General features: G+C 36.2%; 3 protein-coding genes across 3 annotated transcripts; 1 reads left to right on the top strand and 2 right to left on the bottom strand.

The window, feature by feature from the left end:
- Positions 1 to 26,461: 26,461 nt before the first annotated feature.
- Positions 26,462 to 28,503, bottom strand: LOC132561257 (uncharacterized). Its single transcript, XM_060225985.1, has 2 exons — positions 28,490 to 28,503; positions 26,462 to 26,894 (listed from the first exon to the last, which is right to left on the bottom strand). The coding sequence occupies exons 1-2, from the start codon at positions 28,501 to 28,503 to the stop codon at positions 26,462 to 26,464; spliced, it is 447 nt and encodes a 148-aa protein (XP_060081968.1).
- An 11,097-nt stretch (positions 28,504 to 39,600) lies between these two features.
- LOC132561256 (BDNF/NT-3 growth factors receptor-like) lies at positions 39,601 to 59,603 on the top strand. The gene is made up of 8 exons (XM_060225983.1): positions 39,601 to 39,799; positions 40,558 to 40,670; positions 41,418 to 41,763; positions 42,232 to 42,396; positions 45,983 to 46,101; positions 47,117 to 47,290; positions 58,536 to 58,694; positions 59,382 to 59,603. The coding sequence occupies exons 1-8, from the start codon at positions 39,601 to 39,603 to the stop codon at positions 59,601 to 59,603; spliced, it is 1,497 nt and encodes a 498-aa protein (XP_060081966.1).
- A 3,985-nt stretch (positions 59,604 to 63,588) lies between these two features.
- On the bottom strand, positions 63,589 to 64,650 carry LOC132561255 (glycoprotein 3-alpha-L-fucosyltransferase A-like). The gene has a single exon (XM_060225982.1). It carries the CDS (start codon positions 64,648 to 64,650, stop codon positions 63,589 to 63,591), a length of 1,062 nt encoding a protein of 353 aa, XP_060081965.1.
- Between the last annotated feature and the right edge of the window lie 7,439 nt (positions 64,651 to 72,089).

Here is a 72,089-nt window from a genome sequence, read left to right as displayed (position 1 = left end):
TTAACAGTCCATTTGGACCGGTGAACAAAACAGTTAAACTTTTGACATTCTTTCTCTATATAAATATATAGGAACTGAATCTACAGGGTATAACAACAACGTATGCTCAGGAACACAAAGCAAATAAATTACGTAATAGCGTAGTACGGAAAGGCGACAAATTACAATAATCTTAGAGCCGCAACAAGAGGGATACCTTTTGTACAAGGATAATACAAAAGTTATTTTACAATTGAATGCACAGTAGTAGAGTAGTTGAATAGATTAACTTTTGAATGATTCGTTTGTCATTGTTTGACACACAGGTCAACAGTCATCACACCATCCAACCTCCCAACTAGGAAAGATGCCGAAACAACGTGTGGCATTTTATTTTCCCCACGGTTAAGGTGGTGTTTCTTTGATGTTCTGGCGCCTCTGCAACAACTATGATTAGATACTGTCCTGTCTTTACCATCGATGCAGTTATGACATCAATTATAGTACTTTCCATCTAATTTAAGACGGGTTGCTACAATAAAGAAAGGTGAATCAGGCAATACTCTCCAGCATTGAGGAAGTATGCACTGAATTATGGGATAGTCCATTAAACCATCTCTTGAAAGGTAATATTTCATAGAAGTGGATAAGCTGGTATACAGGTCACTACACTTTAATGTTCCGTATTTCATTATTGCATGTCCTTACTATCCGAATTAGCTATTCACATATTTCGTTAGCTATAGCGAAAATGTAAAATGCAAAATATAAAAAAAGAAACCCTATTTCTATTGCAACATATTGTGTGAGGATTATTTTTATATGCAAAGTACAACACGTCAATATATATCAATATCTCATAAACCATGGCGTACAATTATCTGAAGGTCATATTCTACATGTACACGGTATTGAATATCCAGAAGATTTTGTATTTATTCCATTGTCATATGTCTCCTTTATGGTGTTTATATGATATAACTGCTATCAAGATTACTGAAAAAATATCTGCACGTCACAAAATTACAGTAAAAATAAAAACAGTTATCCAAGGATACATTTTGAAACTATCTTGTTGAAATTTTTCACATTCTCATTTGTTTTGGTTTATCTTTATTTCTATAAACTTGTGGAACTAATTGAAATGCCATGATGATAAAATGGTTTTAATTAGAACAACTTTACATCTTTTTTACAGTTTGCTGAATTGAAATTTTATAGTGATGTAATGAAATGATAACCATAGAAAGGAGTGCCGAAATGTCAAAGTTTCAGATTGTCTAGGTTTCGACTATCACGTCCTCATAACCAATGTTTACGAGATCTCTCAGGGACGCTTGCATAGTGTAATCACACTGAAATGCCATGCCCCAGAAACGATAGTTCATGTTCGAGTCGGTTCAGTCTTTCAACTTTCTAAACAGTTTCAACCGCCGCCTTGAAGGAGGAGCCAAGTTCACGGCTGGAAACCTTGACTATCCTCTCTGACGTCATGTCTGCACTTTTATCAAATGTAAGGCGCGCCACATGGTGCTTTCAGGTGACAAGATGAAGGTTAAAAAATGTGTCGTCTAAAGCGATGTTTATGTTGTTATATTATATCTAAATATATTATTGATATCGTGTTTACGGATGTGTCAGACAACAATTAGTTTAAATGTTGGAAGACATGCTACTGTGTCCACAGGAATGTAAAATATCATATATTTCGCATTGCTGTTTTATACCAAACACGTCACAAGTCCTTGCTCATTTTTTTTTTTTTAAATCAACAAAAAAGTAATTTTATACCATTGCATGGCATTCATCAACGTACGTGAAACAAAGACTCATTGGGCATGTCTGACAAATAGTTCAGGCCTAATGCCATTCGAAAATGTCATTGCCTTTTGATGTCAAGAAATGGCAGTTTGCATGTACAGCTAAATAGAAAAGCTGAATCCTCCAAGAAGTATTGCAATTACCCATTAGATTAACGCGAAACAAAAAATTCGTTTAAACGATAAAATGTCACTGATTCTAAATTGGAAAATCGAAGAATTCAGGAATATAAACCTTAATTATATGTACTAAACGTTTGATAATTGCTTTTCTCTTTTCTTCTTGGAAATATCTCTTGTTTTTATCACTGCCCACTTATGACTTTAAAGTTGAGAGTTCGTCTCTGTGTTGATGTGATGAAGGCTTGGGAAATGGTTTGACAATATAATGTGATCGTGTGTGTTAGGTAGGGTGCTGGGATTAGGACAGTGGTTTGACAGTATAATATGGTCGTGTGTGGTAGGGTAGGGTAGAGTGCTGGGATTAGGTCAGTGGTTTGACAGTATAATGTGATCGTGTGTGGTAGGGTAGGGTGCTGGGATTTGGACAGTGGTTTGACATTATAATGTGATCGTGTGTGGTAGGGTAGGGTGCTGGGATTAGGTCAGTGGTTTTGACAGTATAATGTGATCGTGTGTGGTAGGGTAGGGTACTGGGATTAGGACAGTGGTTTTGACAGTATAATGTGATCGTGTGTGGTAGGGTAGGGTGCTGGGATTAGGACAGTGGTTTGACAGTATAATGTGATCGTGTGTGGTAGGGTAGGGTGCTGGGATTAGGACAGTGGTTTTGACAGTATAATGTGATCGTGTGTGGTAGGGTAGGGTGCTGGGATTAAGACAGTGGTTTTGACAGTATTGTGTAACAATGTGTGGTAGGGTAGGGTGATGGGATTAGGACAGTGGTTTGACAGTATAATGTGATCGTGTGTGGTAGGGTAGGGTGCTGGGATTAGGACAGTGGTTTGACAGTATTGTGTAACAATGTGTGGAAGGGTAGGATGCTGGGATTAGGACAGTGGTTTGACAGTATAATGTGATCGTGTGTGGTAGGGTAGGGTAGGGTGCTGGGATTAGGACAGTGGTTTGACAGTATAATGTGATCGTGTGTGGTAGGGTAGGGTGCTGGGATTAGGACAGTGGTTTGACAGTATAATGTGGTCGTGTGTGGTAGGGTAGGGTAGTGGTTTGACAGTATAATGTGGTCTGTGTGGTAGGATGGACAGTGGTATAATGTGATTGTGTGACAGTGTGGTGTGTGGTAGGGGCCTAGGGTAGGGTGCTGGGATTAGGACAGTGGTTTGACAGTATAATGTGGTCGTGTGTGATAGGGTAGGGTGCTGGGATTAGGACAGTGGTTTGACAGTATAATGTGATCGTGTGTGGTAGGGTAGGGTGCTGGGATTAGGACAGTGGTTTGACAGTATAATGTGATCGTGTGTGGTAGGGTAGGGTAGGGTGCTGGGATTAGGACAGTGGTTTGACAGTATAATGTGATCGTGTGTGTGGTAGGGTAGGGTGCTGGGATTAGGACAGTGGTTTGACAGTATAATGTGATCGTGTGTGGTAGGGTAGGGTGCTGGGATTAGGACAGTGGTTTGACAGTATAATGTGATCGTGTGTGGTAGGGTAGGGTGCTGGGATTAGGACAGTGGTTTGACAGTACAATGTGATCGTGTGTGGTAGGGTAGGGTGCTGGGATCAGAACAGTGGTTTGACAATATAATGTGATCGTGTGTGGTAGGGTAAGGTGCTGGGATGAGGACAGTGGTTTGACAGTAAAATGTGATCGTGTGTGGTAGGGAAGGGAGCTGGTATTAGGACAGTGGTTTGACAGTATAATGTGATCGTGTGTGATAGGGTAGGGTGCTGGGATTAGGACAGTGGTTGTGTGAGGGTAGTATGCTGGGATTAACAGTATGTGGTCGTGTGTGGTAGGTAGGGTAGGGTGCTGGGATTAGGACAGTGGTTTGACAGTATAATGTGATCGTGTGTGGTAGGGTAGGGTGCTGGGATTAGGACAGTGGTTTGACAGTATAATGTGATCGTGTGTGGTAGGGTAGGGTGCTGGGATTAGGACAGTGGTTTGACAGTATAATGTGTCGTGTGTGGTAGTGGTTTGACAGTATAATGGGTAGGGTAGGGTGCTGGGATTAGGACAGTGGTTTGACAGTATAATGTGGTCGTGTGTGGTAGGGTAGGGTAGGGTGCTGGGATTAGGACAGTGGTTTGACAGTATAATGTGATCGTGTGTGGTAGAGTAGGGTGCTGGGATTAGGACAGTGGTTTGACAGTATAATGTGGTCGTGTGTGGTAGGGTAGGGTACTGGGATTAGGACAGTGGTTTGACAGTATAATGTGGTCGTGTGTGGTAGGGTAGGGTGCTGGGATTAGGACAGTGGTTTGACAGTATAATGTGGTCGTGTGTGGTAGGGTAGGGTGCTAGGATTAGGACAGTGGTTTGACAGTATAATGTGATCGTGTGTGGTAGGGTAGGGTGCTGGGATTAGGACAGTGGTTTGACAGTATAATGTGATCGTGTGTGGTAGGGTAGGGTGCTGGGATTAGGACAGTGGTTTGACAGTATAATGTGATCGTGTGTGGTAGGTAGGGTAGGGTAGGGTGCTGGGATTAGGTCAGTGGTTAATGTGGTCGTGTGTGGTAGGGTGACAGTATATGGTGTGTTTGACGTGTGTGGTGTGGTAGGGTAGGGTAGCTGCTGGGATTAGGACAGTGGTTTGACAGTATAATGTGGTCGTGTGTGGTAGGATAGGGTAGAGTGCTGGGATTAGGACAGTGGTTTGACAGTATAATGTTGTCGTGTGTGGTAGGGTAGGGTGCTGGGATTAGGACAGTGGTTTGACAGTATAATGTGGTCGTGTGTGGTAGGGTAGGGTAGGGTGCTGGGATTAGGTCAGTGGTTTGACAGTATAATGTGGTCGTGTGTGGTAGGGTAGGGTGCTGGGATTAGGTCAGTGGTTTGACAGTATAATGTGATCGTGTGTGGTAGGGTAGGGTGCTGGGATTAGGACAGTGGTTTGACAGTATAATGTGGTCGTGTGTGATAGGGTAGGGTCGTGTGTGGTAGGGTAGGGTAGAGTGCTGGGATTAGGACAGTGGTTTGACAGTATAATGTGGTCGTGTGTGGTAGGGTAGGGTAGGGTGCTGGGATTAGGACAGTGGTTTGACAGTATAATGTGGTCGTGTGTGGTAGGGTAGGGTAGAGTGCTGGGATTAGGACAGTGGTTTGACAGTATAATGTGGTCGTGTGTGGTAGGGTAGGGTGCTGGGATTAGGACAGTGGTTTGACAGTATAATGTGGTCGTGTGTGGTAGGGTAGGGTAGGGTGCTGGGATTAGGACAGTGGTTTGACAGTATAATGACAGTATAATGTGGTCGTGTGTGGTAGGGTAGGGTGCTGGGATTAGGGTGGTAGTATAATGTGCTGGGATTAGGACAGTGGTTTGACAGTATAATGTGGTCGTGTGTGGTAGGGTAGGGTGCTGGGATTAGGACAGTGGTTTGACAGTATAATGTGGTCGTGTGTGGTAGGGTAGGGTAGGGTGCTGGGATTAGGACAGTGGTTTGACAGTATAATGTGGTCGTGTGTGGTAGGGTAGGGTAGGGTGCTGGGATTAGGACAGTGGTTTGACAGTATAATGTGGTCGTGTGTGGTAGGGTAGGGTAGGGTGCTGGGATTAGGACAGTGGTTTGACAGTATAATGTGGTCGTGTGTGGTAGGGTAGGGTAGGGTGCTGGGATTAGGACAGTGGTTTGACAGTATAATGTGGTCGTGTGTGGTAGGGTAGGGTAGGGTGCTGGGATTAGGACAGTGGTTTGACAGTATAATGTGGTCGTGTGTGGTAGGGTAGGGTGCTGGGATTAGGACAGTGGTTTGACAGTGTGCTGGGATTAGGACAGTGGTTTGACAGTATAATGTGGTCGTGTGTGGTAGGGTAGGGTGCTGGGATTAGGATAGTCGTTTGACAGTATAGCGTGGTCGTGTGTGGTATGGTAGGGTGCTAGGATTAGGACAGTGGTTTGACAGTATAATGTGATCGTGTGTGGTAGGGAGGGGTAGAATGTTGGGTTTTGGTCAGTGGTTTGACAGTATAATGTGGTCGTGTGTGGTAGGGAGGGGTAGGGTGCTGGGATTAGGTCAGTGGTTTGACAGTATAATGTGGTCGTGTGTGGTAGGGAGGGGTAGGGTGCTGGGATTAGGACAGTGGTTTGACAGTATAATGTGGTCGTGTGTGGTAGGGAGGGGTAGGGTGCTGGGATTAGGACAGTGGTTTGACAGTATAATTTGATCGTGTGTTCTATGGTAGGGTGCTGGGATTAGGACAGTGGTTTGACAGTATAATGTGGTCGTGTGTGGTAGGGTAGGGTAGGGTGCTGGGATTAGGACAGTGGTTTGACAGTATAATGTGGTCGTGTGTGGTAGGGTAGGGTAGGGTGCTGGGATTAGGTCAGTGGTTTGACAGTATAATGTGGTCGTGTGTGGTAGGGTAGGGTGCTAGGATTAGGACAGTGGTTTGACAGTATAATGTGGTCGTGTGTGGTAGGGTAGGGTGCTGGGATTAGGTCAGTGGTTTGACAGTATAATGTGGTCGTGTGTGGTAGGGTAGGGTGCTGGGATTAGGACAGTGGTTTGACAGTATAATGTGATCGTGTGTGGTAGGGTAGGGTAGAGTGCTGGGATTAGGACAGTGGTTTGACAGTATAATGTGGTCGTGTGTGGTAGGGTAGGGTAGGGTGCTGGGATTAGGACAGTGGTTTGACAGTATAATGTGGTCGTGTGTGGTAGGGTAGGGTAGAGTGCTGGGATTAGGACAGTGGTTTGACAGTATAATGTGGTCGTGTGTGGTAGGGTAGGGTAGAGTGCTGGGATTAGGACAGTGGTTTGACAGTATAATGTGGTCGTGTGTGGTAGGGTAGGGTAGGGTGCTGGGATTAGGACAGTGGTTTGACAGTATAATGTGGTCGTGTGTGGTAGGGTAGGGTAGGTGCTGGGATTAGGACAGTGGTTTGACAGTATAATGTGGTCGTGTGTGGTAGGGTAGGGTAGAGTGCTGGGATTAGGACAGTGGTTTGACAGTATAATGTGGTCGTGTGTGGTAGGGTAGGGTAGGGTGCTGGGATTAGGTCAGTGGTTTGACAGTATAATGTGGTCGTGTGTGGTAGGGTAGGGTAGGGTGCTGGGATTAGGACAGTGGTTTGACAGTATAATGTGATCTGTGTGGTAGGGTTGGGTATCAATGCTGGGATTAGGACAGTGGTTTGACAGTATAATGTGGTCAGGGAGGGGTAATGTTTGTCAGTGTGTTTCAGGTGATTGTTCGTAGGGTAACACGATCATATCGCTGCTGTGTAATCAACATTAACGCTATCCTCGATTCAATTTAGAGACAGTACCTAATTCACCATAGCTGTTGATTGGACGTTAAAAAATATAACCGACCCAGACTAAATTCCATCTGTATCGAGCTTGCTATCAATCAACGATAAACAATATATATATTTCACCATTGAATATTGATCTAATTCGGAAATATATCTGTTCTGTTCTCATTTTGTCTAATGCTTGCTTGTATGTCAGTTGTTTAAGTTCGGGACCGTGACCTTACTTACTTGGATTCACCTACATCAACTATCCTAATGAATCAGATGACGCGTGTCCTACACTTCTCCATAATCAGAGTCAACAAGTGGTTAATGAAAAGTTTCTGTTATCGAACAAACAAGAGTGAAAATGCTAAATTAACACCAAAATATCACAATCTTACCTGTCTCAATAAATATAACTGAAATGTTTCTAGTTTCGCTTGAATCATGTTTGAACATTTTAACTAAACACTTGTTATCTCTAACATCTGGGTCCAGGTTTAATATTCCCTCTACTTGTTGGGATCTTCGCGTAATTCTATTAATACTTTGTCCTAGTTTATTCGAAAAATCATTTGAATTAAGACGTTGTCGATACCTACTTTGTAGTTTCTTAATCGTGTATACCCGATACAGATGTATATTCAACACAGGTCATTTACTTTTACTCAAATTCGAACATACGGTGTCCCTTTCACACATAAAAAGAGATAGAACAGTGAATAATACTTAGTTAAATCCGATGTGACTACTGCCAATACCTAAGGCATCTGGGTCAGTTTATCTTGGCAGAGATGCGATGCGCTCATCCTTCTATCGCCTATCTCATCAGAAACCTTGGTCACCGCTTCCACACATACAGACGTGGGCCCGAAACATATCTGACACTGAAACACAACACCAGTTTTCAATAGCAGTAAAATGTACAAGGATTTCTGTGCTTGTTCCATTGGCCAATCACTTGGATCGATGAAAGGATGACTTAATATTGCCTTTAGAGACTAGTAGTGTAAATATTGGAAGCAAACTGAACCTTGCCAGTATTTGGCACATTGTTCAACCTATCGGACGGTATCAACTTAGTGCACGTAACGTGAAATGTGATGTAGTGCTATTTTTAATGGTACAGATGATTTCTGAAAATTTTTAACACTCAATTTAATCAATTGACATTCTTTGTTTGTATTAGCTGTGCTGATTTTCGGAAATCAAAAGTAATGAAGTCTTTAATTCACTGATCGATATCGAGATCAATGAAGTCTTTAATTCACTGATCGATATCGAGATCACAGATGATTGGGTTTTGGATTTGAGGGTTATTGTTTTCGGAAAGTTATTTAGTGTCAAAGTGTTGTTTGTAACTGTGATGGATTTTCCCGCTGTATTGATCCATCAGGTCTACTCAAGAAGCCTATCCCGAAAAACACGTGTATAAATATGTAGGTGACGGACACTAGTCACAACCTGACGGAGAGAGCGGTTGATCCTAACATCGTTATCTATAAAGAGTGTTTCATGTAGCTGCAATAGTAGATTATCAGCGATCATCCCATAGCAAGAGAGCATATCGGACAGTATATACATGAAGACAATCTTAAGTGTATAAGCACAATGTCGTTTCGTTGGAATGTATCGATGAACAGTGTTTCGTCCTAGTGGATATCTTTAGAATAGTCGTGTGAATTCAACAACCGTAGGATCATTAGGATCTTGGTAATGACATCCAATGGACGGCTTAACTGGTAAGTTGGAAGATTTTCAGGCGTCTATTGTAATGTTTGTTAAAGATGGAACAGTGCCATTGTCTCACTCCTGTGTTACTTAACAACCAACTGTGTAAAGTATGTCGACTATTGAATTCTACTTTCACTCTGTAGAATTGAAAATTACAGCCATTATATCCATAAGGAATAGACGTTTTCTTTCCCCTCGTTCGCATTCTCACTTGATAAGGACATGGTTCTAGTTCCCGAATCAGAGCCATGGACGGCTTGGCTGTTTTACATATGCATGTAATCGTGTACGCTTTACTGTAAATTCATAATGATAATAAAACAGCATTGCACAGTTCATCTTCATGAAAGAAAAATGCGTTTTTCAGGAGAAAAAAACAACTAAAATTTATAAGAATTAGTTTCAGTTTAGCCAGGCACTTATGTTAGATGTCTTCCTACAGACAATTCTAAACAACCAACTACTTCAATGATCGATCGAACTCAATACAAAACAAGTATACGATTCTATCTTTGAGTACTCGTTCCCCAGCGTTGTAGGGAAGTAATTTTCTGTTCATCAGGCCATTCTCCTGTACAAACATTCATTATCTGCGGGAATAATTATCTTTTCAACATCTCATACGAGAGTTCTGTTTCAGAAGACACTACCAACGCAAAGATATTTTAATTGAATCTTGAAGAATTTCTCTAGAATTTGATAAATGTAAACCATGACAGTTGTTAGTACGATCACACGCCAAGTCGTGATGATTTAAAATGGTACTGAACTCGTCCTTTTATGAAGTTATTTGTCTTGATCAAATTCTGTCTCTTAATATGTTCAGGTTTTAACTTTTTGGTTATCCATGATAGCAAAGATACCAGATATTGTAAATATATAAAGTGATAGGCACTCTATAATTGTTCAAAACAGACATATGAAAATGCCTTGCAGTATCGTTATTGTTTCTGACTAAGCCGTGCTATAGATTTCATCGTTACAGTTCACTTTAATAGTGTAATATTCACATTTTTTCACCCAAAGACGACACGGTCTTAATTTCACAGAAAGTAGTGTCAGAAATATGTGACCAACTATCGAATCAATTGTTGAAGATAATACACAAACGATTTGACGTGGGAACAGCTTATACCCGTTAATAGTTTATAAGTATCAATAATAGGCCTTCAACATCTGTGTCAGAAAGTCGGGGATAAGGAGTAAAGCTTGGCAATAACGCTGATATTATTTATAAAATAGGTGAAGCTTCAATTTGTTTTATATATTTTATATAATCTTAAAGTATTTAGAGCTTTCTTTAAATCTCCAAAATTCAAGAGATTGAAGTTTAGTATTTATAGACAATGACAAATATTACCAACAGTATCAATGGATACTGCGATGTGATTGTAAATGCAACAGACACCTGCTTCTGAATGTATTTATTTGTTAAAATTGTAGTTTTAGCGTCTCTATGGTCCATTCACTCTTTACATATCGGTCTTCAAATCTGAGGATTTTTCTCAAATTGTTAATCCTTCGTATTATAACTGACCATCACCTTACATGCTAGGTTTGATCACGTGTTATAAATGACCACCACCTTACATGCTAGGGTTGAGCACGTGTTATAACTGACCATCACCTTACGTGCTAGGGTTGAGCACGTGTTATAACTGACCATCACCTTACATGCTAGGTTTGATCACGTGTTATAACTGACCATCACCTTACATGCTAGGTTTGAGCACGTACTATAACTGACCACCACCTTACATGCTAGGTTTGAGCACGTGTTATAACTGACCATCACCTTACATGCTAGGTTTGAGCACGTACTATAACTGACCACCACCTTACATGCTAGGTTTGAGCACGTGTTATAACTGACCATCACCTTACATGATAGGTTTGCTCACGTGTTATAACTGACCATCACCTTACATGCTAGGGTTGAGCACGTGGTATAACTGACCATCACCTTACATGCTAGGTTTGAGCACGTGTTATAACTGACCATCACCTTACATCCTAGGTTTGAGCACGTGTTATAACTGATCATCACCTTGCATGCTAGGTTTGAGCACGTATTATAACTGACCACCACTTTACATCCTAGGTTTGAGCACGTGTTATAAATGACCATCACCTTACATGCTAGGTTTGAGCACGTATTATAAATGACCATCACCTTACATTCTAGGTATGAGCTCGTGTTATAAATGACCACCACCTTACATGCTAGGTTTGAGCACGTGTTATAACTGACCATCACCTTACATGCTAGGTTTGATCACGTGTTATAACTGATCATCACCTTACATGCTAGGGTTGAGCGCGTGTTATAAATGACCATCACCTTACGTGCTAGGGTTGAGCACGTGTTATAACTGACCATCACCTTACATGCTAGGTTTGATCACGTGTTATAACTGACCATCACCTTACATGCTAGGTTTGAGCACGTACTATAACTGACCACCACCTTACATGCTAGGTTTGAGCACGTGTTATAACTGACCATCACCTTACATGATAGGTTTGCTCACGTGTTATAACTGACCATCACCTTACATGCTAGGGTTGAGCACGTGGTATAACTGACCATCACCTTACATGCTAGGTTTGAGCACGTGTTATAACTGACCATCACCTTACATCCTAGGTTTGAGCACGTGTTATAACTGATCATCACCTTGCATGCTAGGTTTGAGCACGTATTATAACTGACCACCACTTTACATCCTAGGTTTGAGCACGTGTTATAAATGACCATCACCTTACATGCTAGGTTTGAGCACGTATTATAAATGACCATCACCTTACATTCTAGGTATGAGCTCGTGTTATAAATGACCACCACCTTACATGCTAGGTTTGAGCACGTGTTATAACTGACCATCACCTTACATGCTAGGTTTGATCACGTGTTATAACTGATCATCACCTTACATGCTAGGGTTGAGCGCGTGTTATAACTGACCATCACCTTACGTGCTAGGGTTGAGCACGTGTTATAACTGACCATCACCTTACATGCTAGGTTTGATCACGTGTTATAACTGACCATCACCTTACATGCTAGGTTTGAGCACGTACTATAACTGACCACCACCTTACATGCTAGGTTTGAGCACGTGTTATAAATGACCACCACCTTACATGCTAGGGTTGAGCACGTGGTATAACTGACCATCACCTTACATGCTAGGTTTGATCACGTGTTATAACTGATCATCACCTTACATGCTAGGGTTGAGCGCGTGTTATAACTGATCATCACCTTGCATGCTAGGTTTGATCACATGTTATAACTGACCATCACCTTACATGCTAGGGTTGAGCACGTGTTATAACTGACCATCACCTTACATGCTAGGTTTGAGCACCTGTTATAACTGACCATCACCTTACATGCTAGGTTTGATCACGTGTTATAACTGACCATCATCTTACATCCTAGGTTTGAGCACGTATTAAAACTGACCACCACTTTACATCCTAGGTTTGAGCACGTGTTATAAATGACCATCACCTTACATGCTAGGTTTGAGCTCGTGTTATAAATGACCACCACCTTACATGCTAGGGTTGAGCACGTGTTATAACTGACCATCACCTTACATGCTAGGTTTGATCACGTGTTATAACTGATCATCACCTTACATGCTAGGGTTGAGCGCGTGTTATAACTGACCATCACCTTACGTGCTAGGGTTGAGCACGTGTTATAACTGACCATCACCTTACATGCTAGGTTTGATCACGTGTTATAACTGACCATCACCTTACATGCTAGGTTTGATAACGTGTTATAACTGACCATCACCTTACATGCTAGGGTTGAGCACGTGTTATAACTGACCATCACCTTACATGCTAGGTTTGAGCACGTGTTATAACTGATCATCACCTTACATCCTAGGTTTGAGCACGTGTTATAACTGATCATCACCTTGCATGCTAGGTTTGATCACATGTTATAACTGACCATCACCTTACATGCTAGGGTTGAGCACGTGTTATAACTGATCATCACCTTACATGCTAGGGTTGAGCACGTGTTATAACTGACCATCACCTTACATCCTAGGTTTGAGCACCTGTTATAACTGACCATCACCTTACATGCTAGGTTTGATCACGTGTTATAAGTGACCATCACCTTACATGCTAGGTTTGAGCACGTGTTATAACTGACCATCACTTTACATCCTAGGTTTGAGCACGTATTATAACTGACCACCACCTTACATGCTAGGTTTGAGCACGTATTATAACTGACCATCATCTTACATGCTAGGTTTGATCAAGTGTTATAACTGACCATCACCTTACATCCTAGGTTTGAGCACGTATTATAACTGACCACCACTTTACATCCTAGGTTTGAGCACGTGTTATAAATGACCATCACCTTACATGCTAGGTTTGAGCACGTGTTATAACTGACCATCACCTTACATGCTAGGGTTGATCACGTGTTATAACTGACCATCACTTTACATCCTAGGTTTGAGCACGTATTATAACTGACCACCACCTTACATGCTAGGTTTGAGCACGTGTTATAACTGACCACCACTTTACATGCTAGGGTTGATCACGTGTTATAACTGACCATCACCTTACATGCTAGGTTTGATCACGTATTATAACTGACCACCACCTTGCATGCTAGGTTTGAGCACGTGTTATAACTGACCATCACCTTACATGCTAGGTATGAGCACGTGTTCTAACTGACCATCATCTTACATGCTAGGTTTGATCACGTGTTATAAGTGACCATCACCTTACATGTTAGGTATGAGCACGTGTTATAACTGACCATCACATTACATGCTAGGTTTGAGCACGTATTATAACTGACCACCACCTTATATGCTAGGTTTGAGCACGTGTTATAACTGACCATCACCTTACATGCTAGGTTTGATCACGTATTATAACTGACCACCACCTTGCATGCTAGGTTTGATCACGTGTTATAACTGACCATCACCTTACATGCTAGGTATGAGCACATGTTCTAACTGACCATCATCTTACATGCTAGGTTTGATCACGTGTTATAACTGACCATCACCTTACATGCTAGGTTTGATCACGTGTTATAACTGACCATCACCTTACATGCTAGGTTTGATAACGTGTTATAACTGACCATCACCTTACATACTAGGGTTGAGCACGTGTTATAACTGACCATCACCTTACATGCTAGGTTTGAGCACGTGTTATAACTGATCATCACCTTACATCCTAGGTTGGAGCACGTGTTATAACTGATCATCACCTTGCATGCTAGGTTTGATCACATGTTATAACTGACCATCACCTTACATGCTAGGGTTGAGCACGTGTTATAACTGATCATCACCTTACATGCTAGGGTTGAGCACGTGTTATAACTGACCATCACCTTACATCCTAGGTTTGAGCACCTGTTATAACTGACCATCACCTTACATGCTAGGTTTGATCACGTGTTATAAGTGACCATCACCTTACATGCTAGGTTTGAGCACGTGTTATAACTGACCATCACTTTACATCCTAGGTTTGAGCACGTATTATAACTGACCACCACCTTACATGCTAGGTTTGAGCACGTATTATAACTGACCATCATCTTACATGCTAGGTTTGATCACGTGTTATAACTGACCATCACCTTACATCCTAGGTTTGAGCACGTATTATAACTGACCACCACTTTACATCCTAGGTTTGAGCACGTGTTATAAATGACCATCACCTTACATGCTAGGTTTGAGCACGTGTTATAAGTGACCATCACCTTACATGCTAGGTTTGATCATGTGTTATAACTGACCATCACCTTACATCCTAGGTTTGAGCACGTATTATAACTGACCACCACCTTACATGCTAGGGTTGATCACGTGTTATAACTGACCATCACCTTACATGCTAGGTTTGATCACGTATTATAACTGACCACCACCTTGCATGCTAGGTTTGAGCACGTGTTATAACTGACCATCACCTTACATGCTAGGTATGAGCACGTGTTCTAACTGACCATCATCTTACATGCTAGGTTTGATCACGTGTTATAAGTGACCATCACCTTACATGCTAGGTATGAGCACGTGTTATAACTGACCATCACATTACATGCTAGGTTTGAGCACGTATTATAACTGACCACCACCTTATATGCTAGGTTTGAGCACGTGTTATAACTGACCATCACCTTACATGCTAGGTTTGATCACGTATTATAACTGACCACCACCTTGCATGCTAGGTTTGATCACGTGTTATAACTGACCATCACCTTACATGCTAGGTATGAGCACATGTTCTAACTGACCATCATCTTACATGCTAGGTTTGATCACGTGTTATAAGTGACCATCACCTTACATGCTAGGTATGAGCACGTGTTATAACTGACCATCACATTACATGCTAGGTTTGAGCACGTATTATAACTGACCACCACCTTATATGCTAGGTTTGAGCACGTGTTATAACTGACCATCACCTTACATGCTAGGGTTGAGCACGTGTTATAACTGACCATCACCTTACATGCTAGGTATGAGCACGTGTTCTAACTGACCATCATCTTACGCGCTAGGTTTGAGCACGTGTTATAACTAACCATTAACTTACATGCTAGGTTTGAGTATAAGCCAGTTCGACACTATATATATTATTAACATCTCTGAATCCCTGTCTTCAGTATATGTTCTCGTCACTGTGATTGATGGTAGATGTATTCTCTACCGAATCAATTAGTGTTGACCGTTTATACACAATTAACGTCAAGACGTTTGTGTTGGTGGCGCCTCCATTAGTGAAGATTCACAGACAAGCTGCGCTAATGGCTCAGTCCTCTAGGGAATGTATTCGGCTGTGTATGTGAATGTAGTAGTTGCGAGCCCCAAATCCCCGTACAAATGTTTGTGAACTACTGGGGTCAGTGTGATTCCAGTCTGATTTTCATTATCAGATTGTTTAAATTTTGATTTTCAAAACATCAACGATACACTCCTTTTGTGTGTATGTAAATATACGTTTACTTGTAGCGCTCGCTCATATAGTAAATGGCATGCTGTAGATTTAGAATTTTCGTAAGTAAATCATACTCGAGAAATCATTTGGTATATTTTTCAAGAATTGCAATGTATTTTACTCTGTGGATTTAGAGTACCTAGGAAAATAAACTATCCCTGAGAGTTTCTGATTATGACAAAAAGCTTTACATTTCACCGATTGTATATTGTTTGTGTAGGATTTAACTTTCCCTCAACAGTCAATAGTACTAGAGACTATTCACAGATAATTGAACAACATACAAATAACATAGCCTAAGGTTGCTCAATTTGGTCTAAATAAAAAACTGTCGTGTAAATCATATCATTATGAAAACATTATCCGATTCCCTACAAATATTTACGTAAACTATGTTAAGATATATAGGGACAACACAGAACCCTTTGTTGTTACTTTGAAGTGTAAAGATTTACATTTTGGTCGGGGAAAGTATACATAATATCATGACATTACCGGAACACATGGCCTTTATCCAAATCCTCCAATTTGTTTACAATGGTGTTCGTGTAAATGTTTAAAAATTTTCCCTTTTGGCTTTCTTTTTGTCATCTTTTTCGAATCAATATAAATATTTTGTTAACAATCGCTAATGCGTCCATATTTTCTGACCAGTTAGTGTAATTAGTATCTTCTGTCGATCAACTTATCCGTCCCATTCTATGACCTGGGACAAAATTTGTCTCTTACACCCATCAGGTCGGGATTCGTTCTAAATCTGATCTAGGAAAACATTTGTCTGTTACACTAATCAGATCGAGTCCCGTTCTAAATCTGACCTCGGACAACATTTGCCTGTTACATCCATCAGGTCGTGTCCATTTCTAAATCTGACCTCGGAAAACATTTGTCTGTTACACCCATCAGGTCGCGTCTCGTTCAAAATCTGATCTAGGGAGACATTTGTCTCTTACTTCAATCGGATCCCGTCTCGTTCTAAATCTGATCTAGAGAGATACTTGTCTCTTACACCCATCAGGTCACGTCTCGTTCTTAATATGATCTAGGGAGACGTTTGTCTGTTACATCCGTCAGGTCGCGTCTCGTTCTAAATCTGATCTGGGGAGACATTTGTCTCTTACTTCAATCGGATCCCGTCTCGTTCTAAATCTGATCTAGAGAGATACTTGTCTCTTACACCCATCAGGTCACGTCTCGTTCTTAATATGATCTAGGGAGACGTTTGTCTGTTACATCCGTCAGGTCGCGTCTCGTTCTAAATCTGATCTAGGGAGACATTTGTCTCTCATACTTATCAGTTCGAGTCCCGTTCTAAATCTGACCTCGGACAACATTTGCCTGTTACATCCATCAGGTCGTGTCCATTTCTAAATCTGACCTCGGAAAACATTTGTCTGTACATCCGTCAGGTCGCGTCTCGTTCTAAATCTGATCTAGGGAGACATTTGTCTCTTACACCAATCAGGTCATATCTCGTTCTAAATCTGATCTAGAGAGACATTTGTCTCTTTCACCCATCAGGTCGCGTTTCGTTCTAAATCTGACCTCAGACAACATTTGTCTGTTACACTCACAAGGTCGCGTTTAGTTCTAAATCTGATCTAGGGAGACGTTTGTCTGTTACTCTCATCGGATCACGTCTCGTTCTGAATATGATCTAGGGAGACGTTTGTCTGTTACATCCGTCAGGTCGAGTCTTGTTCTAAATCTGATCTAAGGAGACATTTGTCGCTTACACCCATCAGGTAGCGTTTCGTTCTAAATCTGATCTAGGCAGACGTTTGTCTGTTACATCCGTTAGGTCGCGTCTCGTTCTAAATCTGACCTCAGACAACATTTGTCTGTTACACTCATCAGGTCGCGTTTAGTTCTAAATCTGATCTAGGGAGACGTTTGTCTGTTACTCTCATCGGATCACGTCTCGTTTTGAATATGATCTAGGAAGACGTTTGTCTGTTACATCCGTCAGGTAGAGTCTTGTTCTAACTCTGATCTAGGGAGACATTTTTCTCTTCCACCCATCAGGTCGCGTTTCTTTCTAAGTCTGATCTAGAGAGACATTTGTCTGTTGCACTAATCAGGTCGAGTCCCGTTCTTAATCTGATCTAGAGAGACATTTGTCTCTTTCACCCATCAGGTCGCGTTTCGTTCTAAATCTGACCTCAGACAACATTTGTCTGTTACACTCACAAGGTCGCGTTTAGTTCTAAATCTGATCTAGGGAGACGTTTGTCTGTTACTCTCATCGGATCACGTCTCGTTCTGAATATGATCTAGGGAGACGTTTGTCTGTTACATCCGTCAGGTCGAGTCTTGTTCTAAATCTGATCTAGGGAGACGTTTGTCTGTTACTCTCATCGGATCACGTCTCGTTCTGAATATGATCTAGGGAGACGTTTGTCTGTTACATCCGTCAGGTCGAGTCTTGTTCTAAATCTGATCTAGGGAGACATTTGTCGCTTACACCAATCAGGTCGCGTTTCGTTCTAAATCTTATCTAGAGAGACATTTATCTCTTACTGCAATCGGATCACGTCTCGTTCTTAATATGATCTAGGGAGACGATTGTCTCTTATACCCCTCAAGTAGCGTCTCATTCTAAATCTTACCTTGAACAACATTTGTATGTTACACCCATCAGGTCGATTCTCGTACTAAATCTGACCTGGGATAACATTTGTCTGTTACACCCATAAGGATGCGTCTCGTTCTGAATCTGATCTAGGGAGACATTTTTTTCTTCCACCAATCAGGTCGCGTTTCTTTTTAAGTCTGATCTAGAGAGACATTTGTCTGTTACACTAATCAGGTCGAGTCCCGTTCTTAATCTGATCTAGAGAAACATTTGTCTGTTACACTCATCAGGTCGCGTTTTGTTCTAAATCTGATCTAGGGAGATATTTGTCTCTTACTACAATCGGATCCCGTCTCGTTCTAAAATCTGACCAGGGACAACATTTGTCCTCTTACACCCATCAGGTCGAGTCCCGTTAGAAATCTGATCTAGAGAAACATTTGTCTGTTACACTCATCAGGTCGCGTTTCGTTCTAAATCTTATCTAGGGAGACGTTTGTCTCTTATTTTCATCGGATCACGTCTCGTTCTAAATTTGATCTAGGGAGACGTTTGTCTGTTACATCCGTCAGGTCGCGTTTCGTTCTAAATCTGATCTAGGGAGACGTTTGTCTCTTACTCTCGTCGGATCACGTCTCGTTCTGAATTTGATCAAGATAGACATTTGTCCCTTATTCCCATCAGGTTGCGACTCATTCTAAATCTTACCTGGGACAACATTTGTCTGTTACACTAATCAGGTCGCGTTTCGTTCTAAATCTGATCTAGGGAGACATTTGTCTCTTACACCCATCAGGTCGCGTCTCGTTCTAAATCTTATCTAGGGAGACATTTGTCTGTTACACCCATCAGTTCCATTCTAAATCTAACATAATTCTTTTACTGTTTGTATAGGATTGGTGTCACTTACTTCAGATGGGTCCTGCGAGTGATAATTAGCCCAAATGCACAGCATGCTGTACACTGTCTACTATAGAATACTCTACGTTACAATTCTAACTACACTGAACTTGTGCCTATACGAGATATTTAACTTCAAAATAAGTCTTAAAGTTCCCTCGAGACGGCAAACATAAGACATTTACATTTGTCCAGTGTGTACCATGGCGTCGGACCAACCGTTGTCCCTATGGTATGTTTTCTGTAGATTTCGTTATATTTGTGATTATCTGTTTTATCTAATTGGTGCCTGTAATAGCACGTTCTGTGATGAGGGTGGTTTAGAATGAAATAAATATGAGTGGTTTTAACTTTTTCACTTGACGAACTAGAGTTCGCATATGATGCTCAATTAAACCTGCGTTGATGTTGGCTGATACCGAGGGAGTGTTCTCCCCATAAGCCACTCATGAATTAATTAGTTGTTAACTTCTAGAGATGAAATTGGCCATCTAAATAAATACATTCGTGTTATTCATTTTGGCTTTAGTTTACGAAAAAAACTTTTCACTAAAGGTTTGTCAGGCTTACCTTTTTGTGCAATGATATAACAATATTGTATTTGCATAGCCTGAAGCCTTTTAGACTGACGATCTATAATGAAAGTAAATTGACAATTGTCATACAAAATATCGAAACTTCAAAACTCGGGGTTTTAAGTGACGAGGATTGATGAACATTTTACGGTCGTGAAACCTTCTAAATACTGACCTTGTTATTTGGGGACAGTACACTATTGATTACACGAAGTATAGGGAGGAAGTCATTAAAGAGGCAAAATACTTGCACCCTCAAGAACACGTTATACATTTTAAGAAGATTTCTTCGAAACATCTCTTTTGTTTATTGCTTTGCCTAGTGTCATAGAATCCGATTTTCTGCTAAGATTAATATGTCAGCAAATTCTTTGTTGTTTATAGACAACATAAGGTAGACAAAATGTTTAAAACAAGAGGGCAAAATGTGTGGACTGGAGTCTTTTCTTATTTAATATGTTCTTACTTGCGGCTAAATTTAGATAGCAAAATGCTAAAATATATTAAATCTTATTGAATAAACATGTCTCTTTGTAATAAAAGAGAACGCCTCTTTGTGTGCACAGATAAATTACATACTTAAACTGGCATATTCACAACAACCTCCAATCATAGAGAGCAATTAAAAAATGTTAACTAGTGTTACAAAACGAGCAGACACAGTTAGCGACCTTTACCGTTTGCAGCAACGCTCATTGTATAATTTGATTATCTTTCGTTTTCACATTTTTTTTTTATTTTTGTTCGTGGATCAACGGCTTCTGAGTTTTATCTTAAGCGTTTCATAAAGGCAATATATATATATATAACTGGACGATTCGATCACTATCTGTTTCACAAAAAAATACGTTTTTGTATTATTCTGTTTTATTTGTTTGTTTGATTTTTTAAGACAACTCATTATAAAAATGTTTATTTCAAAAAGATATATTCAGATAAATCCGCACAATCTAACTGCAAATTTGAACATAGAAGGTTTTTAGTCGTAATAGACAGTCTTGGACACTCACTATGATAATAAATTGCTATTAAAGGATAATCAATATACCGTTTCGTTATTATCATTTTCTTAAAATTGAAGTTAATATTTTTAATCAATGTGTGGGTGGGTTGATGGACGGTTGAGTGGGTGCGTGCGTGAGTGAGTACGTGGGTGTGTGCATGTGTGCGCGTGTCTGTTTGTAATTAATATGATAGTGCGTTAAAAAGTTACATACACTGTATATATACCGCAAATATTTATACATACAAGAATATATAATCTTCGATGAATTGTCAGCATATAATCCTTTACTATGTCTGCGATGAAACAGAGCACATATCGGCGAGACATGTAATGATTTGTGACCGCTCTTGACTCAATGGCCTGTCGAATTTTCATTTGTTTTGAAATGACATATCATATATATGTTTAAGACTTATCCATCCCACGTTGTTTACGATGAAGATATCGATTATCAATTAGATCTCTGAACAACAGAATCGTTTCTTTTCCAACTCTTTTATTCACATGCTGACCACAACAATATTCACGTTTCTTCTCATTAAGATTTTTCTTTTAAAATAATAGTTCCATATATGTTATGTGTTTAGCATACGTGGTAAATGTCTTTTTATTATCTGATCAGGGGACCTCATAAATCCCTCGTTAAAACTTCGGACACGCATACTGATATAGAGATTATATCATTTGTTTTATATGTCTAGCTCTATGACTGGCAATAGGAAACGTTTTCGTGACTTACTGCCAGATCATTCCTATTGTGACCAGAACATAGTGCACGTCTAGTTATTTGCGAATAATGACGTAAGGCGGCGCCATCTTCGTTCCTTTGCTTCGTTTTTATTGGAATAATCATTCCTTTTAATATGTTTATATCGGGTCTCTGATAGATACAGTGTTATATTGTCGTTGCTTTTTATGTATTTTCTACTCACTAAAACGTCGAACATAATGTTTGTGTACAAGGATAGGCACCATTGCTCTATAAAATTCAATGGCAGACATCTAATATACACGGATTGAGGACGAATTCGGAATCATGCTCAACATACAACAGGTCGTTCGGCATTTACAAGAATACCACTGTTTTAAGAGACTGCTTAAAAAGACTCGCAAGTGAATGGTACCAATTAAAATTTTGATTAAGATTATACTAAAGTAAATAGCACCACGCCCGATATGTTGTTCCAGGTGTTGCTAAGGGCCAAATACTGTTCAAATCTAGGACGCCATTCAGGAAATTTAAAATTCGTCGACAGAAATGTTTAAAACCAAATGGTATAATTTTTACATTGCGTTTTTATAATTTATAATTCAAAATAAACTTCTATTGGAAATAAATAGCAAAGTGTATGACTTATTTTGAATTGAAACAACTTTTAAATCTTTTTTCATTTTATTTATTTTTTTTTTTTTTTGAACATCCAAAATACACAATTTACTCTTTCCATGCATTACATTTGTTTCCGCAATTCAACGGACTCAAAAATGAAATTGCTTTGTTGTCTACCATATGAAACGGGGTTTTCCTTACATTAAACACATATATATATATATAATAATTGGTCCAGTACTAAATAAAGTACTCATTAAATGTTAAGAATTTACACAAACCGCGACTGACTCTCAGTTCTACATATTGTAAGCAGCTAAAATTACCAAAATATAAACATTTAATGTTATCTTATAGCTGGAAATGCCAGTGTCTATTTGCGGTCAAACTCATGTGGTTTTCTTTGACAGAAAAAATGTTGACTTTTTCTGTGAAATTTTGTGATCTCATTCTTTTCTTTGTGCGATATAAATCTGGATTTATGTGATACTCGTTACTTGAATGTTGGTTCTGTTGTGTTGTTCCTTGTTTTCAGTTTAGAACGTGACACTTATTTGGACTAACCAAAATTTATATAGCGAGTGTTTTTCATGAACCAAACGACGCTTCCCTTCCAGAACACTTGGTCTTACTCTTCTTGTTCCTCGCGTAAAACTTTACTTTGTTCATATTTTGCCCTAGATTTATTGAATTTGAGTTTTTATTATGATTATGTTGAAATGTTGGGATTTTCTCTTGATTTCTTTTATAAAAAGATAAAGATTACATCATCTTGTTCAAACAGTTTACATTTGGAGAGGAAAACACAGATATATACATTAATATTTACATAGATGTAAAAAAACATGATACCCGTTGTAACACTATCATATCTGTATTCAGTATTTTTATCAACGATAGAGGATATCGGTTTTGTCCTATGAACGGAATAAACCAAAGTCGATGAATGTATCTGTCATTGCAGGATTAAGATTTTTTTTCGCTTTATGACTGGATGGGGTTTCCTGCTTCAGCATTCATGTTGGGATATTTTGATTTGAAGGCTTAATTTGTTGCCAGCACGTAAAACCGCACACAGAATTTGTTTATAGTTTAGTAATACTGAAATAGAAACGGAATGAAATGGACAAAAGTATTATACTCGTGGATTGTACTTAATGTTAAGGCAACATCAAAAGGCATTCATCGAAATAATCAATCATGTTAAGGAATCATATATCGTATATTTATTAAAATCGTTTTATATAATCAGTCAAGCAATTTGACAATTTCTGTCATCATTGAAAATTGAGGACGAACAAATTGTAGGAACAATGACGTGATATTATATAGATTGTAACTCGGGTCGATCATAAAAGCTTGCCACACGAACTATGTTGGTATTCCCAAGACATAGCATGCTAAAAGGTTCACATAGCCTTTGTATTTCTCTATAGAATATAGTCTGGTCAGACTGTTGTTTATTTGAGTTTCGTGACGATAAGCTCTTCTAAGCAAAACGATGCGTCTCTGTTATCAAGAATTAGCTATTGTAATGCATACTCTATGATACTTCAAACAGGTTATTTCCTTTTTCAAGAGATTTTATGGGCCTAATCTTTGAAGATTTAATTAGCGTGTCAGAGTCAGAAAATTTCAATTGAATAACTAATTTCATTTTAATGTACTTTGTCAAATTGATTGTGCATTATTGGGCAAACAACATCAAATGCAGAAATTTCAACTTATATGATCTAGAAGACGATGAATTGAAATGAGAATTTTGAACACCTTTCTATTATCTATTTAAGCTTATTAACCGTCGATATCAATGATAATAATTTGTCTATGCCTGATCCTCTTTTCCTATACGTTGTCAAAGAATAAATATTACCTACCATTACTCAAGACTTGAGACTTTGAATGAGATAAGAGGCAAACCAATAAATCGATGGAAAACCTGTTGTTGTAACAAACCCATAAGTACTTCGTGTGAAATTATCTGATCACAACACACAGGATATGAGTATTAGACAATCCATCTGTCGCTATAGGTCTTTCTGTTAGGTCGGAGAGCACTACAAAATCAGTTGTTCCGTCGAGAACATATAACGAATTTCCTCTTTCCCCTACACAGTTTAAGACGATTTGAGATTTTATTTGATTCATTCCTAGTATACAAGAGAACTTTATTCGCTGTAGGATGACCATACAGTTCCATTAAGCGGCGCTATATAACTATAAACCAAATACAGTTAGTATAAGTTGAGGCTTGGCGAGTAAATTGCTTATACACCCACTGCCTGTCGTTAGACTATGAACAAGAGTATTATCAGCGGAATTGGATATTTACATTTGTATGTTCTCTTGAAAGCATCCATATAAGATCAACACTACAACGATAACATACAATCACGTGCTAACGAATCACAATTTACGAATCTTTTCATTATGAATCAGTTATGATTTTCTTTTAATCCTCGTAATCAAGCGGTTAAATGGATAATCCGTTTTTGTGGAAAAATGTCCTTGCTGTATCTCTCTGCATGTCTGAGGATGAGGCTAATTGTGGGTGCACCACCTGCAGGTCTGTGTTTTCCCAATATTTATCATCATTAAATGCTTCCAGTCATTTTCACTTAATCCGTTTCAACACCAAACTACAATGTAAGAGCTAGAGTCTAGCGTCCTCGCCGCACTTCGTTATGGTACCGGTGAAGTACTTTAGATAAAACAATGACACCGTATCCTCAAAAGTAAACTGAAACCCCCTAAGGCAACACGTATTGTTTGGGAAATGGTATTTTTGTCAAATTCTAGATAGTGGTACAGCGAGAGTAAACAAATGTTTACCTCGAAGTCATAACAGCAATGTAACATGTATGACAAATCGATATAGTATGGATCTGTCAATAATTGAAAACTGAAACATGTTTGATGTTCTATCTTAAACACTATCGTATAGCAAAAACAGACATAATACTGGAAATTATGTAAAATTGATTTTGTACACAATACTGACCCAATAAAAATGTTCTTGGTATTACCTAACACTTCTCAGAAGATATGGTGCTGTGTTCAGTTTTGTTACTGAAGTACGAATTCAGATGTGTTGATTTTAGTAAAAAAAATTGCCATTTTCAACCCTAGGCGTGAGGACTGAGAGGTTTTGATACTATGACATCTTATTCTCGAAGGATTGAGTTTTATAGTCTGACTCCTTCTTCTCGAAGGATTGAGTTTTATAGAATGACTCCTTCTTCTCGAAGGATTGAGTTTGATAGTATGACTCCTTCTTCTCGAAGGATTGAGTTTTATAGAATGACTCCTTCTTCTCGAAGGATTGAGTTTTATAGTATGACTCCTTCTTCTCGAAGGATTGAGTTTTATAGAATGACTCCTTCTTCTCGAAGGATTGAGTTTTATAGTATGACTCCTTCTTCTCGAAGGATTGAGTTTTATAGAATGACTCCTTCTTCTCGAAGGATTGAGTTTATAGTATGACTCCTTCTTCTCGAAGGATTGAGTTTTATAGAATGACTCCTTCTTCTCGAAGGATTGAGTTTTATAGTATGACTCCTTCTTCTCGAAGGATTGAGTTTTATAGTATGACTCATTCTTCTCGAAGAGTTGCGTTTTATAGTATGACTCCTTCTTCTCGAAGGATTGAGTTTTATAGTATGACTCCCTCTTCTCGAAGGATTGAGTTTTATAGAATGACTCCTTCTTCTCGAAGGATTGAGTTTTATAGTATGACTCCTTCTTCTCGAAGGATTGAGTTTGATACTATGACTCCTTCTTCTCGAAGAGTTGAGTTTTATAGTATGACTCCTTCTTCTCGAAGGATTGAGTTTTATAGTATGACTCATTCTTCTCGAAGAGTTTAGTTTTATAGTATGACTCCTTCTTCTCGAAGGATTGAGTTTTATAGTATGACTCCCTCTTCTCGAAGAGTTGAGTTTTATAGAATGACTCCTTCTTCTCGAAGAGTTTAGTTTTATAGTATGACTCCCTCTTCTCGAAGAGTTGAGTTTTATAGTATGACTCCTTCTTCTCGAAGGATTGAGTTTTATAGTATGACTCCTTCTTCTCGAAGAGTTTAGTTTTATAGTATGACTCCTTCTTCTCGAAGGATTGAGTTTTATACTATGACATCTTATTCTCGAAGGATTGAGTTTTATAGTATGACTCCTTCTTCTCGAAGGATTGAGTTTTATAGTATGACTCCTTCTTCTCGAAGAGTTTAGTTTTATAGTATGACTCCTTCTTCTCGAAGGATTGAGTTTTATAGAATGACTCCTTCTTCTCGAAGGATTGAGTTTTATAGTATGACTCCTTCTTCTCGAAGAGTTTAGTTTTATAGTATGACTCCTTCTTCTCGAAGGATTGAGTTTTATAGTATGACTCCTTCTTCTCGAAGGATTGAGTTTTATAGTATGACTCCTTCTTCTCGAAGGATTGAGTTTTATAGTATGACTCCTTCTTCTCGAAGGATTGAGTTTTATAGTATGACTCCTTCTTCTCGAAGAGTTGAGTTTTATAGTATGACTTTTCCTCCCCGGAGGGTAGAGTTTGAGGGCTAACAATGATAACAGAATAACGTCCAGTATATATCTGTATTTTTAACTACGCTACTGTTAGAATGAAACAAAGAAAGAACATAGATTCTTACAACAGGTAGAAAATTGGAGTGACTGTATTATAAGAATTTACATTCTACTGTCATTATTAACTTGAAAAAAATGTTCTGAAAAACATAGCAGTAGATACAGAAAGCCAAATAATGAAGAAAACTCCAACATGCATCTGCTTCGTCCTTCATGGACTCGTCAATGACAAAACATTACTTAAGTTGGTATGAAATAAAAATAATTTACTAAACTCACTGAGATATTGTATCCCTCTTTTTCAAATGACCGTAAAGATCCATTGACCTTTGGTTTTTATATCAACGAACTGTACAGTGTTTGTAATATTGCTGGGGTAGTCGTGAAAGGTTACAGATCACTTTTACAGTGTTTTCTTCGGCTTCTCACACTGTAATCCATCCTCAATTACTTGTTAATGATGGTTGTCTGCTGTTTTCGGCTGGTTCTGTCGAGAAACCCTAGTTTACTGTAGCATTTTTTAGTAGTGGATGGTCATGATGAATACTTATCTTAGTTATATTTGGAGGCAAATAACTAAAGAACGCTTCAGGGCCTATATCTGTAGACAAATATCATTTTGTCACATCGTTAGCGTACAATTAGTCGTCTCTATGCACTGAATATTGAAGTTCAGGTTCCTGTGGATAGGTCACGTGACCTGGAAATTGAACAACATGAGCACAGCTGATAAACGTTAACCGGCGTCACTGTTTCCCATATATCACAGGACATAATTTCTAATTACCATATTAGATAATCAAAAATAATGTAGAGCCATATCTAAGATAATATTCACAATATACTCACACAGGTTTCAGATAGTGGCATCTTTTTCAGCGAATGAACACATCTTGACATTATAACCGAAGAATCTTAAAACGCCCTCATATCATTGTTCTTGTCGTTGAATGCAGTTTCCATTAAAATGTCCTGTTTAATCACGCATATACCGGAAAATAATGTGACAGCACACTTTTCTTTATACCGTTATTTTGCTCCCAACTTTTGAAATATTTCAGTGCTTTCAATGCATTTCAATGCAACAGTAACTATAAACCATGTCGAAAAATGAGCATCGGTGTAATTCATTATGGCATCATACAATTACGATAAATGCTGTTTTGCATTGCTGTAATGTTATTTCCAATCCATGAACACGATTTTTTTACCTTATCAGCATACTTGTAAGATCAGTTATTTCAAATCATGGAATGCCGATGTTGGTTTAGATTTTTCAACTTGATGCATTTAATGTATTTAATGGTGCAAGCTGAAGGTGCATCTACATTTAACATTACACAGAAGTAATGCCAATACTATCATTACTAATGACACCTCACAAATTAGTAAAAACACAGAAAAAATACACCATAATAAACTGACATGTCAGCGGGTGCAGATTACGAACGGCTGCTGGAAACAAAGTGACGTCATTGGAGTGTTAAATTTGCAACAATGAAACTTTTCATGCAAACACTAATGAGCTGCGGTCTTGGAAGCAACGTGAACGCCTAGGCGTACTTACCTCCAGCGCTTCATCCTCGGTCAACTCGAATTTCTATGTTTTATTGACCACGTAAACATGTGGTGACCCACTCCAGGCTGATTATCCATTACTACGTTCTTGTTATTACTAGCGAGCAACCGCTGCTTTCAAGTGCTTTGTCCGATTTTGGTGGTTCTATTGAACAATCTCTGCTTTCATTTTGGTTCTTCACAAAGCGAAAAATGTTCAAAGTTTCAAATTGCATTAATTTCTGAACTTCCGTTTGAGTTTTCGAATGCCTTTGTAGTAACTTATTTATCTATTAACTAGGCAACCCCTATCCCCTGATTGGACGTGAAGATACTTGAGTTCACCAATTGGACGAGCTGTGTTTTCAGCATGTATTCTGATTTGCGTCAATTGTGAATACCCTCGAGAGCTTCAATCTTGGTTAAAAGAATTATTTATATAAAGTATGAGCTTGATTCACTGGTGTAAAATACATGAAGTTATTAAAATGTTTCTTGAATTTTTAGGACTTCGAATTGGTCGTAACAAGAATGTAGGAAAGAAGTCAGGATAAACTGTAAAAGTATAAGTAAGAGTGCTTATGCAGTTGTCAGTTTCAGGTGACTATCTAATGAATTACATGTGAGTGACGGATCGAAATATAACGGTACTCTCCCTAACATCGAAATATAACGGTACTCTCCCTAACATCGAAATATAACGGTACTCTCCCTAACATCGAAATATAACGGTACTCTCCCTAACATCGAAATATTATACTATTTAATTATCTCTTTTTCCACAGGTACTTTACTGCGTGGTCAGTCCCGAATAATATTTGTTTTTAAATAAGATACCATAAAAAGCAGTTATAATAAGGGAAAACGTCAAACGTCCATGCTATTACATTCAGAGTCTTGAAACGGACGATTTACTACTACTATTTACAGCGATTTGTTATCAAGTGATGCATAGTATTAACCAAAAGCAATTCAATGTAACATTTTTGTATGCAAATCAGAAACGGGGCATTTTTCCTGTATCTGTATAATTCAGTTTTTATGAATTGTTTGGTTATTCTGTGTCTAATTTTAATGATAAATTATTTCAGTTTCATTTTGAAGATCTTCTTACAAAGGTAGACAAGATTTCTTCATTGTCATTAGAGGCAAAACTAAGCTACAGGAATAGGACCTGCATTTTTTATGACGTCGTTAAAATCAATTTATAACGGAAACAATCGGAATAGATCATTCGGTGATACGACAATACAAAGACTTGGCTATGATTTCTACATAACACTTTCGATTTTTAAATTTCCTTGCCTTCAGCTCCTTCATTTGCCGTTTTGTTTTACCTCCCCAGAGCTTCCTTTCCAGATTTGTATTATCTTTTGCTGGTTACTATCCTACAACAAGCAATATATCATGTTCATTATTCAATGATTGGTAAGATATAAAGGTCACCTTTCTCTTGTCAGAACAAACTGGTGCCATGCTGCTAAACTACTCTTGTAAAATGACATCTACTTACGTAATTAGGAAAATAATGCAAGTTTAGTGACACGGATACACAATTGTCACCAATGTCCTGGAGCTATATGACATCAAAGAAATATAGCTTAGAATTGACAAAAAAAAATTCATCTGACTTCTACTTTGTTATCAATCGTTAGCGCTAATCAGAATAACGTCTACATATGGAACGTCTTTACGCAATCAGTGGTATCCGTGTTTACTTAATGTTAAATGGCTCTCATAACGTCAGCCACAGAAATAAAGTGAAACACTCCACTTGTTTTCTTATCTACTAAAAGTAAACTGAAAGTTAGTGCTTAATATACATAAAAGGGCTTGTCCTCTTTGATGCTATAAATAATAAATTAATAATAAAAAATCCTAATATTGCTTACACTGTATCTTATAAATATGTACACCATACAAACAACTGGAAGCTTCTTTGAGTATAACATATTAATCATGATTCCAACTCATCCATTAAAAGTCACAATATGACGAAAATGTACAATGAATAAGACCAGATGCAATGCCTAAATTGATATCATATGTAAGCAAATGTTATTTCATTTCATAGATGTTCTATTCTTATCTTAAAAACGCGGTCACGGACCAGATGTTAAATGCAAAATTCTAAAATTAATTTGAGGTCAAATGTGACGTAAACGTTTCGGAAGAAAATGTATTCTGTTTTTCAATACCAATATTTTTTCTCTGTAAATTATGTTTCTCCAAAAAAACAAAATATCTCACTGCTAGCCTTAGGTTGGAAAAATGATTACATCAAATATCATTGACAAACCAGAGAAAGAGGCTTATATGCGACTAATGCTTTACATTTGACGTTTTATTGTTGGCATGTAAATCAATGCAAGTACGTTTTATTTTATCTTTTTACTTGGTAAGACTTTTGTACTACGGTCAACAAACCAGTAAATCTGCTAATGTCTCTTCTTAGTTATTCTTTGCGTAGGAAGCTGTATTTTTGGTTTGAAAAAAATGTAAGCTGGTTGCCATAACAACACAACAGCTGCTGACCTAAATATTTACTCCTTAGCGCTAGGTTCATGGTTATGAAATAAATCTAACACATTTCATCACCAAATTGAATTGAAATCAGCAGATGTTATGAAATTTGTAATCTTCATACAGGCTGTTTTGTTCTTTCATATATATTGCGGGAGTCGTTGATGAAGCGGACGACGTTCACACTTACGGAACATCATATCTTCTTCTCATCATACTTTTCAAGAGTCTCCATGTTACTTTTTCATCTGTTAAACTTTCCTAGGATTTACATTTGGATATTAATTCTCTTCAGATGTTGGTATTTCCTATATACAAATGTAATGTAATTTTATGTCATTTCCTGATTAATCTAGTATACAACCTGCTCGTGTGATTTGTCTCCTTGGCAACTATATCGTTCGGCTGAAGATAAGTAGGCGGAATTTAATTAATCAGATTACAGAAAACGTAGTAGCGTTCTACACGTCGGTTTTGTTATACATGTATTATTACCATCAATACATTGCATGTCAGAATCACATTTCAACGCGACTTCAACGCCCACGTGTTATAATTAGCTAGCAAAAGATTCCTTTTGAGCAGTAAACACGAAAAGTAATCTTTCTAGTATAACTTCCTGATTTCAATATGATAATACCTATCCATGTTTGGTAAATAGCGTTTTAAACAAAATTGGCTACACAATTTCACCGAAAACTATTCATTGAAGATTATGTTGGACAAATGTATCAAGATAAGGGAATCTCATCAAATATTTAGTATTTACATAATTTCACGTTTTTTAATTAGCAGAACATGAAAGCTAGATATTATATGGTCGTATTTCACTTCATGATAACAATATTTAATGATATGCACAGGAATTCAATTATTTTTGAAGATCATATATGGTTTAGGATATTCGTATCAGCAAGTCTGTTCGAATCGCATCATGCGACATATATGACCACGTGTTGAGAAGCAGGATGCTTAGCTGTGATGTTAAGCATGTATATACCGCGTCAATTCATAGCATACAACATCAATCAACATTAAGTCAATTCTAGACTTTACTGGGCCACTCTGTAGACTCACGATCAAAAATATCAACCATTCGCTTGTTTTCGTTCAACGTTCTCAAATATCATTATTAATATATATTTAATAATGACAAGGAAAATATTTCTATTGATTGATGGTCCCATATCAACGAATTATTAAGACGCAACGACAATTCGAGCGTCTTGTTGTCATGGTAGGTTGCAATAAGGCAGTACGGCCTCATCAATTTACTTTCTATGAGAAAATTTGTATTCGTTGGAAATGAAGCGAAAAAGCATTTCTTCTTTAAAGGTAATCAGTTGCTTTACTATTCACTTTGCCTGAAATATCGTGGTATATGAACGAGAGAGTACTAATCTTATGTTTTTACACCAGGTCGTGTAAGTTTGTGGTAAATATAGACTAATGTATAAAGGTATCAACACCATATCTGTATTGAATGGCTTGTTATTGAAGTTTCCATCGGATCAGATGAAAAATAAAAAAGATATATGGAATGCTAATAAAGATCCGTTTCAGTAGTACAAAAGCAGCTGGAACCAATGACTAATGGATACGCTTTGTAATGCAACCATACACCCACCTGTTAGATTTATTCATGACCATTCACATTTCCATATTTTTTCCTTGATCCATAGTTTTTGCAGGAATTTCACTGATGTTTGGCAGTGTTGTAACAAAGAGCATTTCAGAATTTCTTTATTCTGTTGATCCTTTGAGAAACAGTCTTTTTCCCTCCTGCGATATGATGTTTCATTTTTTGTTAGTAAGGCTGTTAGTTTCTTCCTTGTTAATTGCCTTTTTCAGATGAGATCATGTCAATAATTGTATGTACTTGGACTGACCAAAAATTTATTAACTGGTGCTGTCGATTAAATAAACATTTACTCTTTAGGAAAACTTGGTTTTATATTACTCGAACTTAAGCGAAAGTCTCTGTGTACACTCTTTTTGTTCATAAATCTGGTGAATCTCATCGATTTCGAATTAAGACGTTATTAACATGTCGGTTTTTTCTTGATGCTAGTGACACTCTTCAGTTGCTGATGTTTCTAATCCATAGCAAATAACAACAAACTCCAACTAGTAGTTTTACAAATCCGAAGATACGAGCGAATATCATCCTATATACCAGCTTGCATAATACGGGAAATTTCAAGCATTATACAAGTGACTCCTTGGTGAATATCGATTTGGAGAAAGAATTTAGTAGTACACGGCGTAGATTTTGGAATAATAACTAAGTATATAAGGTGCAGTGATTGGGTCCTCATAGCATGCTCATAGTAGAAACAAGCGAAATGATCTTGCGGAGGACATATAATAAAAACAACAGCACTGTCTTAACACAGAGACAAAAGCTAAGTTGCACCAAATTTAGCTAAATTTATTACTAATAAAAGAATGGTCTTTTTATCATCATTTTGTTCCTACTGTTTTTCTTTCTCTCTTGTGTCTTTAAATATTAATGTTCGGAATCTTTCTGGATATCAGTATCCTTTTAGTCCCAAACAATGATATTTATGTGTCGCAGGTGATTCAATATTCAAGACCTCGTTCCCAATATCACGATGTTCTAGCAAGATGTCAGCAACTGACAACTCACAACACAGGGTTTTGAGAGAGCAGACAGATGGAAGTTATGAGGATGTTCTGCGGTCGTATTGATGATCTCGTTAGGGAAAGTCTTCATCTTATGTGATACGAAACTGAACATGTCAGATGCTAATGAGTATCAATATAAAATTCAGCAAACGCTTAAACTCGTTATTTGCGAAATATACCTGATTTTAATGCTCTGACGGCTTCGAAATTCTTTATTAAGAATCTGGTTGCCTTGTCTTGTTGAGGTGGTTCATTGTGTCTTCAATTTAACGTATTTTCACTTACTTATCCCTCCTGGCCTTAGCATTGCTATTCCATTTCGCCTGTGTCGCGATGAGTTGTCTCATTGTATGACCCCTATCGTCTTTACTCAAATGAAACTGATAGCCTTTTTTATTTCAAGTGTCGTCATATAAAGCTGGACTCGATAGCGTGACTCCCTTTTCGGTCAGTCACCCACATTTTGTAAAATGGACACCATTTTATCTATCAGTTCTTAGAGTTAACGTATTAGTTATATCAAGAAAACACCATATATTGCCAATATTGTCTGATTTTGTTGCAAAATCGTATATTGTGGAATATTTCTAATATTTTGGAAATAAGGATGATTAGAGTTTTTTTCCAGAATCCTACAATCATGTTTATTGTTTATATATATCATTAATATTTCGTAAACTAATTCATACACTGTTAGATACTTGTTTAATTTTGGGTAATAGTTGCTTACGACTAGATAGAGTCTTATTCAGAGAAAACATAAGGTTATTTGTTTTTGCAGATTTTTGTCATTGTGTCATGATACCAGGTATATCTTACCAGATCAGAAACAACAAATATCGCAACAATCATATGACTGATGACTGAGAATCAGCGTGATGTTACACTGTTCACAGCCCAATCGTTATAACGTGATATCGAGTTAAATTTTGCTGCAATCAGATAACCTCTAGTGTACAACATTGCATTGACTTCTAATATTTCTCTGCCTGCCGTTCAAGGTGTCGAATACAATGTTGGAAATCACATTTTCTAAATTAGAGAAATCGCTGTCGCACGTGAAGTAATTCACAAAGCATTTGTCTTTTTGATAACATTGTCGTCTATGAAAATGTTTCCCCCTGGCTGTTATTAATTCTGACAACTACATATTAGCTTCATTCTGAATTAGGAAAATTCATAGTGTTACAAATGAAAATCTAGAGAATCAATATGATATTGCAACTTGATCAGCGTCCTTTAACTTTCAGCGTTCAGAAAAAAGAAACGATCGATACAGAAGCTAACACGAAAATATGGATTATATTGTAATAATTATTAATCAACGGTGCATCCCATAATTGTATTGCTGTTATTTAAGCTGGATTGCCTTTCTAGTTTATTCTATTGACATGTGAAGTTCTCTATGGTAACATCAGTACGAAAGAAAGTTATATATGAAAGAGAAGCCAGGATCATGAAATTATTTACAGTTTTCTTTAGCGATATTTAACTGTTGAAATCCACAAAGTTCGAATGATGGAAATCAAAATTAAAAGTGTAAAACCACAGAAGTGTTCCGTTGGATCTTTCATATCAGGGTTAGGCAGATTGTAACAATATCGACCTGTTTGAATTCCATCTACAAGAACAGCTGTTGGTATGAGAAATCAGAGACTACATACAGTCTAAAAAGCATTATGTACTATCCATCATTTTTCAGAAAGAATCCCGAAAACCGATCTACCAAATAACCTACTTGGCAACTGTGGGTAGATCAGTTTTTAGATATATCCTAAACTAATTAATAATAGAACGTAGGGCGGATTTGTCATACGGGTGTTTAGATATGTATTCAGACATGTACTTATTAGACTGCTGAAACCTGTTATCCCATTGTTACATATGTATTTGGGCTATGCAAGAAAGAATACATGTATGTTTTCTCCTGGTTTTCTAAGACTTCATTCAGGTCTGTATATATAAGAAGTGTATAAATCAGGTAGTCTAGACTTAATTTCATCATAAGGATTCTGTAAAAAAATACCTACTGGCATGACTCGTTCTTTGTTTTTAACTTCCATAACTAAGGGCGGATATTTTGTTGGAGAAAAATATGCCATGTGCTCGTTAAGGCCAACGAAGATCTGCCCCTGTCACGAACAAAGGAGAGGAAGGGAGGTGAAATGAACGGATGCCCTTTTATATTGATTTGCGTTGAGTTCAGGCGGATGGCCGTTAGTAATATACATTTGATAGGCGGATCTAGACATGTTGACAAAAGAAATGCCGATACACATAATAGCTATCAAGACACTTACAAATGGGGTTTGTATTAACAATTGTACTTATTCAATAAGGGAAATATATATTTTAGTACAAGTAAAACAAAAATAACTAAACAAGCATTATATGTTTTGCTGAAGTAGTATGTCTCTTACCAACCTCTACAAGCTAGCGCTATTTTCAATTATAGTAACCTTGGCCTTGGCCAAACAACCTTGAAACTCGTTCAAGAAAATTTAATGCTTAATTAATGTTTCAGTTCTTATATGAATCCATCAAGATATGCTAATAGAGCGCTTACATTCATTTTCTGAAAATAGTGACTTTGACCCAACAACCCTACAAATCCAATATGTCCGAGATATTTGAATGCTTAATAAATGTTAGGAGTTTGATAGTTATCCCTCAAGGAATGAAATCATTAGTGTGCAGACAGAATTTTAAAGATGTAAGGACAGACGGAGGGGAACACTGTACTGACTTCCTCCCGCTTTCACCGGTAGGGGACTATTTATAATTCCGAAATAGATATTAAAAAGGCAACCGCTCTAAGAGATTGAACGCCATAATTCGGTCAGTTGTAAAAAATCTGAATATACAAAATATTTCAAATGTTAGAAATTGAGCAAAAGTTTAAAGCAGGATTGATGCCCAGTATAGGAAATATAACTATGGGTGACTAAACTTACTGAAAAATAGATTTGACCAGAATATAGAGTAAACTTGAGTTCTTCTTGTGTCTTTTGTGATTTTTAAGGAGGAGAAGCGGCTTCCTCTACATCCTACTGGTATTTTTTATTTCTCCAATTAAGTAATGTCGTGTTCATAAAAAGAATTGAACACGTGATGTCGCACAACTAACTATTACCCAACCATATAAAACAATCTTAGTTCACTCCTGTGAAAAACTAGTTGGTAAATATAGGTATAATATTTACACCTGTTCATTAACGAAACGCCTCTGTACTAGCCATCCATAAATACAATGTGGGAAATCACACGACGCCCATCTCCCACAAAGTACGCCAATAAAAAGGTGTAATACACATCCTCATATGTAGCCAGTTCATCCAAGTTTTTAAAGAGTCATACTGCTTACCTGTCATAGCTCTGTGAATAGACATCCTTTATGAAACAAAACATCTCAGGAGCTAGGAGTAAAAATTTATACTAGGACAAAAATGGGATTCGACGAAGGTAGCCGAAACCGTAAGTTTTTTTTAAAGAAACTGTCCAAATGTACTTAGTCTTCGTTATGGTACATAAGACGGATTTTGTTCAATACATTTCAGTAGCCTGTAATTCCGTTTTCATGTTGATTGACATTGCATGACATAAATCACATTCGGAACAAAGTATGCACGGTAGTCATAGCGATCTCATTTAGAAATATTATTTTTCTTTGTGGGAGATGAAGCTGGATATATTTGATGCTTGTTATATTTACCTGTTGGTTCTGTTGTTGTATAACTTGTCCTCATATGAGAACGTGGCATTACTTACTTAAATTGACAAAATTTGAATGGCAGGTGACATCGATGAAGCAGACGACGCGTACTTTTTTTGAATATCCTGTCTTATTTTCAAGATCAATGCCACTATATCATTGTTTTATTTACAAAAAACGTGGACTGAATATTCCTTGTGCAAATAGACTGACATTATCAAGTAACGTAAAACATCATCTATTAGCGATACCCACTAGAATAACCATGATAGGCAACGGCCATAGAACGATTTCAGTGTGCTAGGTAGAAATTTGTATGTAAGAGTTTATATTCATACTATCAACTGCTTCATTATTGAACAGCTGAAATCGGGACAGAAGTTCAGGCTCATGAATGTCATTATCATATCTCTTTTGAAAAGGAGCAAAGCTGTAGGCGGTATTATCTGTAAGAGAAAATACACGCATATTGTATTGAATGTAATCGAATATTCTATTTTAAATGAAATAAAATGAATGAACTTAAGTTCAAAATGCAAGAATAGTATATTGCATAGAACTATGAATATGGTATCTCCAGGAACAGAGAAAGGACTAATGATTGCATAGCAGTGCCATTTTAGGACTTGTTACTGTATATATCCCGGAACATCGACAAACAAGTCAGATGCTTCAGTCAGTGTTGGCTAACAACGTTAGGAATCCAATTAGTTACAGTCAAATGATGACAAATTAAACAATTGGTTTTAGATCTGTAGATGATTCGGTCTTAAATTAACTAATGTGAATTGGTTCCGGAGGGAGTTTATTGTGTTTGACTTTTATTGTGTTCCTCGCCGTTAGGAATCAGTCATGATTTAATCAATCAAATTCGGGAATGGGACATAAAACATCAAAGTAACGCAAAGCATCACACCAAACCAAAAATGAAGTGGGTGTAAATTCGAATCCTTTCTAGATGTCCTGCTTTTGGTTGCTAACAGTACAAAACAATGTAACAAAAGATTAACCAGATATGAGGAAACTGATTCGAAAGTTGTGCCTCAAGTGCTGGGTATTTGAAGCATCAAACTGCGCGTTGAGTGGCTTTAATATTAATGGTCTTAGTCATAAAAACGCTTTAGAACTTGCGTTGACATTTGCCTTTACATAAACGGAATTGTGACAATGTTTAATCTTTTTCCTAGTAAGCGTCAACAATTGTGTGGATATAAGATATAACCTAACGGTTTCGATATCGGGAGAAGTGATGGAAATAAATAGTAAAAAGCAGAGAAATAAAGATTATAGAAATAAACACTAGAGGAAAAAAGAGCAGAGAAATGCAGATAAGAGAAAGAAAGAGCATATAAAGAAAGAGCAGAGAAATAGAGGCAAAAGTCGTTAAGATATTGATGTGAATCTGTTATCATTACTCTACGTTTAAATGTGTGCTTCTATTATACGATTTGTATAATAAAATTGACATGCTGTCAATCTTATATTTAATTATGAGAAGGATCCAAGGGGGATAGAACCAAAAAAGTCGTCATTGTTTTGCGTGTATATCACTCTGGGAATCTTGTTATTAAATAAGTATTGTAAATTATGTTACCTTTCAATTGTTTTTGGACATGCAATCTTCGAAAAACATTTCTGTAGGGAGTTGGACTTTATTCAGTTGTCTTGTCCACATTATAGACCAAAGACTAGCCATGAGTGTGAAACATGCAATAAAACATTAACATTAAAACACGTTTTCCTTGGCTGGATTGATTAAATGCCTAAATGGTAATTTAACAAGATCAAAACTTCCGTCTGAGGCAGAAAATATAAATACAATCCAGAGTATGAAAGATATCAGTCTGTCACACAAGAAAATATTAAATATGACTACAAGTGTCTTTTAAAACATTCGTTTTTAAATGTTGTTTTCTGAATGGGCCTTTTTATCTAGAACTATGCTGGCCTTAGTTACCTTTTCAGCGGTGTTGGTATAATAAGTACAATTGTATGTTGTGCAGAGAAAATCTAGAATGTCCATATACATTTTTGCTAATTGTGTTAAAAGGTGTTGCAATAAATCAATATATTGGTTTTTTTTTATGAAATTGAATTAGTGAAATAAAATACTTAATTAGAAAATATTCTTAAGTTATTGAGATATTAAATGAGTTGATCACGATTTGGGTACCTTTTCACAAACAAAAGTATAATATAGTATAAAACCTAAAATAAAGATCAGTACTGCCAACGCAATGTTGATGCGCCTGACTATTGATGATGATCAGAATCTGATCTACTTCTTTGTTGTAGAATCACACAAGACCTGTACGGATAACGGCGACTGCTATGAACCGGATACCGTATGTCAAGATAATGACGGTTTCCAATCCAAGGTGTGCTTTTGTATCTATACACTTCAACCTACCAACGAGTATGGGGAGTGTATATCAGGTGAGAATCTTTATTGATGTCATAAGCCTCACTGATAAGTGGCTTGTAAGTGATAGATTCGAGTTAATGTGATTACAGATTATGGTTAATTAAAGTATTTTTGGCACTTATTTTGTCTATTTCAGAATATTGAGTTACAGATCATGGTAGTTAGCAATTTGAACTTAATCATCTGTATACGATGATCTGAAAATAACTTATACAATAATATACTGAACTACTGTAACACCCAGTATTTGCTCGGGGATGATGGTTTTGCTATTTCGCGGTACATAAACGTGATAGCGAAAATATAGTCCATGAAATTCTAATTCATTTAGATAAAACTAAATCGTTTCAAAAGAAAATTGCGACAATTTTGACCCCTTAAAAATTGCGACCTATCTTTATTTGGAGATAAATTTTAAACAATTACACATCACAGTAACTTTTGAAACTTAATGTCCATATACTAAAATTGACGACGAAGTATGGTAACCCTTATCGTCCAAATAAGGAGATTATATTATCAAGGATGTTTTAAACTTTTTTCATACGAGCAAATATATAAAAAATATAAACATTGTCTAAATGAATATGATTTATATTCTTGGTTTGAATAAGTGTACCGTTCTCAGCCAACATAAACTTAAACTAACTTGGACTGTGCATGAAGGTTAAAGAAGTTAAATCTATATTAATGAACATCGTGTCGATTTTTGCTTGTAGCTGTGAAGTCGAAAAACTTTCAAATGCTGATTGATGTCTCCTTATTTCAGATAAACCCCCTCCAGACAAGAGGAATGACGTATTTCCGGTTCAACCACTAGTTGGACTGTTTGGTCCCGCGGACAATGAGACTATCCCCAACACCAAACATGTCCGCAATGAGGTAAGCAGAAACCTATTTGAACGTGAAGCATCTAGTATCACTGCAATGTCAATCATGGCTACGATTTGTTCTTATCTGTTTATGTGTTGATTTTTATTATTATTATTTTTAAATTATCTATTTGCATTTTGTGGTTATTTCCAACACAACTTTTAAAAATGAATCAACTCTTTTGTTGGAGAGTAATAGAATAATACATTGGGGAAATATTACAGATAAGGAGGTCCATCGGATCTAAGGTTATGCATTTCACATAATTAAGGTATTGTTATGATACATGTAAACTTTGGTTGAAATTTCCCAAAGATTTCCAGTGTTCTGTTCCATTTGAAACGAAAAAACGTTGAAGTCGTTGACGCTATCAAACGAATCATTGCCGTCAACGCCGGCGTCAAACAATATACGTAAAATATCGGAAAAGTGTCCCATAAAGCATTTTTTACAGACAAACATCCCTAACGTCAAAGTCTGTGTATTGGTATAAACTGTAGTTATTTTCACATATATGTTTTAAGGATTTAATGATTGAAATCGACTTTGCTGAAATCAAAGAATTAGCAAAGATCATTCAGATAGTACTCGTTCTCCTCAATATCTTTTGCTTTATTTTGCAATGCTAATTGCTTTATAAGTTATCTTTCGTAGTATAGGTTTCTATATGACAAATTTCTTGTATTTTGGTATTGATAAGACAATGTCATACAACTTCAATCGTTTTCAATATGTTCACGTGTTTTCCTATTTCAGACAGAGCCATTGTACAAACAAAGCGACAGTATGTCGGACCAGCTAACAGCCATACAGATTTTCATCCCACTCGCATCCGTTTTGTTCGTGCTATTGGCCTTATTTTTATTTGTCGCTCGAAGGATCAAATTATGCAAAAGAAAACGTAGGAAGGAGTCGGCTGTAAAAACAACAGAAGATGAACAGTTGCTAGATAGAATGAACTTTGTAAATAAAAACCCGACTTACTTTCTATCTCCACATGATGGTGTCAAGGGTAGAAAATTCAACATTAAAGACATTCCCTCCGAACAGATGAAAATTGTCGATGTGGTTGGAGAGGGGGCATTCGGCCAAGTATACAAAGGTAATCCATATCCGTAATTTAAACTAGGAATCTGCAGGATAAATGCAAAATGTAAATGTTTATAAAAAGGAAAACTAAACACAGATTTATCTGTTTTTACATTGAGTCGAACAAACTGATCACTGTTTCGATTTATTAGTCAAAGTTCTAAAATGATAATGTTTGTTTAGTGAAAAAAAAACAAACAAAAATAACTTATATTAGGATTTCAGATATGACATAGTGAGTATTGAGAACAGTTATTGTAGAAGTTCGCTTTGTCATTGTCATTGATAATCTGCATTTATCGATAAGCATAATGTTATGTCATTTCTTATTGTTACTATTTTTAGCATAAATATGAACATATACTAACTGAAACATGTTTACAGGCTTCAGATAAGAAATATTTAACTATTGTTACGGATTTGATCAGCCAATCGTTTTCTTGACAAGAAATAAAACAGATTAATGCCTGACTATCTCCAGGTATATATTCAGCTGAGGATGGTTCCGAGATAGGAAAGGTGGCCGTGAAGGTTCTGAAGGATGGGGTGTCTAATGAAGTAAAAGACGACTTTGAAAGGGAGGTGGAAATCATGAGTGCCTTTGACCACGATAACATTCTAAAATTGTTAGGAGTCGTCACGAAAGGTTTGTATGTAAAACACTTAACGTTTGTCTGTCACGTATCATGTTGTGATGGTATGATAAGAGACAACCGGACGGATGTCAAAGACAGAGTATACAGTGTTCATTGTTGGCTTGTTAATGATTGAGCTCTAGTTTGTACGCCTAATGTTATTTTTGATGGGATCCTACCAGTTTGCAAATTATGTGATTTCCGGCGGGAGTTAAATGTACCTCTTCTTTGTCTTTGAGTGATCTCGTCATCTGAGGCGCCCATGCCTGTTTATGTGTTATCATTTTGATTCGAACGTTGGAAGCCGGTTTCGTCCATTAACGGTAAAATCTATTACGTAAACGTATAGTTGCTCAGGATTAGCGGAAACATGCCCAATTATTTTTCGAAAAAGAATCACCGCTGCAATCTTTTAACAATACTTTTCCAATGACAAAGTTCCTATGTAATAAAGTGTGGTCATAACTTACCAATTGATTAACAATGCCGAAAGTAGTTGATAAGAAAATTGACGAAATTTATAGAGGTATTTGACCAGTCTCGTTTTACATACATTTTAAACTGATATCTGCAATCAGTTGCATGCTGTTGTGCTTGTAATTAAGTATTATTTATGAGACGTCAGCGCAAAGCTAACGACAATTTTGCGTGAGACTTTATCCCAAATGGTATCGATCGTCTTCATTATGTCGAGCATGTGTTTCGCGGCAACATTGAATTTGTTTATTGCGTGCCAGTTGATAGCGATGTAAAAGCATGTCAATTTTGCCTTCAAATATTAACCGTCGATTTGAAAAGTGCCTTTTACATCCAAGAAATAAATCATTCACGGATGTATTCATTGAAATTAACAGATTATCATCCATTAGCAATACTTTAAAACATTTAATAGCCTTTTAATTCATGTGACACAAATTTTCCGAAGAACTTAACTGTTAGGTAAGGCTGAATCATAATACACTCGATGTTCTAATTTATCTTAGATGTTTAGATATGTTGTTTCTGCCTTAAAGCGTCCTTGAGCATGCTTATGTAACTAACATCTAAAAATATCGTTCCATTTTCAAGTCTATTACGATATGAAACCTTGCTAATTCACAGGGGTGTAGTCCCCAATAAATGATTAATATTTTGTTGCGGCTTTACAACTCTGATGACGTCATGATCATTATCAACTAGTTATGGCGTAAAAATCCGTATATGAGTTTGTACAGTCGGAGAGGAAAGTAACCGTGGACATTTTTATCGCCAAAGCTATAAAATGTTCGCACCAGCATTGACTTGTGTAAACAAAAAAACTGTGCATAGAATTGATTGTGTTATTCATTTCAGATTTGAGAGGAAACGAGATGAGCTAATATTTTGATTTCATATGAACTTTATGAAACATAGTACAGTTTTAATTTCTAGGAGCCTTTAGGGCTTTAATGAAAATTATATGACTCGCATAAAATGCCAACAAATATCAAATTCTGATTCCCACACACTTCATTTTTTTTAAGTTGTACGTGAAAACTGAATTGAATAAGACTGCTATAATGTAAAAAGAAACAACTGGCGATATTGTCGTCCTTCATATCTTTCTTATGTGATATGATTTATTTGACGCCATGACCTAATTACGTTATCATGAAAACTGTTGGAACCTCGAGTCAATCAAGCACATATGTAATAACGAAAATTGGTGTGATGGGTGTTTATGATGATGATATATAGCCGCCGTGTTTATGATGATGATATATAGCCGCCGTGTTTATGATGATGATATATAGCCGCCGTGTTTATGATGATGATATATAGCCGCCGTGTTTATGATGATGATATATAGCCGCCGTGTTTATGATGATGATATATAGCCGCCGTGTTTATGATGATGATATATAGCCGCCGTGTTTATGATGATGATATATAGCCGCCGTGTTTATGATGATGATATATAGCCGCCGTGTTTATGATGATGATATATAGCCGCCGTGTTTATGATGATGATATATAGCCGCCGTGTTTATGATGATGATATATAGCCGCCGTGTTTATGATGATGATATATAGCCGCCGTGTTTATGATGATGATATATAGCCGCCGTGTTTATGATGATGATATATAGCCGCCGTGTTTATGATGATGATATATAGCCGCCGTGTTTATGATGATGATATATAGCCGCCGTGTTTATGATGATGATATATAGCCGCCGTGTTTATGCAAGAACACAAAATGATGACGTCACGATAACGGCAAGCGGCAAATGTTTAGTACGTAGGAACACCTAATTCGTTTTTTTTTTTTTAGAATCCGGGCAAATTGTTTAATGTATGCAGCTGGAAAATCAGTAACGTATTGTTAAATTGGGATGAACAAAAAATATTTACATATATGATTTTTTTTTAATTCTTTGGGGGGAAGGGGGGGGGGTGGAATGGGAGCATCAGCTTGTATTTGCCAATTTTGCAAAAAAAGTAAGAAATCGTTTTGTAAACTTATTGATCATCACGTTTCTAGACATTTATAAATGCTGATGTCTCGTGCCAGTTTCCTCAAAATGTTAGTTTTAAAGGGATATATTTATCAGTTTCCCGAACGGAGTGAAATAGGAATAATCGAAATATCGTAAGAGGGTTTTCGATACAAGTTTTTATATCCAAATCTAATATGATTAACTCATAGAAAATATCTAGCGTTACCACATATTACACATGTTATTCGCACACAGTGCTATAAAGCTTGGACATATTTACTATATATTACAATCGTATGTTCGAAAACAAATTTTTTTTTGCACACATTGAATGATTCATCTCGACTACCCTAACCATAAAATGCCCAGCAGAAAAGCGACAGTACGGTGCCTACTGTCCCCATTGCATGATCGTTAGATGCTACCAAATTTTGGAAATGGTCTTTTCTCGTCTTTGAACATTTCTTGGCTTTTTCTAATGTCTCCATTGACATTGATACACGTTTGTCTTTAGTGAAAGTCTAGGTCTAGAGGGATTTCCCCCTTGACCTAGACATATCGGATTCTATAACGACATACTAGTTACCACTTCTTGTATATCTTTCAGCATTATGGTTGTGTTTACAACATTCTTAATCTCTTTTTCTGTCAAAGTTTGCTTCATAAATTTCACAGGATTTTTTTTTTTTTTTGTAGCTGAAGACGCCAACATGAAAATACAATTAAATCACAAATACAAGAAATCAGGAAATGAATCCTTCTAATAGATAAAAACGGATTATTGGCAGGTCTTCCGTGAAAAATTAATTTCAAATGGTGTTTCTTGAAGTTCTTTAAAAGTGGTACACAAATCGACCAAAAAGCATTTTAAAATTATTAGACTTTCTTCATTGTTGGTTCAGAAACACACTCTGGAATATGTCACTCTAAATGTTACAATGTGTACATAATTTTTAAATTGCAGGAACGAAGATATAGTTGGATAATTTTTATTCATTCTTGTTTTCATTGCACGTGCTCCGCACAAAAAGGATTTCATTGTTCTTATTCAAATTATCTAGATATTATCGCTATTACTTACACGTTTAAAACTGGAAACTTTGAGTAATTTCTAAAGCGTTTCTATCTTTCGTTGAAGGTTTGGAAGGTACACCATATATGATCTTTGAGTATATGTTGCATGGCGACTTGGCAGAACTTCTTCGTCATAATGATCCTGTCATGCGCAAAAACACGGACGACGTAATACTGCAAAAGGTATGTATGTGTCATTGCTCTTTTAGTAAAGCGCAATCATTAAGATATGTGAGATTATTCCTACCATAACACGATATTCATCGGCCCAAGTCATCAACTTCTGATGTCGATAGCTTTCCACATCGAGCAGGTCGTCATGCATGCGTAATGATCTGTTCTGCTTCAAAGCAAGGAGTGTGTGACGGATTCAGACGTTCATGAAATTTAGATCGTGTAACTGTGAAAACAGAGTGGAGATGAGCGTGTGTGTAAGTCCCGTGTCATCTCAAAAACATGAGGTCGTATGGGCATGCACATGGTCGACTCCTTCGCATAAGGTCGCTTCCTGGAAAATAATTTTCTTTTACTCTGTGTGTAAATTAATGCTATTCACTTGTGTCGTTTTGTAAATCTTGAATAATTTTGTCAATAACTTCTTTTTATTGTTTTTTTTTTTTTTTTTTTTCTATCGACTTTTAGTTAGCTATCAATCATTCCCCATCACATAAATGCGAAAGATAATCTTAATTTGTATTCATATTCGTATTTTCTCTTTTCTAAGGACTTCTTTTTTCAATGCCTGATGTGTCCATTGTGGTAATAATCTATCCTAGTTAGGCGTCTTACTAATTTGTATCGATAGTATACCCCAGTGAAAAACATTAATTTAGGAGGCTTTGAACTTCCTACGAAGACAGTAAGACGTCAAATGATATAAAGTCAAAACAAACGTTTTATTTACAGTTTGCGTGTCGACACTTCATAATTTTTCGTCTTATGGTGAGGAAGGCTATGGGTTCTTAACCTTCACATTCAAAGATTATAAAAAAATCCTTGTTTGTACCTACATACTGAAAAGGTTTAATAAAGACCGTAATCTCATATAAAGTATAATTTGAGGTGGGATACCATGTTACTGGCACTTTAAAACGTCCTCCAGTTGTCCAACCATTTTTTGACAACGTCTTTATGACCATTGGTGTAGGTAGGACATATTTACCCTAACCGTCAATGATGTAATTACATTTTGTTTCAGACTGATCTGATCGACATCGCGATACAGATAGCGAATGGTATGTCCTATCTTACGTCACAACACTTCGTACATCGTGACTTAGCGACTCGGAACTGTCTAGTCGGTGACGGACTCGTGGTCAAGATTTCGGACTTTGGAATGGCGCGTGACGTCTACACTTGTGACTACTACAGAGTACGTATGAAATGATCAAAAGGTATACTGAGTCTACATCATCTATATAATATATACAAAACACAACAGAACACCTACCCCAGTAAATCTACATCATATCTATATGATATACAAACACAACAGATCACACACCCCGGTAAATCTACATCACATCTATACGATATACAAACACAACAGAACACACCCCCCAGTAAATCTACATCATAAATATATTATATAAAAACACAACAGATCACAGACCCATGTAAATCTACATCATATCTATATGATATGCAAAACACAAAACAACACGTACGGGTCCCTGTAAATCTACTTCATATCTTTATGATATACAAAACACAACAGATCACACACTCCAGTAAATCTACATCATATCTATATGATAAACAAACCCAACAGACCACACACCCCAGTAAATCTACATCATATCTATATGATATACAAACACAACAGATCACACACCCCAGTAAATTTACATTATATCTGTATGATATACAAAACACAACAGAACACGTACCCCTGTAAATCTACATCATATCTATATGATATACAAACACAACAGATCACACACCCCTGTAAATCTACATCATATCTATATGATATACAAACACAACAGATCACACACCCCTGTAAATCTACATCATATCTATATGATATACAAACACAACAGATCACACACCCCTGTAAATCTACATCATATCTATATGATATACAAACACAACAGATCACACACCCCTGTAAATCTACATCATATCTATATGATATACAAACACAACAGAACACACACCCCTGTAAATCTACATCATATCTATATGATATACAAACACAACAGATCACACACCCCTGTAAATCTACATCATATCTATATGATATACAAACACAACAGATCACACACCCCTGTAAATCTACATCATATCTATATGATATACAAACACAACAGAACACACCTCTCTGTCAATCTACATCATATCTATATGATATACAAACACAACAGAACACACACCCCAGTAAATCTACATCATATCTATATGATATACAAACACAACAGAACACACACCCCAGTAAATCTACATCATATCTATATGATATACAAACACAACAGAACACATACTTGTAAATCTACATCATATCTATATGATATACAAACATAACTGAACACACACCCGTCTAAATCTACATCATATCTATATGATATACAAACACAGCAGATCACACACCCCAGTAAATTTACATTATATCTGTATGATATACAAAACACAACAGAACACACACCCCTGTAAATCTACATCATATCTATATGATATACAAACACAACAGATCACACACCCCTGTAAATCTACATCATATCTATATGATATACAAACACAACAGAACACACACCCCAGTAACCCTACATCATATCTATATGATATACAAACACAACAGACCACACACCCCAGTAAATCTACATCATATCTATATGATATACAAACACAACAGATCACACACCCCAGTAAATCTACATCATATCTATATGATATACAAACACAACAGATCACACACACACGAGTAAATCTACATTATACATATATGATATACAAACACAACAGATCACACACTCCTGTAAATCTACATCATATCTATATGATATACAAACACAACAGATCACACACCCCTGTAAATCTACATCATATCTATATGATATACAAACACAACAGATCACACACCCACCTACATCATATCTATATCTACATCATATCTATATGATATACAAACACAACAGAACACACACCCCAGTAAATCTACATCATATCTATATGATATACAAACACAACAGAACACACACCCCAGTAAATCTACATCATATCTATATGATATACAAACACAACAGAACACACACCCCAGTAAATCTACATCATATCTATACACCCCTGTAAATGATATACAAACACAACAGAACACACACCCCAAATCTACATCATATCTATATGATATACAAACACAACAGAACACATACTTATAAATCTACATCATATCTATATGATATACAAACACAACAGATCAAACACCCCAGTAAATCTACATCATATCTATATGATATACAAACACAACAGAACACACACCCCTGTAAATCTACATCATATCTATATGATATACAAACACAACAGAACACACACCCCAGTAAATCTACATCATATCTATATGATATACAAACACAACAGAACACACACCCCTGTAGATATACACACACACACCCCAGTAAATCTACATCATATCTATATGATATACAAACACAACAGAACACACACCCCTGTAAATCTACATCATATCTATATGATATACAAACACAACAGAACACACACCCCAGTAAACCTACATCATAAATATATGATATACAAACACAACAGAACACACACCCCTGTAAATCTACATCATATCTATATGATATACAAACACAACAGATCACACACCCCAGTAAATCTACATCATATCTATATGATATACAAACACAACAGAACACACCTCTTTGTAAATCTACATCATGTCTATATGATATACAAACACATCAGAACACACACCCCGGTAAATCTACATCATATCTATATGATATACAAACACAACAGAACACACATCCCTGTAAATCTACATCATATCTATATGATATACAAACACAACAGATCACACACCCCTGTAAATCTACATCATATCTATATGATATACAAACACAACAGATCACACACCCCAGTAAATCTACATCATATCTATATGATATACAAACACAACAGATCACACACCCCTGTAAATCTACATCATATCTATATGATATACAAACACAACAGATCACACACCCCTGTAAATCTACATCATATCTATATGATATACAAACACAACAGATCACACACCCCTGTAAATCTACATCATATCTATATGATATACAAACACAACAGAACACACCCCTTTGTAAATCTACATCATATCTATCTGATATACAAACACAACAGAACACACACCCCAGTAAATCTACATCATATCTATATGATATACAAACACAACAGATCACACACCCCTGTAAATCTACATCATATCTATATGATATACAAACACAACAGATCACACACCCCTGTAAATCTACATCATATCTATATGATATACAAACACAACAGACCACACACCCCTGTAAATCTACATCATATCTATATGATATACAAACACAACAGAACACACACCCCTGTAAATCTACATCATATCTATATGATATACAAACACAACAGAACACACACCCCAGTAAATCTACATCATATCTATATGATATACAAACACAACAGATCACACACCCCAGTAAATCTACATCATATCTATATGATATACAAACACAACAGAACACACACCCCTGTAAATCTACATCATATCTATATGATATACAAACACAACAGATCACACACCCCAGTACATCTACATCATATCTATATGATAAACAAACACAACTGATCACACACCCCAGTACATCTACATCATATCTATATGATATACAAACACAACAGATCACACACCCCAGTAAATCTACATCATATCTATATGATATACAAACACAACAGATCACACACCCCTGTAAATCTACATCATATCTATATGATATACAAACACAACAGATCACACACCCCTGTAAATCTACATCATATCTATATGATATACAAACACAACAGATCACACACCCCAGTACATAACATCATATCTATATGATAAACAAACACAACTGATCACACACCCCAGTACATCTACATCATATCTATATGATATACAAACACAACAGATTACACATCCCTGTAAATCTACATGATATTGATATTGTATACAAACCCAACAGACCACAAACCCCAGTAAATATACATTATATCTTTATGATATACAAAAACAACAGATCACACATCCCTGTAAATCTACATCATATCTATATGATATACAAACACAACAGAACACACACCCCTGTAAATCTACATCATAAATATATGATATACAAACACAACAGAACACACACCCCTGTAAATCTACATCATATCTATATGATATACAAACACAACAGATCACACACCCCTGTAAATCTACATCATATCTATATGATATACAAACACAACAGAACACACACCCCAGTAAATCTACATCATATCTATATGATATACAAACACAACAGAACACACCCCAGTAAATCTACATCATATCTATATGATATACAAACACAACAGACCACAGACCCCTGTAAATCTACATCATATCTATATGATATACAAACACAACAGAACACACCCCAGTAAATCTACATCATATCTATATGATATACAAACACAACAGAACACACACCCCTGTAAATCTACATCATATCTATATGATATACAAACACAACAGAACACACACCCCAGTAAATCTACATCATATCTATATGATATACAAACACAACAGATCACACACCCCTGTAAATCTACATCATATCTATATGATATACAAACACAACAGAACACACCCCTTTGTAAATCTACATCATATCTATATGATATACAAACACAACAGATCACACACCCCTGTAAATCTACATCATATCTATATGATATACAAACACAACAGATCACACACCCCTGTAAATCTACATCATATCTATATGATATACAAACACAACAGAACACACCCCTTTGTAAATCTACATCATATCTATATGATATACAAACACAACAGAACACACACCCCAGTAAATCTACATCATATCTATATGATATACAAACACAACAGAACACACCCCTGTAAATCTACATCATATCTATATGATATACAAATCACAACTGATCACACACACCCGTCTAAATCTACATCATATCTATATGATATACAAACACAACAGAACACATACTTGTAAATCTACATCATATCTATATGATATACAAACACAACAGATCACACACCCCTGTAAATCTACATCATATCTATATGATATACAAACACAACAGAACACACACCCCAGTAAATCTACATCATATCTATATGATATACAAACACAACAGATTACACACCCCTGTAAATCTACATCATATCTATATGATATACAAACACAACAGATCACACACCCCTGTAAATCTACATCATATCTATATGATAAACAAACACAACAGATCACACACACCTGTAAATCTACATCATATCTATATGATATACAAACACAACAGATTACACCCCCCAGTAAATCTACATCATAAATATATGATATGCAAAACACAAAACAACACGTACGGGTCCCTGTAAATCTACATCATATCTTTATGATATACAAACACAACAGATCACACCTCTCTGTAAATCTACATCTTATCTATATGATATACAAACACAACAGATCACACACCCCTGTAAATCTACATCATATCTATATGATATACAAACACAACAGATCACACACCCCTGTAAATCTACATCATATCTATATGATATACAAACACAACAGAACACACCCCTATACACAACAGAACACACCCCTATCTACATCATATATATGATATACAAACACAACAGAACACACACCCCTGTAAATCTACATCATATCTATATGATATACAAACACAACAGATCACACACCCCAGTAAATCTACATCATATCTATATGATATACAAACACAACAGAACACACACCCCAGTAAATCTACATCATATCTATATGATATACAAACACAACAGAACACACACCCCTGTAAATCTACATCATATCTATATGATATACAAACACAACAGACCACACACCCCTGTAAATCTACATCATATCTATATGATATACAAACACAACAGATCACACACCCCTGTAAATCTACATCATATCTATATGATATACAAACACAACAGATCACACACCCCTGTAAATCTACATCATATCTATATGATATACAAACACAACAGAACACACACCCCTGTAAATCTACATCATATCTATATGATATACAAACACAACAGAACACACACCCCTGTAAATCTACATCATATCTATATGATATACAAACACAACAGATCACACACCCCTGTAAATCTACATCATATCTACATGATATACAAACACAACAGATCACACACCCGTCTAAATCTACATCATATCTATATGATATACAAACACAACAGATCACACACTCCTGTAAATCTACATCATATCTATATGATATACAAACACAACAGATCACACACCCCTGTAAATCTACATCATATCTATATGATATACAAACACAACAGAACACACACCCCAGTAAATCTACATCATATCTATATGATATACAAACACAACAGATCACACACCCCTGTAAATCTACATCATATCTATATGATATACAAACACAACAGATCACACACCCCTGTAAATCTACATCATATCTATATGATATACAAACACAACAGAACACACACCCCTGTAAATCTACATCATATCTATATGATATACAAACACAACAGATCACACACCCCAGTAAATCTACATCATATCTATATGATATACAAACACAACAGAACACACACCCCTGTAAATCTACATCATATCTATATGATATACAAACACAACAGATCACACACCCCTGTAAATCTACATCATATCTATATGATATACAAACACAACAGATCACACACCCCTGTAAATCTACATCATATCTATATGATATACAAACACAACAGAACACACACCCCAGTAAATCTACATCATATCTATATGATATACAAACACAACAGAACACACACCCCAGTAAATCTACATCATATCTATATGATATACAAACACAACAGAACACACACCCTAGTAAATTTACATCATTTCTATATGATATACAAACACAACAGATCACACATCCCAGTAAATCTACATTATACATATATGATATACAAACACAACAGATCACACACTCCTGTAAATCTACATCATATCTATATGATATACAAACACAACAGAACACACACCCCTGTAAATCTACATCATATCTATATGATATACAAACACAACAGATCACACACCCCAGTAAATCTACATCATATCTATATGATATACAAACACAACAGAACACACACCCCTGTAAATCTACATCATATCTATATGATATACAAACACAACAGAACACACACCCCTGTAAATCTACATCATATCTATATGATATACAAACACAACAGAACACACACCCCTGTAAATCTACATCATATCTATATGATATACAAACACAACAGATCACACACCCCTGTAAATCTACATCATATCTATATGATATACAAACACAACAGAACACACACCCCTGTAAATCTACATCATATCTATATGATATACAAACACAACAGATCACACACCCCAGTAAATCTACATCATATCTATATGATATACAAACACAACAGATCACACACCCCTGTAAATCTACATCATATCTATATGATATACAAACACAACAGAACACACACCCCAGTAAATCTACATCATATCTATATGATATACAAACACAACAGAACACACACCCCTGTAAATCTACATCATATCTATATGATATACAAACACAACAGATCACACACCCCAGTAAATCTACATCATATCTATATGATATACAAACACAACAGAACACACACCCCAGTAAATCTACATCATATCTATATGATATACAAACACAACAGATCACACACCCCTGTAAATCTACATCATATCTATATGATAAACAAACACAACAGATCACACACACCCATTAAATCTACATCATATCTTTATGATATACAAAACCTAACAGAACACGTACTCCTTTAAATCTACATCATATCTATATGATATACAAACACAACAGATCACACACCCCTGTAAATCTACATCATATATATATGATATACAAACACAACAGAACACACACCCCTGTAAATCTACATCATATCTATATGATATACAAACACAACAGATCACACACCCCAGTAAATCTACATCATATCTATATGATATACAAACACAACAGAACACACACCTGTAAATCTACATCATATCTATATGATATACAAACACAACAGATCACACACCCCTGTAAATCTACATCATATCTATATGATATACAAACACAACAGATCGCACACCAAAGTCAATCGACATGATATCTTTATGATATACAAACACAACAGATCACACACCCCTGTAAATCTACATCATATCTATATGATATACAAACACAACAGAACACACACCCCAGTAAATCTACATCATATCTATATGATATACAAACACAACAGATCACACACCCCTGTAAATCTACATCATATCTATATGATATACAAACACAACAGACCACAGACCCCTGTAAATCTACATCATATCTATATGATATACAAACACAACAGAACACACACCCCTGTAAATCTACATCATATCTATATGATATACAAACACAACAGACCACACACCCCTGTAAATCTACATCATATCTATATGATATACAAACACAACAGAACACACACCCCAGTAAATCTACATCATATCTATATGATATACAAACACAACAGAACACACCCCTTTCTAAATCTACATCATATCTATATGATATACAAACACAACAGAACACACACCCCAGTAAATCTACATCATATCTATATGATATACAAACACAACAGAACACACACCCCAGTAAATCTACATCATATCTACATGATATACAAACACAACAGATCACACACACCTGTAAATCTACATCATATCTATATGATATACAAACACAACAGAACACACACCCCAGTAAATCTACATCATATCTATATGATATACAAACACAACAGATCACACACCCCTGTAAATCTACATCATATCTATATGATATACAAACACAACAGATCACACACCCCTGTAAATCTACATCATATCTATATGATATACAAACACAACAGATCACACACCCCTGTAAATCTACATCATATCTATATGATATACAAACACAACAGATCACACACCCCTGTAAATCTACATCATATCTATATGATATACAAACACAACAGAACACACACCCCAGTAAATCTACATCATATCTATATGATATACAAACACAACAGAACACACACCCCTGTAAATCTACATCATATCTATATGATATACAAACACAACAGATCACACACCCCTGTAAATCTACATCATATCTATATGATATACAAATCACAACTGATCACACACACCTGTCTAAATCTACATCATATCTATATGATATACAAACACAACAGAACACACACCCCAGTAAATCTACATCATATCTATATGATATACAAACACAACAAATCACACACACACGAGTAAATCTACATTATACATATATGATATACAAACACAACAGATCACACACCCCAGTAAATCTACATCATATCTATATGATATACAAACACAACAGATCACACACCCCTGTAAATCTACATCATATCTATATGATATACAAACACAACAGATCACACACCCCAGTAAATCTACATCATATCTATATGATATACAAACACAACAGATCACACACCCCTGTAAATCTACATCATATCTATATGATATACAAACACAACAGATCACACACCCCTGTAAATCTACATCATATCTATATGATATACAAACACAACAGATCACACACCCCTGTAAATCTACATCATATCTATATGATATACAAACACAACAGATCACACACCCCTGTAAATCTACATCATATCTATATGATATACAAACACAACAGACCACACACCCCTGTAAATCTACATCATATCTATATGATATACAAACACAACAGACCACACACCCCTGTAAATCTACATCATATCTATATGATATACAAACACAACAGAACACACACCCCTGTAAATCTACATCATAAATATATGATATACAAACACAACAGACCACGTAGCCCTGTAAATTTACATCATTTCTACATGATATACAAACACAACAGATCACACACCCCTGTAAATCTACATCATATCTATATGATATACAAACACAACAGAACACACACCTATATATGAACACACACCCCAGTAAATCTACATCATATCTATATGATATACAAACACAACAGAACACACACCCCAGTAAATCTACATCATATCTATATGATATACAAACACAACAGATCACACACACCTGTAAATCTACATCATATCTATATGAAATACAAACCCAACAGACCACACACCCCAGTAAATCTACATCATATCTATATGATATACAAACACAACAGAACACACACCCCTGTAAATCTACATCATATCTATATGATATACAAACACAACAGATCACACACCCCTGTAAATCTACATCATATCTATATGATATACAAACACAACAGACCACACACCCCAGTAAATCTACATCATATCTATATGATATACAAACACAACAGAACACACACCCCTGTAAATCTACATCATATCTATGTGATATACAAACACAACATAACACACCCCACTAAATCTACATCATATCTATATGATATACAAACACAATAGATCACACACCCCGGTAAATCTACATCACATCTATACGATATACAAACACAACAGAACACACCTCTCTGTAAATCTACATCATATCTATGTGATATACAAACACAACATAACACACCCCACTAAATCTACATCATATCTATATGATATACAAACACAACAGAACACGTACTCCTGTAAATTTACATCATATATATATGATATACAAACACAACAGACCACACACCCCTGTAAATCTACATCATATCTATATGATATACAAACACAACAGATCACACACCCCTGTAAATCTACATCATATCTATATGATATACAAACACAACAGAACACACACCCCAGTAAATCTACATCATATCTATATGATAAACAAACACAACAGATCACACACACCTGTAAATCTACATCATATCTATATGATAAACAAACACAGCTGAGCACACACCCCTGTAAATCTACATCATATCTATATGATATACAAACACAACAGATCACACACCCCTGTAAATCTACATCATATCTATATGATATACAAACACAACAGATCAAACACCCCAGTAAATCTACATCATATCTATATGATATACAAACACAACAGAACACATACCTGTAAATCTACATCATATCTATATGATATACAAACACAACAGATCACACACCCCAGTGATATACAAACACAACAGAACATACAGCAACATGTAAATCTACATGCATTATCTATTGTATGACGTTTAAAAAGCTGACTTCATGTTTAGTATTAATAGATACTTTTGTATGGTTCTAGATTGGTGGTTCCCGGATGTTGCCAGTCAGATGGATGTCACCGGAAAGCGTCAAATATGGCCGTTTCACAACTGAGTCAGATATCTGGGCGTTTGGTGTGGTATTATGGGAGATATTTAGCTATGGTCGACAGCCATATTATGGACATTCGAACGAAGAGGTTTGTGAACTTTACAGCCTATAGATCTAAAATGGGGTACATTGAGAAAACTTTAGAACATAGCAGGGACATATATAGTAAAATCAGAGATTTTCTTGTGCTCAATTTTCATGGTTTTTCAAAGTTATACTATTTCGTTGACATTTGATTTCGTTAATAGATATAGCACATTAAGCCCACTTATTATGATTTTAACAGGTCACGAATATATATAAATTCGTTGATAAAGGGTACTCGCGAAATCAAAGAAAATAAAACCCACGAAAAATCATGATTTTACGGTAAATTGAGGTTCATATCGGAAAGAAATTGCTGTTTATTTAGAAAAATGATTACCTGCAATTAAGCAAGGTAAAGGAATGATTATTCCTCTACAATATACCAAATTGATGATTGTGTTTCGATTTCCACTGGTTCCTGCGGTCACTTTTTAAATTGACTTGATAATTTGCCTCTTAATTTGATGACCAAAACGCATCAAAACTCTTTCCAATCTTCCTTGTAGCTGTTCGGGATGCTGTGAATGTTGACTTACGGGACAATAAATGATATATATAGAACTGAAATATATCAGTAATCCTGTAGGAATATTTTTTCGTGTTTTACAAGTTTAACGAGGATACTGATTACAATATTCTATTCTATCTATTTTGGAATTGTTTTCAGCTGTTCTATTTTGTTACACAGGTGGTGCGATTTCTCGACGAAGGAATACTACTACAGAGACCAGAGGAGTGTCCTTCCACAGTATACCATGTCATGCTCGGCTGCTGGAAAAGTGACCCCAGGGAAAGATTGGTGTTTATAAAGTCTCACAAACATCTTGTTGACTACAGCAAAACGATCATGCGCAGTGCACACATGCAGTCTGTCAACATGGATGGTGAATGTGACCTAATCACCACGTAACCAAATATTGGTCTGCTGGTCTTACATGCGTTGTGCGGTTATCGAACGGTTCTGAACGTAAACAAGTTTATGTCAAACTAAATTCTGAAGACCTTGTTTTCTTAAGATGAGCTGATTGAGGATATGATAAGAAGAGAAGGGGCTGGCCCCGAAATATGTATACAGTATTACGATACACGCTACACACGGGCAGGCCCCGTTACTATACATTTTTTCTGATTTTTCTCTTTTCATTTTCCCCCGAGAAAACGTGGAAATATCTCCACGTTGAGAAATGTTATTTATAGTAGACCAGTAAACTAGTGAATCGATTGGTGAGGGAGTATAAAAAACAGAAAGGAGATGACGTCATCTGGTCACGTACCCTTTGGCAAGGGTGAAAAAAGTTACTTTTATAAGTTCGTTCTGGATCATAAAATGTACATACCTGTGATGTAATTATCAAATGCCATCTAGTTTACCTATTTTAAAGGTCACTTTGATGAAGAAAGTTTTTGTTCTGATGAAGTATTTTGTTTTCTTACCTAGTCCAATGGACCAAATCAGCTTGGTTTACAGTCTGTTGTGTGTAGCCAGTCGTATCGAAATCTGCAATGTTCTTCTAAAAAAATGATGTTTCCCTGGAAATCTTTATGATAGCCATTTTAAAAGTTATAAGCGCAGAGGCGACTGAATATCCATACGTTCATCCTCTATATAAGGATTTTATTCCTTATTTTAACAAGGAACATATTTTCATTTTAATTAGGTTATTTTTTCCAGATTCAATTAATTTCATAAACAAAACAACAAACTTACAAATAAAGACCTATCTCATTCCGGTTATGTTATAGTACAATGTAGGTTATTATCTTTGTCTTTTTCTCTTTTATTTTTTATTATTATTTTAGGGGGGGGGGGGGGTTGTACAATACATATAATTAGTTTCATGCCCACGATGAATATTTTTCTCTTAAATGTAATCTCTGTCATGAACAAAGACAGACTTTTTAAATGTAAACCCCATTGCCACAGCTGATTAAACAAAAATACGGAATAAGACGATCATCTAGACATATTTTCTAATTCATTTACACAAATATTGACCCGTTGTATTGTGAGACCCGTTTTGTTTTCATCACAGAAAGGATTTGTGAATGTGTTTCACACACAGATCTGTGCCTGTCACAAGCTCTATTGTTTGGTATGTTGCTGTTTGTTGTAGATTTTGTTGTATGTTAGTATCGTTGCCTTATCCTATCAAAAGTAAAAAAAAAGTTTACGTTATTTTGTTGAAACGGTACAGATATTAAAAATTGAATGGAAAAAAAACACAGATATTTTTCTTTACTCTTCTGTATATTGCACATTGGGGGCATATTCAATATTTCAAATATAAAAAGAAGTTTTTCGCGAAAGACAAGATGAATTTCAATATTTCTATACGATGAAACAACTATGATTTAAGATATATTCAAAAGAGGTGAAAAACATTTTTTTTTTTTTTTTTTTTTTTTTTTTGGTAACTAATGGTTGTGATTATATTGATTAAAAACTAGTGACGATTTGTTTAACTTTGAATGTCTTACCCGATATCTGGATGTATGGCAAAGCTCAGGTATTATGTGAAGATGGATGATTCGATCTCTCAAGGGCAAAGAACTTAGGTATCATTACACTGAAGTGCCATAACCTTGGTTTTAAGTATAAAATCACAACCCGTTTATAATATACAGGTGATCGGGTGACCGGTCTTTACAGACAATCAGCCTTCAATGGGGATTTGGGGACTTCTTCAAGGTTACGAACAGAAAAGAGAACCTTCATCGGTATTAAGGAAACGCCATACTAATCAAGTCAAAATCAAGAACATAACGAGACAAACACATGAAAGAGAAAACTATATGTTGTTCAATAATATGAGAATGAATGCAGATATGTGTTAATGAGATCATCTGGTTTGATTCGGACGTTTGCACAAATCATGCATAAATTGGTGGTTTGGGTAGGTGATAGGAACACCTTATATTGTTCCATTTTTGTGTTAATACTGTGATCAACTGGGCGTGGTTAGTTCGGGGGATTTGATGTTTCCTAATACGCCTGTCCAGCTCATCCCAGAAATGCTAAATAGGAGACATGTCGGGGCTATATAAGGGCCATTCCAAAGGCTGGACGTTGTTTTCCGTGAGAAATTCACGACAGACTCTGGCAACATGCAGTCGAGCATTGTCTTGCTGGAAAATTATGTTATGACGTCTGAGAAGTGAAAGGACATGTGGTTGGAGGATATGGTCTCTGAATCGAACGTCATTGAGGTTTGGATCCAGGACGGACCACTAAAGGGAATTTTGCTCCATCATAGATGCCTCCTCAAACCATTACAGACGCCCCGACGATGTATCGCGTTAAACCACACATGCGTCGGTGAAGCGCTCACCGAGTCTGCGATATATCCCTTTTCTTCCGTCTGAGCGATATAGACAAAAAGTAGACTCGTTGGTGAACATCACACGTCTCCACCGACGCATCCAAAACAAATTCGGGACATGTCTGCGCATCCAGCCAAGACGTACTTGCCGCCTCTGTAGTGTCAGAGGTGGCCCAAGATAAGGTCGACAAGCAATAATTATCTCGGCACGCAAGCGGTTCCTAGCAGTTTGACCATTAATGGGTCTGCCATGAGTACCTAAGGTATGCGACGCATTCTCTACAACAGTCTTCAATGCGCAAGTGCGACAATCGAATCACTAGTACGATGGAAAGGTGTATAGAGACGGTCGATTGCACACTGAGCAACGCCAAACTGCCGTGCAACATCAGTTTGGCAATAACCGTCCATCAACATCGCAATTGCTCTACCTCTCTGAAGCGTGGCGTCTCGGTCAGTGGCGAAATCTAAATGCCAATGTAGAAAATTAATGTGGCTGAATTTAGTGTATCCGTTAAAAGTATTCGTTCGAAAATAATACGACTTGACCTGATAACGCCAGGTGGTTTGGAATAAAGAAGCTCACAAAGTCAGACAATGACATCGTCACGCTTGGCTGATTTTAAGGCAGATTGTCGAGAAGGGAGATCATTCTTGATGTAATATTTTACCAAATATTTCAGGATTTCCTGACAGCTAAGGTGTACTGCAGGGGGAACTTCGTGCGTTTCTTTTTTGTTGAGTATAGAATTGTTTTTTTAACTTGTAAAAAAGCTTCAATATCTAAACATACAGGACATCAAAACTAGAATACAGTAACCAATCACTCAACTATTTCAAATGTACAAGTAGCATTAGCATAGGTGAAAGTGACAATGATTTTCGCTTCCATGTTCTATATAGAATCCGCCCCATATATTGCGCGTATCTATGAACAAAATTAAAGCTGATGACACAGAAAACGTCGCAATACTGTGTTCTAAACGAGTTATCTCCCGTAGGCCAGAGGAACAATCTTAAAAAGCATATAGGATTCGATGCAATCCCCCCCCCCCTTTTTTTTTTTTTTTTTGTTTTTGTTTTAGACTATTTAAGCTTTTAAAAGATTAACAAGAATAGTTTTTACATAAACTGTGCTAGATTACATGAAGTCTCTTAACATCCATTTGCAATTCTGGAAATAGTGAGAGTATGTGTCATTTGACTTTCTGCTATTTTTCTATAAAATCATACATGGATTTACATAGATAGGAGTCACCTCGTCTGTGCATTGCAATATTTATATGGAGAATACGAATATTCCGTAAAGAAAATATGTACAAACAGGACATATGTGAAGCTAAGCCATACTGGTTCCAAACTGAAAAGAAGGAACTCTAAAAATTGTATTTTCTGTACATTTGAAGTTTTCAAATAAATAGAACACATGCTTTTTTAAAGCTAGAGGGATATCGTCGTTTTCAGATACTAGACTATAACGTTACAACCTTGACAGGGACAACATATAGATAATTTCCATAATTACGACATATTTATCCTACTAATCACACGGTAATTAACTAATGAAATTTGTACTTATTCTGTATTTTTAGAAAGCACTTTGGATTTGTTATTACAAACATTGTAGTAAGGTTCTCTCCCCAGCCAGGCCGATATGTCTTTATAAAGTCTTCTATACTTGTCTTCGTTGTGTAAACGTCCACACAACTGGCAGAAATCTTGCGGTGTATAAAGTTCAGAGGAGTAATATTTTTCCCATTCAAAATAAGAATTGAAGATAGTTTCGTTTTCTGCTATTGTTTGCAAACTGTCTACTAATGTTTTCAACGAAGGAAAGTCAGCTGTGTTTATATAGGACTTTGGAGGCAAATACATGGTGTATTGGTTTTCCAGTAGCCCTCGTGTCACAGGGATGACGTACGAGTTATGACGGTATATTTTAAAACTCTTCTCTGTTATGTAATCAAGGCAGAACGAGTTTTCAAAAGAAAGATAAAATTTGAAATTCTTTCTCAATATATCCATGCATGTTTTCTCTCTAAATCTGGCACATTTTTCTTTTCCACATTTTCCATAAATAGCTACATTCATGAGTGAACGAAGTTGATCTACATAAAATTCTCTCCCGCTGTGGGTCTGACAATTGGAGGCAAACCAAGCAATATTTTTTGTCTTCAACTGGTACAATCCAGTTTTATTTCTACAGTGCAAACCATGTGATCTGGTCTTAAATACGCCGTTCAAAGCGATGATATCAGAATCGCGACGGTGCGTCATGGTCCAGTTGAAAACGTTTTTCCATGCTTTTAGTGATCCAGCGTAATTAACGAGGGATTCTTTTCCGTGAAGGATCCATATTTGACCAAGGTACTTTTTTGGTGGTGACCTCAAATGTGAAGCTAGGGATGGTCCATGGAATATAACAGCATGGCTAGTCTCATAGGAGGATTTGGAATGAGTGAGGTAACATTTATGTTTACAAAATTTAAATCGAGACCCATTCACTCCTTTTGGCTTGTTGAAATAATGAACACGTATTATTTCCGGGTATTTGTTTTCCTTTTCATGAATTAGTATAGGTGTAGAATGAAAGTCACGTGATGATTGGCGAAAGAACATGTTATAGAATATCACCATTACAACCGCTATAGCTGGATATAGAATCTTTGGTAGGATGCTGAAAAAAGAGAAAATACTGAGATAAGATATCAAATTGATTTAACTTTTGATCATAATTCTCACTTCGATATCCTATCAGGTCAAAATTCCGGTTAAAATCCTCTGCATTTCACATTTTACGATCTCAACCGCAGCAAATAATTTTATTACACCATAATAATCACAGTGATTTAAATTTGTATCGTTATTCTGTATCCGTTATTCCGGGTGAGAAAAAGGAAAAACGTTTCTATCGGACTGATATGATGGGACTTTATATGCTGAAGGATTCGTCGATATATTTTGACGAAATGACATAATGGGTAAAGCCGTTTATACCAATCATTAAAACAGGTCATTCACTTCCTTGATTCGATTGTAAATGTCAGATCACATGCAGAGAGTAACGGATCGAGAATTAAAATCTTCATGTTAATCAGATTGATTTGATTTGTGTTTAACATGACATGAATAATAGTGGTCTAAAACTATCAAAACTTTTTTTTTTTTTTTCTATTGATGATTTCACGTCTTGGATGCAGAGAAATAAGCTGTGTTTCTCGCCTTATCACGAAACCTCAACAAGGTATACAGAAGTATCTCAACAATGGACGGATTATCGCATCTTTATAAACATGTAAATCGAAATATTTGTATTCTATTTTATGAAGTAAATCAAATATATCTGGAGTAGCGTTTTTTTCCGCAGTATGTTTAAAATTTGAAATTTGGTACACGTGCTTAACGTGCCGCTTACCAAAATAAGATTTTCTTGACTTCTAGGTATAAGAGACTTTGCTGACAGGTAAGTTTGAGTTTTAAAGTAAAAATCGATGTTGATAAACTTGACCATGAAACAGAAGACTTATATACCTATCTTAAAGACAATAGTTTGTTTCGGTCATTGCGTTAAAGTTAGGGCCGCGTTATCAGTCCAACATAGAATATTGTTTTTTACGACTTTGCTTTGATTTGGTTCATTGGCACAGCCGTTGGGCTTCCAAACTTGGACGGGCTCCGAAAAGTCACCACTACGATAATAGTAAATACTGTCTATAAACTGTCTACTGTTGAAAATATCGTAACACTTACCGTGACATCACTCAAATATTGTCGTCCCCGGTATGTCGAAAGTGTTATCGGATTAGCATGGCTATTCTGACCTAAATTCACACGAAACTGTCTGTGTAGAAGCTCGAGTTCAGTTTGATCTTATCAGTGGCCAGGTTGAATAAAACGTCATAACGTTAGCAAGCGCATTTACTAATTGGATTATTCCATTCTGAGGAATCCCAATGTAGGGAAAAGTTTAAGCAAACGTAACTTAACATTTTCATAAACCGTGCCTTTTAATCGGTGTCCACTTGATATATTTTACTATTGAACGTGGGTCAGATTGTATTTATTGTCCATATGAATGACAGATCATTAACGTTACCGACTTTATTTCGGAGATCATTTAAAACATGATTTGGTTTCTAATTTGAAAAAGTTTTTTTTCATGTTCATATATTTGAAAAAATGGTTTTTGAAAATCATGATCAGCTAAATGATTAACGTAGATCTATAATACGCGTTATCTCAGGCAAAGTACAAAGCGTTGACGTGACGTCGGTCAACATGGTGTCAAAATGACGTCATGTTATTGTTTTGTAGTCCAGACTGTATCAATATAGTATAGTTATTATGTATGCTACTCTAAATTTGTATCAAACTGTACTGTTTATTTGCGTGTATTTTTTACAATCTTCTTAATAATCATAAGTATTATGTAGACATATTCAACAGACGGGAATCAATGTAAAACTCGTACACTAATCACTATTAACATGATTTATTACAGTGAGCTGAAAATTATGGAAAGACCGCAGTAATACTATACCACAACAATTATTTCACTACACTAAAAATGGCGGTCAGGAACGTCATGAAGAATGGAATATGTTTACTAATACTTGACGATAATAATACGTAACGTGTTTGTGAGAGTATAAGGTTAATAATCACGCTGGTTTAGCGCTTTAATTATCACACATGTGCAGTCGCTGTACTTCTAACAATGTTGAAGGCGTATTTATCATGGACGCCGCCATGTTCCAAATCTCATCTCGTGTGCAACGAGATAAGTATTTGTCTTTGGCAAAGGGGAGACACTCTCTTTGAGGAGTATATATTTTTTTTCTAATCTAAATATCACTGATATGTATCACGTGACTGAATGAATATGTAGATATCGTTTGACACTCGGTTTTTTTTTCGTTGACGTATTCCAAATGTCAGAAAAAGTAATAATACAATACAATATTTACAATTTATATACACAATGGACAAAACCATATCTAATGTTTTAAATAAGCATGTGCTGAGGACATAATGAACGGCGTTTATACCAAGTAAAGATAAATTAACCAGCATATTTCTGTTAGGAAATACAAACATGTGTTAGGCTTAACCCTACAATGTATATATCTAGTATCTTACTTTAAAAAAAAACATTCTCATGAAAGGCGACGTAGGAAGCAGTGTTACTCTCAACGACTCAGGGGAGAAAATTGTTACATTATGCTTGAATTCTACAACGTTTGTCTCCCCTTACATGGGAAAACTCTCATATGTTAAAGCATAATACATTCTCTGTCTGGTGAATCAGAACATAAAAGGAAATATATTACGATTTATATACTTCCATATAGGGTTCACTGCATTCTTATTTGAATTGAAGATTCGCATCATAGAGGATTGAAGGTGAAGGCCGTTTCATTTTTCTGATTAGGGACATAAGTTGACTTTTTTTACGCAATCTTAACATCTCATCGCAAGGGAAACAAAGCGTTGTGTAGACTGGTTTGAAATATCCACACTATGCCACTCTCTGCAATTAGGACAACAAAAATATTCACACAATATATACACATGCTTACATATATCTTATGTTAGATGTGTATGTCCTTACAATATTACACAATGTACATGTTAGCAAATGTATACAATATAAGATATCAAGTACACGTGCACTTACTTGATAAATTCATATAATTGTTCAATGACTTACATTTTGTCCTTTTTTTACATATATGATATACAACAGTTGAAAGATTTGTCAACATACATCTTACTAGCGGGTAATATATGTACATAATATCAACACACACAGTCAGGTCGTAACTTCAAATTCACACACATACACTTAGAGACTAACAAACAAGAACGATACACATTAGAGGAAGGCACGACACAGCACATATATACAGTTTTGCATAGAATCATGCACATTGTAAGGCACGTTTTTATTTATCTTCTTGGAAGAAATAACTCATATCATTAAAAATGAATATGTCCTAAAATGATGCAATCTTAAGTGATTTCGAGAAATAAAAGAAAAACAAATATATTTTGTACAAATTCAATGGACGCTCCCGTTACACGTGATGGTTACTCAAATATAACATTACATTACTATTTTCGATTTTGACACAGCTGTGTATACTTTTTGGTTATATAAATATATTATCATTTTATTATTTTCTAGGTTAACACACCTATATAATAAAACAAATTGTTGTTGGATTTTATATTTAATGTTGTACTCCTTCTTAATCAAGTTCAATCCAATCTCAGTGCATTATCGCTTTTTGGTCATTTGACGCAATCATGCATGTTGACATTCGCAGTAGAGGATAAACAGAAACTGAGTTAGTTAAATTTTAGCACACTTGTTTATGTGCAAAAAAACCCACTTAATTTATATAAGCTTTAAAATATAGAGGTTCACAGTAGTTTTGCTGAATCTACAATGACGAGATGAATCAAACATATCTAGGTCACTTCTACGCTTGTTATTTGGGGACAGAAACATGGTCCTGCAGTAGATGAAATCACGGGAGGGGGAAAATCACACTGACTTTCAGCATGAACAAAGGACTAAGGAATGATGAACATAAGCTAGCTAATCAACAGTTAATTACAATGAAAACAATATTATTTCCATAGAAGACAGATTTCACCTGCTGGGGTGCAAACTTCGATATCTTTCACAAGTGCACAAGAAACCTTATATCTATCCTGTTTATGTTTCGCGTTTTACAGATACAATTTTGAACTTGTCTCTATGTGTATTTGTGGATTTGTTCTAAGACACACGTTTTCAAATAATCTCTGACCAATGAATTACAATTCCAAACTACTATGGTATTACAGGTATAACAGGTACCCTGAACATCAGAATACCCTCCGCTATGTTCACGCGATGAAAAGACCGCTTACATCAATAGTTAAACAGCACATCTTTCGTATCGCTTCAACAATTTCTATAAATTGATAAATAACATTTTCATTTAACATGTGTTACAATAAGTGGATTTGTTTATGATAATTATTATTTAACATGCTAAAACATGATGTATCTAACCTCACTATGAATACATATGGATGTAATGCATCGATTCCAAGAATGTCAACATCGTAAAAATGTTTGCTTTTTTTTAAAATCTGATTTGAATATCGAAATTACTGACAAATGGATAAGTCAATACCACGGCTCTCAAAGTTTTTCAAACAATTATTGCATGGAATTTTAGCTTCAAACGAATGAAATGATTTCCTGATTTGACTATATAAACAGTTCATTGAATCTTGTTTAAAACTTGTACAATGAACGCCTTCAAACAGTAACAAAGAGAATAAAAGCAGGTTCTGTCAATATTGAAATGCTTTGTTTTTTTGGGGCTATTCAAAGTTCTATTGATTTTCATAATTTGCGACACACTGTACAGTTTGATGTTTACTTTATACTCAGGAAAAAGTTAAAAATGGAAAAATTCTTTCTTTCTGTAAATACATTTTCATATGATTTGTGAATGTATATAGAAAAAACAGAAATAGCGAAAGTGGTGTGCTTATGCATATAAAATTGATAATACCACTCCACAATAACACTGGTTATATGAGCCTTTGTGTTCGTGACGCTGATAGAAATTGCAGTGCTTTAAAGAGATGTAGCCGTTCGCCAGGGCAACTGTTATTACAGAAAATCGAGAATCGATATTTTTCCTGACAACGGATCTTAGAAAGTATGTAAATGTTTCCATCATCCATATGTGTCGTCTTTCAGTCGGCTTGCTGTCAGAAGGACCACGTGGAGCATTGGGGAAAAGACTGGTTTGTTTTACAAGCAAAGAACTTTATTTTAGAAGGCTTGCTTTAACTTGATTCTTTTACCAAGGTTGTTATTTTACATGACATATTGCAAAGAAGTATTGTTTGTCAGCCTTAGTGTTAGCCCGTTTTAGGAGGTCTGTGGACCTCGACATGATGGAATCGGTTAATATCAACCGTGCTGGATTCTCATCCCATATTCATATAAACCGGGAGGGTTTCATATAAGAGTTTATAAGGTTATCGTGTTTGCGATGGAACATTTCAACCACATCGCACTATAAAATGGTTTTAGGTTTTAAGTAGTGGTATTTGAACTAGAAAAATGTGTAACAAAAAATGATTTAACTAAACTAATCATTACAAACCTGTTTCTTTCATTCTTCCTTTCATTCGGCACTAACTCTGATTTACATCCAATATGGACATATTTGCAATGTTATGTTTACTTCAGTTTCCCTGGCAACGAGAAACTCCTATCCCAGGTTTTTTTTTTTTTTTTTTTTTTTTTTTTTTTTTTTGTTTTTTTTTTTTTTTTTTTTTTTTTTTTTTTTTTCTTTTTTACGATTGTTTACATTTTCGCAGTTGTATTCAAAGTTTGATTTTAAAAAGTACGTTTATTTTTTTCGGAAATCATGCAGAGTAATAATGAATATTTTCTTGATTTATTGAATTCATTATTCAGTTTTATCAAGAAAACGAAAAAAGTGAAAAACGTCCTTTCGAGAAAAAATTGAACATGAAATCATAGGAAATAATTCTTAATATTATAGGTTGAGACATACAAACCAAATATGTGTGGTGTTTATCTTTTACCAAACTGCTTAAAGACGTTTTTTTTTTTTTTTTTTTTCAAAATTCACAAATTTAGGATTATCAACCAATATGTATTTCAGAAAATTAATGAAACGCATGGAACATATCTAGATAGCTATAGTACATGTAAGATAAAAGAGTTCTTCAAGGATCTTCTCGTATTTCATAATATGGCAGCTTAGAGGCATATCCAGATAAAACACGTAAGTTACTAGTATGATGTAAACTACATGTATAGGAAAACTAACACGGGCTGTTCTTTCAAGTTCTGAATGTTTCGTTTTGTTTATTTTTTATTTATTTTTTCGTGTTTTTTTCTTTCTCCTGGGTTTATCGCCCTATGAACTACCAGAATCTTCTTGAGGCGAAGTATTCTTGTAGTAACTGGTTCCTACCTCAGTGAACCCCATACGGGAGGCCGTCACTTGTGATCCAGAGCAAATTAGGGTAAAGTGTCTCATGAAAGGACACGATAGAACAGACTTATCCGGTTCTCAGCGTACTGAGAAATCGTTCTTAAAAAAGAAAGAAAACTGGATGCCGATTTAAATAGGAATATACTGAGACAGTGCGAGATGTACTTCTGCCTACACGAGATTTGGATAGGAACATACTGAGACAGTGAGAGATGTACTTCTGCCTACACGAGATTTGGATAGGAACATACTGAGACAGTGAGAGATGTACTTCTGCCTACACGAGATTTGGATAGGAACATACTGAGACAGTGAGAGATGTACTTCTGCCTACACGAGATTTGGATAGGAACATACTGAGACAGAGAGATGTACTTCTGCCTACACGAGATTTGGATAGGAACATACTGAGACAGTGCGAGATGTACTTCTGCCTACACGAGATTTGGATAGGAACATACTGAGACAGTGCGAGATGTACTTCTGCCTACACGAGATTTGGATAGGAACATACTGAGACAGTGAGAGATGTACTTCTGCCTACACGAGATTTGGATAGGAACATACTGAGACAGTGAGAGATGTACTTCTGCCTACACGAGATTTGGATAGGAACATACTGAGACAGTGCGAGATGTACTTCTGCCTACACGAGATTTGGATAGTAACATACTGAGACAGTGAGAGATGTACTTCTGCCTACACGAGATTTGGATAGGAACATACTGAGACAGTGCGAGATGTATTTCTGCCTACACGAGATTTGGATAGGAACATACTGAGACAGTGAGAGATGTATTTCTGCCTACACGAGATTTGGATAGGAACATACTGAGACAGTGCGAGATGTACTTCTGCCTACACGAGATTTGGATAGTAACATACTGAGACAGTGCGAGATGTACTACTGCCTACACGAGATTTGGATAGGAACATACTGAGACAGTGCGAGATGTACTTCTGCCTACACGAGATTTGGATAGTAACATACTGAGACAGTGCGAGATGTACTTCTGCCTACACGAATGCCAG

The sequence above is a fragment of the Ylistrum balloti genome, unplaced genomic scaffold (assembly GCF_031769215.1).
Source record: "Ylistrum balloti isolate Yb309-2 unplaced genomic scaffold, AGI_CSIRO_Ybal_v1 Utg371184, whole genome shotgun sequence".
NCBI lineage: Eukaryota > Metazoa > Mollusca > Bivalvia > Pectinida > Pectinidae > Ylistrum > Ylistrum balloti.
This window is presented reverse-complemented; position numbering and strand designations above follow the sequence as displayed.

What these genes read in the sequence shown, in the direction of transcription:
- LOC132561256 (XM_060225983.1), top strand. Translation starts at nt 39,601, where the DNA reads ATGTTGATGCGCCTGACTATTGATGATGATCAGAATCTGATCTACTTC. An exon ending in CCAAACATGTCCGCAATGAG is followed by an intron (nt 40,671 to 41,417) that starts GTAAGCAGAAAC and finishes TTCCTATTTCAG; the next exon opens with ACAGAGCCATTGTACAAACA. An exon ending in ACACTTGTGACTACTACAGA is followed by an intron (nt 47,291 to 58,535) that starts GTACGTATGAAA and finishes GTATGGTTCTAG; the next exon opens with ATTGGTGGTTCCCGGATGTT.
- LOC132561255 (XM_060225982.1), bottom strand. Translation starts at nt 64,650, where the DNA reads ATGGTGATATTCTATAACATGTTCTTTCGCCAATCATCACGTGACTTT.